General features: G+C 34.0%; 1 pseudogene; it reads right to left on the bottom strand.

Moving 5' to 3' along the window:
• Positions 1–30,803: 30,803 nt before the first annotated feature.
• LOC140639161 (mediator of RNA polymerase II transcription subunit 21 pseudogene) lies at positions 30,804–51,310 on the bottom strand (annotated as a pseudogene).
• Positions 51,311–72,089: the final 20,779 nt, after the last annotated feature.

Raw genomic sequence — 72,089 nt, 5'->3', positions numbered from 1 at the left:
TAAGCACTGACTGATGTACCTCCAAGAAGGAAATGACAGAATTAAGTATGATCTATTCATATGATTAAATGATCTATGTTAGTTAAAGGGATGAACAGTAGCTCCATGTATCAATAAAGTCAGATGTGATTGTTAAATAAAACATTAAATGAAAAAAAGCAAGCAGCAGAATATGTATATGGATATATTTTATGTGGCTAGGTATGTTTGTACACAAGATAGACATTAAAGTGTTATTGTGGTTTACCTTTGCAGAAAGAGAGAGTGGATGTGGGTAGCCAAAAATGGCTTTAGCTTTTACTCAAATGCATCGAAGAACTCTGGTTTTTCTCTAACATTTAAAGGGGAATGCATCCATGTTTTCATGCTTTATAAAGAATTAATTTTTAAAAAGCTTCTCTGCCACCAAAACACTAATTCAAGCATTGTGTTTCCTGAGCACAATCTTTTATTATTCTAGCTTTTTCTTTCCACTGTTCTCTCTGTGATCATTCTTGTGTCTCAGTGGGCCCTCGGGTCATTGCTCTTTCTACTTCTAATACATCACTTTCAGCTTAGATTTTCTGCTCCTTCATTTCAGTTATTCTCATAATCTGTCCCTCACCCCTTTTTTTCTTCCTTTGCACATGCCTTTATTTTTTTTTTATTTTTATTTTTTTAAATTTTTATTTATTTATGATAGTCACAGAGAGAGAGAGAGAGAGAGAGAGAGGCAGAGACACAGGCAGAGGGAGAAGCAGGCTCCATGCACCGGGAGCCCGATGTGGGATTCGATCCCGGATCTCCAGGATCGCGCCCTGGGCCAAAGGCAGGCGTCAAACCGCTGCGCCACCCAGGGATCCCTGCACATGCCTTTAATACCCTCAATCTAGATAATTACAACTGTTCATTTTCTCAATACCTGAGTAGCTGGAATTACTGAACATGACAAATAGAACATGTTCTCAGTGTAACTTCATAATCACCTACCTCAACTGGGTCCTCACTGATGCCCAGTTATTCTGCTGTCTCTTTGTTCAACTCCTATTCTTATTCCCTGTGATGACTATTTCAAAAGTTGGATAGAACTCAAAAGTTCAGAGAAGACTCTGAACCTTGCTTGCATAACCTCCCTCCTTACTCTCAGTGGGTGACTTTATCTCCTACTTTATAAAGCAAATGGAAGTGTCAAACATACAGACTCACTCTCTTCTGCCTACATGCAATCCTCCTTCCCTCTCCTCTCCTTTGGAATACTTATTCCACTTCTGAAGACCTGTAAGTTATTGACTCTGGATCTGACATCTGGGAATGTTGAGCCCATTCTGGGACCACAGAAGAATTTATCCCTGAACAAAACCAACACTATAAAGTTAACAGACAGAGATGAGAAAATATTCGGATTCAAAATGATAGTTTTACAGTTTTTATCAAGCAATTTTGGAAGTTTCCTCATTGAAGATTCCATGATGTGCATGGAGATTGAAATTATAGATGTCTTATTGTTTAAGTTATTTGAGTCACTCTTTTCTCTCTACATTCTGAAAAAAATACCAAATTCAAGTTGACTTGAAAATGGCTACATGAGGATTCCACTTCCAGTCTACTCTTACCCATATAATTATTATGGAATGTGAGAGGGGTGAAGATGTGAGATTTCTTATCTACTCCTATGAGACTGGAAAGACTAAAATCATACTTTTGGATTGCCAAATGCCTTCAAAACAAAAGTACATTTCTGAATACTTAATTCAGTATTTTTTTCTGATAGAGAAGTTGATCTGAAATGCCTAATCTACTATTACTGTATATAGATGCTACCATGGCTTTTAAAGTTGGAATCAACTTTACTGAGGTATAATTTATAGACAGAAAATTCCACCAAATTTAAATCTACAACTTGATCAATTTTGTCAATTATATATAATAGTGTGACCACAACCAGAATCATGATACAGAGTATTTCTATCAGTTAAAAGAGTTTGTTGGTAGCCATTTGTCATATATAAAACCTGGATTCACAAAGTTTGACTTAAAGCCATAATAAATTCTTAATATGTACCTATTCTTTAAATCTAACATATTTGTAATAATTTGAAACAAATAGCAGATGACAAAAGATTAGACAGGAAGCTAGGTGACACTGCAATGGTGGTGACTTCACACACCAAAGAAGGAAAGTTTTCAGGAGTTGGGGGGAAAGTGGGAAAAGTGACCTAATTTCCACTTCAGAAATCTTTAGGAACCTTCAAGGCCAAGTACCTTTGACTGAAAATATCTAGGCTAATAAACAGTTACATATGTAGATCCCTTTCCTCTGCCCTGGAATCAAGTGACGGCAAAAGAAGACTGGAAATTAATCAGACCAGCTGTGGTTGTGGGCACAGGTAGAAATTACTCTCCTAAATCCAGTGGATAGATAAAGTATTGTACCACTTTGTGAAAGTAATCTCATGATATATGCTAAAATGTAAAACATATTTTGAAAGACCCATTAAAATTTAAAAATTGGCTTCTAGTCCTTAAAAGCAAGAGAACCAGTCTATAACAATTTTTATTCTTAGCAGTTCATATAGTGGTTGAGACTAGAAAGGATATGAATGCCTATCTATAAATAATTAGGTGAATAAATTGTGAAATTTATCCCAGGATATTATGCAGCCAGTATAAGAAATGAATTCCAGCCATACATGTTGACCTGGCAGGGTTTTCCAAAGTATTATTATACCTACAGGTAAAAATATGACTAGAGACAAAAAATAAAATTCATTTTATAAAACAGTGATTTCAAAAACCTACATTTGTATATGTATATGTATTTATACTTAATAGTAATGTTTGGATACGATCTCATGATCATAAAATGTTTGAAACTGAATTTAGGGGAACAAAGTGATTTGCAGAGAAATGATTGGGAATTGGCAGAAACAGCTTTGCAAACATGAATAGAGATTTTAAGTGTGTCAGATATAGGGCTAGGAGTGTCACTTCAAAAATTCAGTCAAGATAGAATATTAAGGAAAGAAAAAGCAAGATCTAGCTCAAGAAATGAAACAGATAGCTGGAGGCTGAGGAAGCTCCAACAGTCCTGAGAGAGATGGCAAAATGAGACACCTCAGGGACCTGGAAAAAAGAATCCAGTAAGACAGTCCAGCTGTCCTCCAGGAGTTTTTGTGGGAAACTGCCTGACTCAGTTGCTTAAGCTTGTAGACTCTAGATCAGAAACAGTGATGACAATTTTGAAACTTTGCTATTATTAAGCTGAATAGTTGCACTGTCACTACCCTTAGAAGAAGAAAAGGTAGCTGAAAGTCACTTGATTTGGTTTGATTTAAAGGTCAACATACTGGACAAAGTGAACTAATTTTATTCTCATGCCCTTTATTTTTATTTTTTTTATTTTTTATTTTATTTATGATAGTCACACAGTGAGAGAGAGAGAGAGGCAGAGACACAGGCAGAGGGAGAAGCAGGCTCCATGCACTGGGAGCCCAACGTGGGACTCGATCCCGGGTCTCCAGGATCGCGCCCTGGGCCAAAGGCAGGCGCTAAACCGCTGCGCCACCCAGGGATCCCTCTCATGCCCTTTAAAACCAATTTTTAAAGTTTTTCACATCAACATATTCCAAATATGACAGTTTACATTGTGACTATTAAAAAACCATTATCAAAAACATTTCGTGACTTACATTGTTATTTAACACAATTATTAGGCATTTGTTTATATTTCAAAAAGAAATTTTCTATAAATGTTTTATAGTTTTTTTTAATCAACTTAGACTCCAAAAGCAGTGACATATTTTATCTTGATTTTATTTGCCAGTTCAGTTGACAACTGCATAGTTTTTAGTAATTAATCTTAGTTCTTTAGGAATTGAAATATTGTGGAAGATGACGTGAGAGAAAGTGAAGTAGTATCAATACTACTTTCAACAGTATCCATAAAAAGCAGAATATGAGGATGATACAAACTATAGTATATAATTATATAATAATATCAATATTATAAAATAATATCAAAGTGAAAAATAATAGCGGTCTTTTCAACAAATTTACTTTTGACATTGGTATATTTTAAATTCACAAAGAAAGTTATCCAGAAAATTGTGAAACTTAATGTATCTACATCAGTAATTAATACATAGGCAATTTTCAATTTTCCAGTGTTAGTACATTTGATAATACTTCAGTAAAAATAGTTTCAGTTTAGTGTTAGAATCCAATTGTTTTTTCCAACTTGACAATGTTTTAACAAATTCATTTTGTTTCAAACTTACAGTGACATGCAAATGACTACATTCATTCCATTTTAACTCATAATGTAAAAATATTATTTATTCATTCAGACATTTAGGATGAAAATATCCTTTCCCATAAGATTGTTTAAGAATACCTTTTTATTTTCTTTTTTTAATGTTTCAAGTTTTTATTTAAATTCTAGTTAGTTAACATATAGTGTTATATTAGTTTCAGGAGTAGAATTTAATGATTCATCACTAACACCCAGTTCTCAGCACAAGCACCCTCCTTTATACCTATCACCCATTTAGCCCATCCCCCTACCCATCACCCCTCCAACAACCCTCAGTTTGTTCTCTATTGTTTAGAGTTTGTTTTATGGTTTGCCTCTCTCTCTCTCTCTTTTTTTTTCTTTTCTTTCCCGTATGTTCACTCGTATGTGGAATTTAAGAAACAAGAATACCTTTGTATAGGAGACACCATTTATACTGATAAAGCATGTGGGCTCTGGATTCAGAATGCCTGCTATAAAATTATGACTTTGTTCCTTACCAACTATGGGATAATTATTTAATGCCTTCAGTCCTAATTTTCTCATCTCTAAAGTGGAGTAATAGTTGTGACAACTGAATGACATAACCCCTAAGAAACATTTTGTAAAATGCCTTGCAAATGAATATCAGTTCTTACTGTGAAAAAGGATGTCATGCCTATGTTTAGAGGCATGCCATCCCTCTATGGGAGCATGATCCAACAGGGCTATGAACACTTTCTGCCTCCAAACAGCTTTTGTCTGCAATTAAAGGCCACTTGGTGTATGAAGAATACATTGGGTTTTACATTAGAATACAGATGCTAATAGAATTTGTCTCTTACAAGCTATATGACTTTGGGAAACCTATTTAAAAAATCTACACTTGTTAATTTACAATGTTATTAAAAAGATCAAAGTGGATCATATAAGAGAACCCAAAGGATTTTACTATTAATAGGATGGAATATAATGGTCACAGATATATTCCTAGTCAGGTTCATTCATATTTTTGGATTAGAGCATTACTTCTCAAACTTTATTTTCTTAGAAGAATTCCTGGTTCAAATGAAATCTTAGAAAACTGCAGTTAGAAGTAGATCCATGTATGTCATTAGCCACTTGATTAAAATGGGCTGGTTTAGCTCATTTTTGCGTTTGGATCCATAAAGTTTCCTCCAGCTTTCCTATGTATCCTTAAAATAGCTTGAATACCACTTTTTCCATAAGGTCTTTCCATACCATCTCCAGGCAGTACATTAGTCATGGGGGCCAGTTAACAAAAATAAATCCTTTTGAAAATGCCCAACTAAAATATTTCATAAAGAAGATTTAGCAAAAAGAACTAGTTACATAGATGTTAGGGGGCCGGCAAATCAAAACACAGGCCATGGGTAACGAAGAAATAATAACGACAGGAAGCAGCTACCACACAAAGGCTGGTTAACAAAGGGAGGAGGTTGGGGTTATCAGAACTAGATGCTCAGAGGTAGTCCTATGGAACTGAGCTTGAGTCCTTTTATGGAGGGAGTCATGGCTGCTACTGATGGCTCCAATGAAGGACCAAGATAAGGATGATTCTGGGAGTCTTGAAAGAAGCTGATATCTGAAACCAACTACTCCTGGCTGTGGCATCACTCCATGGGTAAGGGACACTCTCAGGATCTGCAAGCAGAACACGAAAAGGGAGCCCCTTATCTATTTTCTCTTGCCTTCCAATCTTTTCTTTCTATTGGCAAAGCACGGTCCCAATCCCAGGGTAAGAAAAAATATAAAAGAGTGATTCTGGATCTGAGAGATAATAGCTAAAATACTTGCACACAGAATTAGTTCTTTTTTCTTTCTTTATGTTCTAGTTCTGCAACACCTTGTTCCTGTCCTGTTAATATCTCTATTTCACCATATTATATCTCTGGATATGTTACTAACCTACTACACACAGTTCATTATAGTTTACACGAGTTCAATGAACACTTATAGACTGGCTATTATGTTATAACCAGAAAAATGAGGGTGATATATAAATGAATATGATGCAATTTTGTTCTTATAATCTTGGCTTAGAACTTGTTATTTTCAATACAATCAAGCAAACACGATGATTACATAGACTCCAAGAAACCCAGAAGAGGAGCAATTAGGGAAGCCTCCTTGAGTTTAATCTTGAAACATAAGGAGAGATGCAAATATGAATAGTCTGAGCAATGTGATTTCAAAAGAGCATGAGACATGACCTAAGAAATGAAGTGAGATAAGACTGGAGAGATAGGCAAAGGATTGTGCCTCATTTTCACATGTAACCCCAATAATTAGTGTGACATCAGGCACACAGTGAACACTCAATAAATACTTGATGAACAATGGAATAAATGAGGGACCATTTATAGGATTATAGCTTGCCATTAGATATCTAAGGAAGCATACAGCTAAAAACGTATAGTGGAACCTGAAATATAAACTTCAAACAGGTATTTTTCTCATAAAGAAATTGCTTAAGAGAGAGCTGTGACTAATTTCCAGACAGTCAACTATTATCTGGATGGTGATTTAATATTAAACCTATGTGCTCAGGAGAGAAGTCAACTATTATCTGGATGGTGATTTAATATTACACCTATGTGTTCAGGAGAGAAAGAATAAATGAGAGAACAAACTGTAAGAGAATGTGAAGAGATGTTCTTTTGACATTGGCTCCAAGTTTGGTTGGGTCTGCAGGTGAAGCCTGGGAACAATACCTTACACTGATGACCACTCAAGAAGAGAGAACAGAGAAGTTAAATCGACCTGCTGCCTCATGAAATCCTGAAAGATAGATCTGCATGTATTGGGCTATTTCAAGTGTAATTCCAATGAAAATGAGAAAGAAAATTACTTTAGGAATGTCTCTTTGAAAATGATGTACATTTTAATTCTCTGGCCAATCAGTTGTAACAGTTAAACAAAAGACGTGGACAAAGAAACCCCTGGATGGCAAGATCGGTTAAGTGTCCATCTCTGGATTTCAGCTCAGGTCATGATCTCAGGGTCCTGATATTAAGCCCTGCATATGACTTTGCACTTAATGCGAAGTCTGCTAAAGTTTCACCCTCTCTCTCCTCCCTTCCCCACACTTTCTCTAAAATAAATAAATAATTCTTAAAAAAAAATAAAGATGTGGACAAAGACTGGGAAAAAATGAGAATGTAGTAAATACTTCACATCTCATAAAGGCTCAGCTAATATTTTTTTTTTATCATGAATGGATAAAAATAGTAATATTTTGTTTTCAACTTGTTTTAGTATCTTTATTTAGTTCCAATGTTTTTCCTTGTTAATTAAAATTGTATCTCCCAATGAAGATATTTAACCTGGTTAGCTGATCAAAGGGAATTAAATTTCTCCAATGACTAAAGACAGAAATTTCCTGAAATATATAGTTAGGACATATTCAGGCTAAGAATAAAATCAATATATGAAAGTGAGAAAATTTAATTACTTGTTTTGAGGAGTCAAAAAAAAAATATGATGGTATCTTACTATGAAGCCCAGGAATATTTTTAAAGTCATAGTGGATGGAATCATCAAAGATAGTGTATTTTAATAGAAGTTAAATACAGCGTAATTTTTATGGAGAATTTCTCTAATGCTTATTCTTTTTCCATTTCCAGAAGAGACAATAGCTTGGGTAAGAAATAGAGAAATCTATAAGTGTTATCAGAAAGAAAATAGTTATAACATCTAAAGCATAAAGGAGATTTGAGTTGATAGCTCTTCTAAAAAATATATTAAATTTTAAAAAAACACATTTTCTGATTTTATATTAATGGTATTACCCATTTTCTATCAGATGAATTGAAGTATTTTTCCCAGAATGCAGGAGACTTTTTACTTTTGCTTTTGGTGGCCTCTGTTGTGAGATAGACTAGTTCCTCCATTTGCCTTCTGTATAAAGTAAATTTCTTTAAAAACAGAAAAATAACCTACTTTCTAATGTTGAAATTATTAATTGAAATAAAAGCCTGGTAAGTGGAAGAAACTATTAGGACACCTGAGTGGCTGAGTGGTTGAGCATCTGCCTTCAGTTCAGAGCATGATCTCGGGTGCAGGGATCAAATCCCATATCAGGCTCCCTTTGAGGAGTCTGTTTCTCCCTCTGTCTGCATCTCTGCCTCTCATGAATAAATAAATAAAATCATTTTTAAAAAATGGAAGAAACTATTAAAATTACTTTTAGATGTGATTTACCATTGGGGTAAGAGTTTCCTTTTATTAAGGATTATTCTTTAATACATTCTTCTAAAAAGCATTTTACTTTTTTAAAGATTTATTTATTTTGGAAAGAGAGAGCAGGAAAGGGGCAGAGAGAGAGAGAGAGAATACCAAGCAGACTTTCTGCTGAGCGTGGAGCATGACACAGGGCTAGATCCCATGATCCTGAAATCATCACTTGAGCCAAAATCAAGAGTTGGATGCTTAACCAACTGACCACCCAGACACCCCTCAAAATCATTTTAAAAATAAGCAATGGCTGCTGACTGGTATGAATACTTGTTTAAGCACAATCTATTGATTATAGAAACTTTTAAAAACAAACTGCTGAATATATTTTTAAAATAATTTATCTAAGATGTATAAGTGTTTATATAAATAAAATTCTGTATACTATTCTTTTCTGCATTATTTATTGATTTGGGTTTAGAATTATCTTAGATCTAATTGGGCAGCTCTTTATCATTTTCCTTAGCCTGGAATAAATTATGCTAAAATCAGAAAAATCTATTCTTCAATATATTAAAAATTCATGTCCACAAAACCACATGACCCAAAATCTTTTGGACACTGATAATTATAATTATTTAATACTTTTCCTTAACAAGTCTATTTAATTAGTAGTGATCTTTCTTTGTCAATTATGATAATTTGTAAATTTCTACAAAAATATCTATTTCATTAAGATGCACTAGCTTGGATTTTGTATAACACTCCTTTAAATTAAAACAACAACCAGCTATTGTTAACTTACTTGCTTTTTTATATTACTTTCAAATTTCTCATGTTTTACAGTTAAGCTTATCTTTTTGAGTTTTCCCAATATTCTTGTTTCACAGAGTTAGCAGTTCAATCTTTTCATGATTTCTAGTTTTTATATACATTTTCCAATCTTATTTATTTTTTAAAATTATTTTCCCTAGAGCCTTTTTACATTTTAAGAATAAATATATCTTCCTCAATATTTATGAATAAAATTTTTCTTTGCTAGAAAACGATTGAAACTTATATATCTCTACTTTGTATGTATTTTATGTGGCTTCTGTCTTTGATCTCTGTAGAATTTGTTTTGTTATATGGTATGAATTAAGGACACAACTTTTTTCTACTAAGTGTACCAAGGGATTGCAATGCTATTTATTTAATCAATAATTTTCTTCACTGACTCGAAACACAATCTTTATACAAATAATGACATTTATAGTTGTGTAGATTTTTATGTGTACTCATGGATTTTTTATTTTATTCAATTGATGTATCTGACATCTTAACCACACTTGTAATATTTGTGCCTTAATATCAATATTTAGAATCAACATCGATATCCTTACCCATTTCCCTTTTTCTTATCTTACTCAACCTCCCAGGATTAGTCAACAAATTATTTTCTTAGTCTTGAATAATCTTCTTCTTTGACTTTCATCATTTCACATTCTCTTGCTTTTACTTCTGTCCTATGTATTTATTTTTAGTCATCTGCAAATGAATTTCTCCTATGTCTAACAATTACATATTTTCCATAATAGACATATATGAAAAAAACTTTTTTGTGATGGCAATAAAAAATAAAAAGTTATTCAAAATGCCCACACCTCAGAAGTACCTAATTCAGACTTCCTCTTTTGGTTATTAAGAATTAACTTGTATTTGACCAATATTTGAACAATGGACAACTGTAAATGCTTTCTAGATAAAAAAACAAAAGCTGTTCATAATCATTAGGGAACAACGACGGATGGCATTCAGAACCTGAGAGACCAGGATCCTTGAAAGAAAGAAAATGCATTGAGCTTAGCCTAACATTTGGTGTCACTATTCCCCTTGTGTTTTTGTTTGTAAGTTGTAGCTAAAAGTGAGAAGTCAAGCAGAAAGCATCAACTAAAAAGCTGAGAAACCTAGCAGAATTTTCAGCATTAATGCAATAAGGAAGACAAATTTTGATTTAGAACCTACCAAGGATGAAGCCCCTAGAAATTACCCTAGATACTCAGTTGGGATTCCTGAATGGATACATCCTACAAATCCATAGGATAAACAGAAAATCCTACAAAGCATAAACAGAAAATAGATTATTCCTCACAAAGATCTAAACCTAGTTTTTCAACAGCTCAGTTCACACTGGATTAAGGTGATCCACTCCTATATCAGGCTGATAGGCAGAAACAAACGTAAATCTATGAATAAAGAGGACATCATCTAGAGCCTCAATGTGCATACACATTGCCTGGCATTGAAAGCAAAATAAAATAAATTCCTGTGAGATAGGATACAGTATTAAATAATTGAAAGCAACAGAGAAATAGGCAATATAAACAGACCCACAGGCGATACATACATTGGAGTTACTAGACTTAGACTTTAAAATAACTTTATTTTAAAAAATATATCACAAAACATATACTTTGAGTAAGATAACTGAAATCCATTAATGAGCAAATGGATATCCTAGAATGCACAAATAAGATAATTAAAATTAAGAAATTACCACATTGATTTAATACCAGATTAAAGACAGCTGAGGAGAACATTAGTGAGCTGGGAGAAAAGTCGATATAAAATATCTGGACTGAAGCACAAGAAGGCAAATAAGATGACACATTCAGAAAAGAGCCTAAAAGATATATGGAAGTGATTTAAAAAAATAATGATAATAACAATAGGGATGCCTGGGTGGCTCAGCAGTTGAATGTCTGCCTTTGACTCAGGGCGTGATCCTGGGGTCCTAGGGTCGGGTCTCACATCAGGCTTCCTGCATAAAGCCTGCTTCTCCGTCTCCCTTTGTCTATGTCTCTGCCTCTCTCTTCCTGTGTCTCTCATGAATAAATAAATAAAATCTTTTTTAAAAACCCACAAAAATATTTGTACTAAAGTCTCTACGTAGAGGAAAAAATGAGAAAGAGTCAATATTTGAAAGACACAATAGCTAAGAATTTTTTACAAATTGAAAATTGGAGTCATCACTGATAGATTTGAGAACTGTTACAAACACCAAGCAAGAAAATACAAAGGAAATGGCATTGAGGCATATTAGACAAAGAGAATATTGTAAATTGTCAAAACGAAATGGACTTATTACTTTAAAATAGAAAAATAAGAGCTTCAAGACAAGTAAACCAAAACCAGAAGCAGAGTATGAAAATGCTGCAATAAACCTACTGCTAGACAATGAAATTATTTTTCACAAATGAAGGTGAATTTAAGATCTTTGAACAAACAGAAACAGAGAATTCTTTCCTAAAAGATTCACATATAACTGATATTAAAGTAAATTCTGTAAGCCAAGGAAAATGCTACATAAAAATATTGAAAAATCTTTTCAGTACTACAAACTGTCATTACATGGGTGAACCATAATTTATTTCATCATTGCTATGAAATGAATTTTTATGCTTCCCACCGCCCACCCCATTCATATGTTGAAGTCTTCTCCTTCAATGTAATGCTGTTTGGAGGTGGAGTGTTTGGGAAGTCATTATGTTTGGATGAGATCATGGAGGTGGAGGTAGAGCCACTATGATGGGTTTGGTGCCTTCATAAGGGGATGAAGAGACCCAAACTCTTGCTCTTTAACATATTCAACACATGTGTAAACCCAGAAGGCAGTCCTTACCAGAACCTAATCACATGGGCCTCCTGATCTCAGACTCTTTGGCCTCCAGAAGAGTGAAAAATAAATGTTTGTTATGTAAGCTGCCTTCGTTTATGGTATTCCACTTATAGCAGCCTGAATTGACTAAGAAACTATCAAGGAACATTTATCCATAATCCAATTTTTTGCTATTAAAAACAATATTTCAATAAACTTGTACACATGTCATTTGGCAGTTTTGCCAGTATACCTGTAGATATTACTCAAAATTAAACTACTAGATAAAAGAGTATGTACATTTCTAATTTTGATAGACATCACAAAATTGATCTCCAAAAAGTTTATGCAATTTATAGTCCTACTCCAATTTATACTCCAACTCTGAGGAAGCCTTTTCTCCTACCTGTGCTTCAACAGTGTGGGTTTTCAAGTATCTTTTCATTTCTTATCTTAAGAAGTGATATCATCACTTTTATCTTGCATATCTTTATAAAATAAAGCAACCTTTAAAAAATATTTAAACACCTAATGTTTTTCATTTTCTGAGAACTATCCTCTGCCCACATTTCTTTCTTTTTTCTTTATTTAAATTCAATTTGCCAACATGCCCATATTTCTTTATTGCTGGGTTTTTTTTTTCTTATTGATTTGAAATATCTCTACAAAGATGAAACTAGCCATTTGTCAAATGCATTGCACTTTTTCTTACTTTTTGTCTTTTTGTTGCACTTTTACTTACTTTTCTTACTTTGTATGTTTTTTGTGCAGATATTTTGATTTTCATATGGTCAAATTAATCATTCTTCCCTTATGGTATATGGGGTTTATGCCCTATAAAGCATTCTTAATTCTGAGATTATTGTGGAAAAATACTCTCATATTTCATTTTAGATCCCTTATGGTTTTACTAAATCATTGATATTTCAAACCTAATTTGATAAAATTAACATGGTAGTGCTTATTTTAATCCATCCATCTTTTTTACACCTTGATTGCATATATTTTCATATCAGCAGAGTTTTTGTTTTTTTTTTAGCAGAGTTTTAATTGCTGTGACATTATAATGTCTGGTAGGATTAGTCTTTATTTCCTTTTTCAAAGTTGCTGGCTATTCTCAGTAACTTGTTTTTGTCTGTATAAACTTCAGAATTAGCTTGCCTGGTTTCAAAATTTAAAGAACTGCCACAGTTACAATATTGTCTCCTCTTATCCAAGAATATAATAAATCTTGGCATTTATTCAGATTTAATGTCTCTTAGTAGAATTTAAATTTTTGTTATATTGGGCAGCCCAGGTGGCTCAGCGGTTTAGTGCCACCTTCAGCCCAGGGCATGATCCTGGAGACCCGGGATCGAGTCCCACGTTGGGCTCTCTGCATGGAGCCTGCTTCTCCCTCTGCCTGTGTCTCTGCCTCTGTCTGTGTCTCTCATGAATAAATAAAAAAAACCTTTTTTAAAACAATAAATAAATAAATTTTTGTTATATAAATATACTACCTTTCTCATTAATTTTTTTTCTTTAGTGTCTCACATGGAATGTCTTTTTAAATTCAACTTTTATTTCCATTATTTTTTCTAACAGGTTGCTGTTTATATAGAAATGTAACATATTTTCATATAGCTAGCATACTTACTGGTTTCTTTTTGTCTAATAACTTGATAGATGATTCCTTTGGGGTTTTTTTTAGAATAGAATAATACTTACCTGCATTAATGAAAATATTGCATTCTCCTTCTAAGTGCTATCCTTCACATTTCTTTCTGTTGTTATTTACCTTGGTTAGATCTGCCAGAATAATTAATGGTAGTAGCAATAAGGAGCATTTTTCTTCTTTGGTTTTAAAATGAATGTTTCTGTTGTTGAAACATTCAGTCCGATTTTAGCTTTTGAACTGATATACACACAAACACACACATCCATGTTAGTGCTTTACATTTATATATATAACATGTATTTACATATATGTCCATGTATATTTATTCATCATAATAAGTAGTTATTTCTGTGTTCCTATTTTAATGGGAATCTTTTAAATGGGTGTTTTAAATCTTAATACTTTTTATTCTATGAAGACAATAATTTTCCTCCCCCTCAGACATACTAAATGGTGGATCCTAATAGCTTGCTTTATATTAAATCATTTTGACACTCCCAGCAAGAGCCTATTTAATCATGGCAAATATATACTTTCAATTTTACTTGCTAATATTTTACTAAGATTTTTTTTTTTTGCATTGATATCCCATGGTACTGTTAGTCCATATACTTACTGTGTCAAGTTGGTTTGGACAATAACAAAAATAAGCATTTTCCCTCCTGATTTGCTCTGAATGGAGCAACACCATTCTGGTCAATTTGGTATAATTGTTTTCGTGTGAGGCAATATGGTCTTCAACCTCTCTTTCAAAAAGAGGAGGGTAGGCAGGGAAGGCCATCGTGCCACACTTGATTTCACCTCCACGCTCCCACTCTGCCAGCTTGTTTTTGATGGAGATGGTGCTTCCTTGCATTTTCTCAATTATGTCAGTGTCTCTTACCTCCCCTGATATCAGTTATTTATTTCTAAAACGTGTCCATGATTTTACTTTTTTAAGTGCAGGACTAGTTCTGTTAACCCATTCTCGTTCCCTTACATTATTTCTCTTTCAGCTATATGCCTTTTCATTTCTGCCTTTTAACTGTTCCTTGATTACAGTACATTGGGAAGATGCCTACTTGAGTTTCAGAAGATATGAAGTATATTTATAAAATCCTCCTCTGTTTCCCACGTTAAGACATTTTCAAAGTTAGTGTTTTCTCTTCGTGACTCTTTTCCCTCGACAGCAAAATGTTTTTCCAAAAGCTACATATTGTCATTCCTGATTCTGTTTCTTTATTACTCATTTTCAAATAGAAGAGATCCATGCAGGTCTTACATTTGTTGTCAGATAAGGTTAAGATGCAATTTTCTTATAGCCCCTTACATTCTGCTTGTTTGTTACATACTTCATCTACTTAGATCTAGACCTAGAAAGTAGGTGGAGTTCATATACAGTCTTTAGCTAAACTTCTAAATGTCAGAAATGTAGGGGGCAGGGATTATTTGAGCAGCCAACTTGGAGACCAGTAACACTTTCCATAGGAATGTCTTTAAAGACACACACACACACACACACACACACACACACACACACACTGCATGTGTGCTTGAAAAGAAAGAGTAAAAATAGACCTCAGAAATTTTCTACTGGGAATTTTTTTTGTAAGAATAAACTAGTAGTATGTATGCCCTTCATTCTGAAGCAGAAAAGAATTAGTAGCCAAAAGAAGATGTATAAAACTTTGAATGACCTCTGGAAATAGCATCTAACATTTGGTTGCCAAAGTCATTCTATCAGGACATGAGGTGAAGCTTCATGCATAAACATCAGTGTGCTTCCTCACCTTTATTCCTTCGTCACACCAACATCTAGTCCCCTCCCTTGCCTTTCTTTCTGTACTATACCAGCATCTACTCTCTTTGTACATCCATTAAGAGATTACAATTTCCAGGAAGCAAATGTTGGAAATAGTAAATGATGGGTTGTGTATTATGTTCTAGAAAGTGAAGCCATATGAGGAAAAGTACTTCTGATGGGACATTAAGAGGAATAGTCCTTATATCCTTGAGAGATGGGTAGCTAATGTATACATACACAAACACACATAAATATAAGTTTAGAGGCATAATTTGTCCTTCATTTATTAATGTCCTTACAAAAGTGAGTATTTTTTTCCTGAGAACATGTTGTGCCAATGTTAGAAATGCCCAGAGTTGAATAGAAAGAGTACATTATACTTCATTAAAATATAATTCAGAGAAAGAAGTTGTTAGCTTAATCTATGAAATCTAAAAATAATAAACTTGTCACATCCTAATTTTGTGTGAGAAGCTAAACTACTTCATTCAATCTCTAACTTCACATTTTCTTCCAATTAAATGGGGATGAGACTATTGAGCTAGATCACTGGCAAGTGATGATCCAAAATTGAGAAATAACTGCATAGCACCTTAAATATATAACTTTATATAAATTCTATGAGAAGCTGAAAACAATGAATAATCCATAAACAGTATTGGGTTTATACTTCCATTAAAGACTATGTTCCCTCAAGCCTTGAATATTCCATGAACAATTCAATTAATCTTTAATATATAGCAGACACAATGAAAGTCACTGATACATTGTATACAAAGCACTTCATAAGATTTTTAAAAATTACCTAAATTATATTTTAGCTCACCTTTGCATTTTCAAAAATTGATGATAGATGCAAAAAATGAATTCTTTTTTCACATATTGAAATCTAGTTTTAGTTTTATGTATTTTTAAGACTTAGTGACAGATGAACTCACTCTAATCTATTATATATCATACTTTTCTATCTTTTATATTGTCATTCAAAAGTAAAATAGATAAGTATAAACTTTTAGTTAGTGGGTTTTATAAATTGCACTGGTCACGTCAACAATTTCAGTCACTATCTTTCCATCTCCTCCTCTTCATTCCACATTCTTAATGATATTCAGTCATAGCTTATGGTTGCATTTACTCATTGGTGCCTCTTGTTGGGGTTCTTTTAGCCACAGGGAAAGAAAAATTTTGTAGTCTGGTTTTATGATGAATTTGAGAATGGAGATTACTGGGGAGCTTTCAGGCAATAAAAATGAGTTTTCTGTATCAAGGATGGACATGTTTCTGTTTCTATATTATAAATATTATTATCCATTTGTTTGCATATTGATACGTATTGAGGCAGTGGTGCCTAGAGAATCAGTAGACAGCTGCCAATGTGCTTTTATTTAAATTATAAATGATGGCACTAAAATGAAGAAACACTAAAAAAAAAAAAATTAAATTCCAAAGAGATGCATTTGATTGCTTTCCATAGAAAAAATAAGTACCAAATACTCAAGGGCATTTTAATCAGCATTTCATGCTAAAAGGAATATCTATATCACACAATTTTTTCTTAGATGGCTGAAAGATTGAAAATTGAAATATAAAACTTTTAGAATTTTTAGGATTAAATTTAGAATGATCTTCTGGTAACATTTTGGAAAAGAAAAGCATTGTTAAAATAAATGTCATTGGTCAAAAAAACAGTATCTAAAGTAAAGTATATTTAAATCTCATCTAGTGCTGTAAACTTGATTAAGTTCTTTTTGCTTCAGCATTATCATCTGTAAAATAGAGACAATAACCTTACCTTCTTCAAAGGCTGTTGTGAGGATAGAATTTGCTCAGTTTATATAAAGCAATAAGGACAATATCTGCAACACAGCAATGTGTGAGTCAACTGAGACCCAGATTCAGGGGTGGCACTTTTCAAAGATATGGTCTTTTATGGTCAAGAATGGAAGCACTCAGCAGGACAAGTGGGAACGTGGGGATGCCTCTAAAGGCCTAGATACACCACATATTCCACTGCATAAAACAAGTGACATGGCCAAGCACAACTTCAACATGTCAGGGAAATAGACAATTCCCATGTAATTGTTGGAGTAAAGAGCAATTATTTTGGAAATATCAAGCATACTATACTTGGTAAAACCACCATTTGCAAGATTGGTTCTTTGGGGTTTGGTGTGGCTGTTTGAGTAAAAAAGTCAAGATATTTGTTCACAAGCTTTTTTGGGATAGTTTAAATGAAAGAATCATGAAATCATTTGCATTTGTGGAAGTAAAGCATAAGAGATTTCAAGAACCGTGACTTTGATCTATGTGTGCCCTTCAGTTTTCAAGAAAAGAAAATAAAAAAGAGTTATTGTGAAAGCATTTTTTGCTCACTGTTTCTTTGATTATGTCATCAACCTGGGCCTGGAATGTATGAACAGTAGCAACCAAGTCACTATAATGCCATAAGCTTTTTAAGAAAATTTATGAAGTAATAATATTAATATCATATTCACTTTGCCATACACATTCATCATGCATATGTAACTGCTGGTGATGATTTGGCTTATAAGCTTGTCAAGTTCTCTCTAATATATACAGATATAGCTAAATACATATGATTTTATGTGAGAAATGTGTACACATTTTTATATAAGAATATTCTGTTTATATATAAATATATATTGGTCTATGTATATATAGGAATAAAGTATTCATTTAACTAAATATGTCATATTTGTCTTAATAGGTCATTATATGTAGATCTACTTAACTCTTTATAATAGTTGACTACTATTCTGTGGAATGAATGTTATATAATATATGCATGAACTTTCCCTTAGTGGGATAGCTTACATTTTTTGATATCATGCATAATGTTGCAATAAACAGTCATGCATCTTTACATACTATTTCTATAATTTTTGAAGGGAGAATTCCTAAGACTGGAATAGTTAGATTAAATAAATAATTTAATAAATAATTTAATTAGATTTTTTATAAGTATTTGTTGCCACAATATTCTACAAAATAATTTTTACAAGTCTTATTAATTGTGTTTTAGGTAAAAAATGTGCCACTAAACAATGAATGGATCAATCAGGAAATGAAAGAAGAAATTTAAAAATAAAAATACATGGAAACAAATAAACATGAAAACACACAGTCCCAAACCTTTAGGATGTAGCAAAAAGAGTCAAAGAGGTAAGTATATAGCACCTACAGGCTACCTCAAGAAGCAAGAAAAAACTCACGTACACAACCTAACCTTTCACCTAAAGGAATTAGAAAAAGAACAAATGAAGCCTAAAGCCAGCAGAAGAAGGGAAATAATGAAGATTAGGGTGAATAAACAATACAGAAATTTAAAAAAAAGCAAACAAACAGTAAAACAAATTGATGAAACCAGGCGGTGGTCCTTTGAAAAAAATTAATAAAATTGATAAACCCCTAGCCAGATTTATCAAAAAGAAAAGAGAAAGGACCCAAAATAAATAAAATCACAAATGAGAGAGGAGAAATCACAAGCAATACCACAGAAATACAAACAATTATAAGAGAATCTTGTGAAAAATTATATGCCAAAAAATTGGGCAATTTGGAAGAAATGGATAAATTCCTAGAAACATAAATTACCAACACTAAAACAGGAAGAAATAGAAAATTTGAACAGACTGATGAGCAGCAAAGAAATTGAATTAGCAATAAAAAATCCTCCCAACCAACAAAAGTACAGGGACAGATGGCTTCCCAGGGGAATTCTGAGAAACATTTAAAGAAGAGTTATTACCTATTTTCAAACTATTCCAAAAAACAGAAATGGAAGGAAAACTTTCAAACTCATTCTATGAGGCCAGCATTTCCCTGATTTCCAAAACCAGACAAAGACCCCACTAAAGAGAACTACAGGCCACATCTGTGATGAACATGTTTGCAAACATTCTCAACAAAATACTAACAAATCAAATCCAAAAGTACATTAAAAGAATCATTCATTATGGTCAACTGGGATTTATTCCTGGGTTGCCAGGGTTGTTCAATATTCACAAATCAAAAGCAATGTGATACAACACATTAATAAAAGAAAGGATAAGTATCATCTGATTCTCTCAATAGATGCAGAAAAAGAATTTGAAAAAGTACAGCATCCATTCTTTTTTTTTTAAAAAATTATTCTCACTTTTTAAAAAAGATTTTATTTATTTATTCATGAGAGATACAGAGAGAGAGGCAGAGACACAGGCAGAGGGAGAAGCAGGCTCCATGCAGGGAGCCCAACATGGGATTTGATCCCGGGTCTCCAGGGTCACGTCCTGGGCTGAAGGCAGTGCTAAACTGCTGAGCCACCAGGGCTGCCCTGGTGTAGCATCCATTCTTGATAGAAACTCGCAACAAAGAAAGGATAGAGGGAACATCCTCAACATTGTAAAGGCCACATATGAAAGATCCACAGTTAATATCATCCACAATGGGGAAAAACAGAGAGCTTTTCCTCTGTGGTCAGGAACAAGATAGGGATGTCCACTTTGACCATTGTTATTTAACATAGTACTAGAAATCAGACGACAAAAAGAAATAAAAGGCATCCAAATTGGCAAGGTAGAAGTCAGACTCTCACTATTTGCAGATGACATGATACTCTATATAGAAAATCCAAAAGACTCCACCAAAAAATTGCAAGAACTGATATACAAATTCAATAAAGTTGCAGGATACAAAATTAATGTACAGAAATCTGTTGTGTTTCTATAACCAATAAGGAAGCAGCAAAAAGAGAAACCAAAGAAACAATCCCGTTTACAACTGCACCAAAAGCCAGAAGATACCTGGGAATAAGCCTAACCAAAGAGTTAAAAGATCTATACTCCAAAAACTATAAAGCACTTATTAAAGAAATTGAAGATGATACAAAGAAATGCAGAAACATTCCATGATCATGGATTGGAAGAACAAGTATTGTTAAAATGTCTATACTACCCAAAGCAATCTATACATTTAATGCAATCCCTATCAAAATATCATCAGCATTTTTCACAGAGCTAGGATAAACAATCCTAATTTTTTAAAGGATTTTATTTATTTACATATTCATGAGAGACATAGAGAGGCAGAGACATAGGTAGAGGGAGAAGCAAACTCCTCACAGGGAGCCTGATGTGGGACTTGATCCCCAGACCCAGGATTATGCTCTGAGCCAAAGGCAGACACTCAACTACTCAACCCCAACAATCCTAAAATTTGTATGGAACCACAAAAGGTCCTGAATACCCAAAGCAATCTTGAAAAATAAATCTGGAGACATCACAGTTCCAGACTTCAAATTATATTACAAAGCTGTAGTCATCAAGACAGTATGGTACTGGCACAAAAACAGACATGGAGATCAATGAAACAGACTAGAACACCCAGAAATGGGCCCACAACCAGATGCTCAACTAATCTTCAACAAAGCAGGAAATGGAAAAAATGACAATAGAAAAAAGGCAATCTCTTCAACAAATGGCGCTGGGAAAACTGGACAGCAACATGCAGAAGAATGAAACTGGATCACTACTTTACACCATAGACAAAGATAAATTCAAAATGAATGGAAGACCTAACTGTGAGACAGGAAACCATAAAACATACTCTAAGCTACAAAAAGCAAACTGAGAGTTGCTGGAGGGGAGGTGGGCAGGAGGACGGGTTAAATGGTTGACTCATATTAAGGAGGGCACTTGTTTTGATGAGCACTAGGTATTGTTTGTAAATAATGACTCACTCAGTTCTATACCTGAAACTAATATTACACTGTAGGTTAATTAACTGGAATTTAAATAAAAATGTGAAATATAAATAAATAAATAATTCTTAAAAACCCAACTCCTCCCCCCAACCCCCTCCCCCCGAGACACACAAGAAAGTGGGGTTTTACAGCAACTTCTGCAAATCTCTGACATCTGCCTGTGGGAGCTGGGACAACTGAGAGAGATTACCACAGTTCTTGGCCTTGGCAAGAGTAGCAACTTCCTGGTTCCCCGAAGCCCAGCGGTGAGGCTCAGAGCCTCAGTGACCTTTCCTGACTTTTTTCTCAGCTATTTCAATGAGAATGTAAGCACTTGATTTCCTGTAATAGATTTCTTCCTGTTAGAAACGCTTGTTGTGATTTCTGTTTTCACTACCTGATAGATTATTTTCCATGGTGATAGGCCATTTATATTTCCTTGTTCATCAAATCCCTATTCATAATCACTTTTACCCTATTGTTCTTTAAAATTAATTTTAGGATGATTAATTCTTCTTCCCTTTTGCTAACTTCTTTTTCCTTTTTTGTTTTTGACTTTAGTAATATTCTCTTGTCATACAGAAATTTTCATTTTCATTTTTATATATTCAAATCAACTATTGTTTTTCTTTACAGCTCTCGGTTTCCTTTAATGCTTAGGAAGATCTTCCTCACTTCAAGTTATAAATATACATGGCCGTGAATTTTTTGTTGTTGTTGTACTTTGTTACTTTATTTTTTTATCTTTTCTAAATTTGGAATTTATTTTTAAGTGTAGTCTAAAATAGGGCCATATATTTATTTTCTTCTGAATTAAGAGCCACTTGTCCTAAAATATTATTTTAATAACACTTTCTCTCATTTGTGAATTGTTTTACATATTCTTGAATCCATTATTAGGACTTCTTTTCTCTTTCACTGATTATTTTGGTGTATTTTTCTGTTCACTACTATATTTTTTCATCACCGTTGCTTTTTTAATTTTATTTATTTTTTATTGGAGTTCAATTTGCCAACATATAGCATATCACCCAGTGCTCATCCCGCCAAGTGCCCCCCTCAGTGCCTGTCACCCAGTTACCCCATCCCCCTGCTCACCTCCCTTTCTACTACCCCTTGTTTGTTTCCCAGAGTTAGGAGTGTCTCATGTTCCATCACCCTCACTGATATTTTCACTCATTTTCTCTCCTTTCCCCTTTATTCCCTTTCACTATTTTTTATATTCCCCGAATGAATGAGATCATATGATGTTTGTCCTTCTCTGACTGACTTACTTCACTCAACATAATACTCTCCAGTTCCATCCACGTCAAAGCAAATGGTGGGTATTTGTCTCTTCTGATGGCTGAGGAATATTCCATTGTATACATAGACCACATCTTCTTTATCCATTCATCTGTGGATGGACACCGAGGCTCCTTCCACAGATTGGCTACTGTAGACATTGCTACTATAAATATTGGGGTGTAGGTGTCTTGGCTTTTCACTGCATCTGTATCTTTGTGATATATCCCCAGTAGTGCAATTGCTGGGTCATAGGGTAGCTCTATTTTTAACTCTTTGAGGAACTTCTACACAGTTCTCCAGAGTGGCTGCACCAGTTCACATTCCCAAGAACAGTGCAAGAGGGTTTCCCTTTCTCCACATCCTCTCCAACATTTGTTATTTCCTGTCTTGTTAGTTTTCCCCATTCTCACTGGTGTGAGGTGGTATCTCATTGTGATTTTGATTTCTATTTCCCTGATGGCAAGTGATGCGGAGCATTTTCTCATGTGCTTGTTGGCCATGTGTATGTCTTTCTCTGTGAAATTTCTGTTCATGTCTTTCACCCATTTCATGATTGGATTGTTTGTTTCTTTGCTGTTGAGTTTAATAAGTTCTTTATAGATCTTGGATACTAGCACTTTATCTGATATGTCATTTGCAAATATCTTCTCTCATTCTGTAGGTTGTCTTTTAGTTTTGTTGACTGTTTCTTTTGCTGTGCAGAAGCTTTTTAGCTTGATTAAGTCCCCCATAATTCATTTTTGCTTTTGTTTCTCTTGCCTTCATAGATGTATCTTGCAAGAAGTTGCTGTGGCCAAGTTCAAAAAGGATGTTGCTTGTGTTCTTCTCTAGGATTTTGATGGATTCTCGTCTCACATTTAGATCTTTCATCCATTTTGAGTTTATCTTTGTGTCTGGTGTAAGAGAATGGTCCAGTTTCTTTCTTCTGCATGTGGCTGTCTGATTTTCCCAGCACTATTTATTGAAGAGAGTGTCTTTTTTTCCAGTGGATAGTCTTTCCTGCTTTGTCGAATATTAGTTGACCATAGAGTTGAGGGCCCATTTCCGGGTTCTCTATTCTGTTCCATTGATCTATGTGTCTGTTTTTGTGTCAGTACCACAGTGTTTTGATGATCACAGCTTTGTAGTACAACCTGAAATCTGGCATCGTGATGCCCCCAGCTCTGGTTTTCTTTTTTAACATTCCCCTGGCTATTCGGGGTCTTTTCTGATTCCATACAAATCTTAAGATGATTTGTTCCAACTCTCTGAAGAAAGTCCATGGTATTTTGATAGGGATTGCATTAAATGTGTAAATTGTCCTGGATAGCATTGACATTTTCACAATATTAATTCTTCCAATCCATGAACATGGAATATTTTCCCATCTCTTCGTGTCTTCCTCATTTTCTTTCAGAAGTGTTCTGTAGTTTTTAGGGTATAGATCCTTTACCTCTTTTGTTAGGTTTATTCCTAGGTATCTTATGCTTTTGGGTGCAATTGTAAATTGAATTGACTCCTTAATTTCTCTTTCTTCAGTCTCATTGTTAGTGTATACAAATGCCACTGATTTCTGTGCATTGATTTTGTATCCTGCCATGCCGCTGAATTGCTGTATGAGTTCTAGCAATCTTGGGGTGGGGTCTTTTGGGTTTTCTATGTACAGTATCATGTCATCTGCAAAGAGGGAGAGTTTGACTTCTTTGCCGATTTGAATGCCTTTTACTTCGTTTTGTTGCCTGATTCCTGAGGCTAGGACTTCTAGTACTATGTTGAATAGCAGTGGTGAGAGTGAACATCCCTGTCGTGTTCCTGATCTTAGGGGAAAGGCTCCCAGTGTTTCCCCATTGAGAATTATATTTGCTGTGGGCTTTTTGTAGATGGCTTTTAAGATGCTGAGGAATGTTCCCTCTATCCCTACACTCTGAAGAGTTTTGATCAGGAATGGATGCTGTATTTTGTCGAATGCTTTCTCTGCATCTATTGAGAGGATCATATGGTTCTTGTTTTTTCTCTTGTTGATATGATCTATCACATTGATTTTGTTGAACCAGCCTTGCATCCCAGGGATAAATCCCACTTGGTCATGGTGAAAAATCTTAATGTACTGTTGGATCCTATGGGCTAGTATCTTGTTGAGAATTTCTGCATCTGTGTTCATCAGGAATATTGGTCTATAAATCTTCTTTTTGGTGGAGTCTTTGGTCTTGGAATTAAGGTGATGCTGGCCTCATAGAACGAGTTTGAAAGTATTCCATCTCTTTCTATCTTTCGGAACAGCTTTAACCATTGCTTTTTAATAAGATTTATTTTCTGATAAGATGATTTTCTTTAATATTCTCACACATCTATTTTTTTTCTATTAACTTTAGAATGATTTTGTCCTGTTCAAAAATTTTGTTAAGCATTACATCAAATGTAATTTAATTGTATTAAATATGAGATAAAAATATAATATTGTAAGGAATAATATTACTTGGAAGTAGATTGGGATGAGCTAAACATATGCTCCCTAAATGCTGATCCAACCACTAAAATAACAGAAGTCAGTGATAGAACCAATAACTGAACAAAAAAAGATGAAATGAAGTAATAAAAAATACACAATCCAAAAGAAGGCAAATAGAGGAAAAAACGGAGAAAAAGCAGGTGAGACAAATAGAAAACAAATAACAAGAAAGAAAAAAGAACAAATGGAATAAATAGAAAGCTAATAGAAGATAGATGATAGATAGATAGATACATAGATAGATAGATACTGCTATTCAGAAGTAAGCTGAAGTGGCAATATTAATATCAGAAAAGGCAGATTCAGATCAATAAAAATATTGTCATGCATAAAATCATTTCATAAAGGTAAAGGGGTCAATTTATAAACTTATGAGCAGCATTCCTAAACATTTATAAATTTGTGAGCAGAATTTGAAGCAAAAAAATCTGTAAGGAGAACTAAGAAAATTCATAACTGCAGTGGAAGATTTCAGTTTCCCTCTTGCAAAATGGACAAAACAGTATTCTATATTACAGAATACTAAATCAGTAAAGGTATAGAAATTTGAACAACACTCCCAGTAACTTGATCTAGTAGACATTTCTGGAACATTTCCCCCAATGACAGCAGAATACACATTATTTTCAAATGCACACCTAACATTTGCCAAGACTGTCATATTTGGGGCAATAAAACAATTCTCACTAAATTTAAAAGGATTTAAATCACATAAACTATGTTGTCTGACTACAGTGGGACAAATTAGATCTTTCAAAAATAGAAAGATCTCTGGAAAATCCCCAAATATTTGAAAACTGTTTTAGTCAAGATTCTCCAAAGAAACAGAACCAATACACTATATCTCTATCTCTATCTACCTTTTTATCTATCACTTGTGTATCCATATCTATTTATCTATCAACCTATGTATCTTATCTAAATGTTCATTCACTGTCATACCATATATTAACTCTTCATTCTTTTTTATTATACCAATGATCCTGGACCTCTTCTGGATTTAAGGGGTCTTTTGAGAATCTCCTGAAAGTTGAGAATCCTCTTCCTGCAAATAGATAGATATAGATAGATATAGATATAGATATAGATATAGATATAGATATAGATAGATATAATGGTTTATAAGTGTTCCTGGATCCCTTGGATCCCATCCATGGAACCCATATACATATGAGAGAGAAAGAGAGAAAGATTTTAAAGATTTAGCTCATCGGCTCATGTAATTATGAGACAGGCAAGTCCTGTCCCTGAAATCTGTCAAGCTAGCAGACTAAAAATTCAGATAAGAGATAATGTTGCATTTTTGAGTCTGAAGGCTGCAAAGTCAGGCAGGATTTTTATGTTGCAATCTGGAGGGAGAATTCCTTCTTCTTTGGGATACCTCTCTTTTCTCTTAAGACCTTCAACTAATGGTAAAAAGCCCACCCATGTTATCGAGGATAATCTGCTTTACTTTGAGTCAACTGATTGTAAATATAAATTACACCTAAAAATATCTTTCCAGCAAAATCTAGACTAGTATTTGCCCAACAAACTATAGTCACTGTAGTCTAGCCAAGTTGACATATAAAAATATAACTTTTTATAGAAAAAAGAAAGTAAATTCACAGAAAATTATCCATCTAAATTATCCATTGGTCAAAGAAAAAAATCAAAAGGGGAATTTAAAATATATTTTTATCTGAATGAAAATTACACACAATATGCTAAAATTGAGAGGATGAACCAAAAGCAATGTTTAGGGGGGAAATTATGCCACTAACCCTTTAATGGGAATGAATGAAGAATCTAAATCAACTGCTTCAGCTTCCATCTTAACAAACTAGGAAAAAAGGGAAAAACCAAATGAACCCAAATTAAGCAGAAGAAATAATAGAGGTCATGGTGAATATCAATGAAATATAAATCAGACCTAAATGCTAGGCCTGCTGTCATATCTGAGAAGATTAATAAGATCAAGAAGATTGATAAACCTCTGTTTAGACCAATAAAGAAAAAAAATACATTTTTTACATATATTACCAATATCAGGTAATTAATCCATCCTGTTCCGTCTATTCTTTCACCAATACCATATATTCTTTCTTTTTTTCGTTACTATGACTTACATGTCGTCCTGAAATCAGGTGGTGTGAGTCTGCTATTTTTATCTTTTTCAGAATTGTTTTATGATGTTTCTTTGTCTTTCTGTTTACATTTTAGAAGCTACTTGTAAATATTAAAAAAAAAAAAAAACCCTTGGGGTTTTGATTAGAATTGCATTGAATCTACAGATTAAATTGAAGAGAATTTACATCTTAGCCATATTGTGTTTTCAAAACATAAACACAGTGTATCTCTACTTATTTAGGTTTTCTTGATTTCTTTCATCAATTTTTTTTTGGTTTTCTGCATATAAATTCTGTATAAATTTTGTTAGCTTTACTCATATTTAGAGTGCTAGTATAAATGGTATTTTTAAAATTTAAAATTCCGATTTTGCTGGTAATTAAGATTGTGATTGACTTTTGTTTATTGATCTTGTATCATGAGACCATTCTAAAACTGGTTTTTAGTTTCAGAAAATGTTTTTGCAGACTTTTGGGGTTTTCCTACATACATCATCATATATTTGGATATTATAACTTTATGTAGTTACAAAGGTAAGAAATAATACTGTCTTCCAAATAATTTGGAAGAGAGAAGGTTATCCTCTTTAAGAAAAAAGTAAAATCAATATAAAATTCTAAACAGGATAAAACTGTAGCCTAACTGATGTTTTTAAACATAGCCAAAGAAAATGTTAATAGATATGGGAATTTAGAAAATATAAGCCAAAGGGCAAAGTGTTGACATTTAGAGACTAGTAATTAAACAACCAGCACATTTCGGGGATGACAGACACTGAATTTTAAGGAAAATGAATAAGGTTTCTGTTGTAGACAGGAATGATTCATCATATCTGAACATGGCCTGGATGAAATTACCTCCATTTGTCTGAATTCATTTCCTCCAAGCATCATATTGATTATCATTTGGCTTCAGGTTCTAAAGTCAGAGGGTTTTGGTTCTATTCAGCCCCAGCATTCAATCGTTAGCTGCAGGCTTTTCAGTATCTTTAAGTTCCACTTCTCTCATTTGCAAAATAAAGTTAAAAATAGTACTTACCCCATAGGATTGCCATGAGCATTAAATAAGATAATATAAGCCAATATGCTAAAGTCTGCATCCCATAAGCGAAATGGACATGACAGATATTAGGTTTCCACTTTTTTTCCTGGCATTCCTCTTAAAAACATGGCCAGATGAGAGAACTCTAGCAACCGGAAGCTATGGAATATACTTCACAAAACCCGGGAGCTTCCCAGGTGTAATAGGAAACATGCTCCATACTGGGAGGAAGAGGCCTGAGAGACACCAAGGAAAGAGACCCCTCCACATTGGTAGGCAGAAGGCTTAATAAGTGAGGGAATTTACTTAGGAGGCTTACCTTGGGCAGCCAAAAGATGAGTAGATTTCCACATTTGCCTCCCAAATCTTAACAGTTCATATAGAGGCCTTAACTGTATTCAGTCATACATACTATCCAGATAGTCTCAGCAATGTGTTGCTCTCCTAAGGCCATGTCCTTGAAAATGGCTCCCATTGTGGGAACAGCATGGGAAGAACTTCTATTTCAAGCTCTGGGGAGGAGTTAGGAGCCTCTAATTGCCTGGGTCCAGTTCTCCAGTTAACTGGCAGCCACATCCTCTCAATGACCTCCTCTAATATGTACCAAAGGCCGTGGGAGCAGAGGGGGGCTGGAGATGACAGTGTGTTTTCCACATGAGGAAAGTGAGCAATGGCAATCAGACTCTGGAATGGCTTGGCAAGAATCAAATGGGCACCTACTTGTGTCAAGGACATCATCAACCAAAAGTGGACTATAACAACTAATAAGATCTTCCTTTACTCCTTCTCTCTAATGCCTCCTTTCTTTTCCCAACCCTGGAGATGCTTGAAGGAGGAGAGACATTGTGGGACAAGAGGAATAAGATATCCAGCATGTGGCACTTCTTTTCCATTTGATATCTCGCAGGCACTTGCAATGAGAGGGAGAGCACCGAATTATCTATAAGATGCAATCAAATGGACTTTTAATATCTGAAAATGAATGCATGGTTATATATTCTGCCCAAAATATCTTAAGAGACCAAAAAGGAACAGTAAATTATTGAAGAAAAAAAAAAAGCACGATCATATTTGTACTCTGCTAAAAACAGACTGGGCAATTAACAGGTTTTTGTAACTAGAAATATTTTGTTTTCCTAATTGGAAACTCTTTTTTTTTTAAAACTTACTTTTTCATGTCAAGAAAAGTGTTTCATTTTGCCTTTTATCATACTAATGAAGTGTTGTAAAATATATGTAGTATAAGGAAGCATCACTTTTTATGCTTTTAATAGTATTAAAATTAACAACACAAACCAGCTGAAATTTAAGAACTAGAAGGTCACAGATACATGCTAAGTGCTCTCCCCTATTGCATACACCTGTTTCTGCTCTAGAAGACATTGCTCTCCTCAACTTATGTTCATATGCCTTCGTGTAGCAGACATTGTCAGTGCCTCACCTGCATCCTCTTGGCATTCACCATTCCTGTAAATGCAGATGGAGTATTAACAGCAAGTGTCTGCGATGATCTACCTAGGGGATTTCTTTGGACTGGACCAGAAGTTCCAGAGGACTCACTTTTTCATTCAACATTATGTTTCCAGAATTCATCTGCGTTTTTTTTGTATGTCCGCAATTAATTAATCTTACACTATCTTGTGAATAAAGTTGAATCAATATAGTTTTCTTCATGTTCATTCTTTATTTATTGATTGATTGCTACTTGGATTGGTTCCATATTCTTTCCATTATGTACGTAGTGCTGCTATAAGCATAGTTATGTAAGAATCTCAGGGCACCTGTGCAAAAGTTGTATAATAGTGCATGAGAATGTTCATTCCAAATTACCTTCCAAAGTGGTTGTAGTAATTTACACTCCCTCTGGTATAAGAATTCCCATTGAACCAAATCCTCTGCAACATTTAGTCTTGACAGATTTCTTCATTGTTTTGTAGTGCTGCCTTTATTGTACATTAAGTTAATATATATAGATATAGATATAGACTCATTGGAATAGTCTGGGGTTCATTTATATGTTACTGTACCAATAGCATTTAACAATTATTGCTATTTTGTAGAATATCTTAATATATCTGGTAGAGTAAGTTTCCTTTTTTTATTTTTCTGTTTTTTTTTTCATTTAAAGTACATCTATTTAATTACAACCATTAATGTAATATCTGCCTCAATAATTTCATTCTGATAATAAAAAATGATAGTATAATGATGGTTTAAAGCTAGTTCAATTGGAGTTTTAGAGGCTTATTTATCAAGAGTGAAAATAGACTATTAAAAACAGCTAAAAAGATAACATGTGTCATAGTGCTTAATGTTTCTGTAACTGCTGGTAAGGCTTACATCTAGATTTGATGAAGAATTTTTTAAAAGATTTTATTTATTTGAGAGAAAGAGAGAGAGTGCACAGGTGGAGGGGAGGGGCAGAGGCAGAGGGAGATGCAGGCTGTCCGCCAAGAGGGGAGCTCGATGTGGGGCTCGATCCCAGGACCCTGAGATCATGACCTGAGATGAAGGAAGACGCTTATCCAGCTGAGCCACCCAGGTGCCTCTGATGCAGAATTCTTCAAGGCACTCAAATAGTTCTTTTCCCAGCCGCATGGTATATACTGGTACTATGAATCTGGAAGAGACTGGCTATGGGTATCACTCTTTGTCTTCAGTTGTGATTGTGCAATATCAGCAAGTACATTTTGTTTGTTTTCCAGAAGCATGTCCCCTGATAAACAATATCTTCCAGACATGAAGCAGCTTCGTGGTTTTCTTCTTCCAGTTTATACAAGCTAGCGGCCTGTAGAGCAGCTGCAGATTCTTCGCTGGGTAATGAAGCCATCAAAACATCAATGTCTTTGCGGCTCATGCCATCCATGCTGCAAAAACTGGACATATTCTTCGGTAGGATTAGCTGACTGATCTTGGTTAATTGCTGTCTGAATGTTAGTAAAGAAGCAGGAGGGCTACAGTGCTAAGACACTCCAATAGTATTAGAAAACTGATCTGCAAGTGAATTCATCACGTCCTGCACTGTACGAGCCCATCCACCACGTTCTTCCACAAGCCAAGGGAGGCTAAAGCCCCTCTTTTGTTTTTAAAGGTTGAATTAACTATTTGTAGGTCATTTCTTTCTTTAAAGTACACTATAGAGTATTCCTAAGAAAATACATCAAATTTTGTTTGTGGTTCCCTTGAATATATAGGTTGATTTAGACAGCAGAGACTTTTTATAATATTGAGACATTATCCAAGAGCATGGAACACCAATGATTTAAATCTTCATCTATGTTATTTAGAGCTTTGAGGCTTTGTCCACAGAGATCTTATGTATTCTTTTAAGGCTATTCCCAGGCAATTTATTGTTATTGTTGCCATTGAGTTATCCTCTGAATTTCTATTTGGCTCTTGGTGTAGAGAACCAAATCTCTCTTAAGTAGATGTTCATATTATCTGAAAATTATGTCAATTTTATGTATTACTTTCTAATGCTTATTTCTTTCTCATCCTTTATAGTCTTTGCCAGAACCTCCAATAGCATGTTAAATAGTAGCAGTGTTACCACTGTTCCTCATCTTAAAGCAAATGCATTAGAAGTATTTCTATTAGGTACAAAGTTTGTTGTAGGCTTTGGTATATATACCTTACTATGTTAAAGATAGTATTTTTCATTTTTAAAGATTTATTTATTTATTTATTTATTTATTTATTTATTTATTTAGAGAGGGAGGGAGGAGAGAGACAGTGTATGCTCGGGGTGGGGGAGAGGCAGAGGGAGAGAGAGAATCTCAAGTAGACTCCCCACTGAGCAAGGAGCCTGACACGGGGCTCCATCTCACAACCCTGAGTCATGACCTGAGCTGAAATCAAGAGTCAGATGTTCAAAAATTTTTAAAAATAATAAAAAAGTCAGATGTTCAACAGACTGAGCCACATTGGTGCCCCAAGATAGTCTTCTTCTATTCCTAATTTGCTAATGCCTTTTGGAAAACTATAGTTTGCTTTTTATCAAATGCCTCTTTAGCCTCAATTGTAAAAATTACATAATTTTTCTCTTTAAGTCTACTAATATCATGAATTATATTTGATAGATGAAATTCAGTTCATTTTAAATGATAATACTATTCATTGGATATGAAAAGAGACATATGATGTTTAGAGCTAGCTTAGGCTTAGGCATAGACCTTGTCTAACAATGAAACCAGCACACAGAATAAAAGCAAAATAAAACCAAGAAAGGAAGAGAATCAGATCTGGATAATACTGTATGTATTGTGGCATGGCATCAAGCCACACGGGAACTCAGTACTTCCCTAAACATTTGTTAGGTAAGCCAATAAATTATCTGAAACCAGTTTGAGTTTCCTTTTGAGGTACCTGATTTTGAAAAGATTACTCACAAAATTCAGGTCTTATTTTTTTCAACTCTCTAACACTGTTTATGAAATAGCCAATTCTATCTTCATCATTTGGGTGACTACTTTGATATCAATTTGCAAAAATTCATGAGTCTGTTGCTTAACAATACTCCACTTCTTTGTCTATTTTGTTTATTCATATACCAATGGCATTTTATTTTTTTTGAAAGATTGTTTTATTATTAGGTAATATCTACCCCCAACATGGGTTTCTTTTTTTAGTTTTATGGTTTTATTAACACAAATATGACACGCACATAAGCTGTGTATTCATTTTCTTCGCTATGCAGCCTGGCATTGGGATTTGTGACTCTGATGGCCAGCTGGGCTGCTCTTTCCACAATGGCTTTGTGGTTCTTGGAGAATACTTGTGAGCAATCTCTGCACAATAAGATTTGTTACACATTGGCAGCCCTTCCAGCTCCTTGAGCTGTGGACTAGGAACTTCCTGAAGCCACTGGGCAGCATGTGCTTTGTTTTCTTGTTGCTCCCATAACTAGTGTTGGGCATCAAGATCTGGCCCTTGAATCTTCTGTCAATGCCTCTGGGTTTCTGCCAGTTGCACTTAATTTTGCTCAAACTCAGAACCCTGAGATCAAGAGTTGCATGCTCTACTGACTGAGCCAGACAGGTGCCCCATATTGTCTTTTAATTCTATTTATTTTTTAAATGGTTCAAAGTCAGAAAGTTTAGAACTGTATTCATTAAAAATTCTCCTCCAACTTCTGACTCCCAGTGTTTTCCATTTAGAAGATCCCCCCTGAGAACTTTAAGCACGCACAAGCAAATACATTATAAGCCCAACACAGTGTACTATAAAAATTGATCTGCACCTTGCTTTTTAAAAATAGTGTGTCTTACAGATTATTCCACTTCAAAAATAAAGGACATTGTCATCTTTTTTTTTACATATATAGCTGGATAGTATTCCATTAAATGAATATATCCTCATTTGTTTTACTAACCAATCTTCTATTGACAGACATTTGGGTTCTTTCTTTTTTTACTATTACAAACAGTTATGGAATGAAAACCTTATACATATGTCACATCGAACATGGAAGTGTGTATCTCTAGTATACATTCTTTATTCTGGAAGTACTGAGTCAGAAAATGTGTGTATATATATATATATATTTAATTTTTGAAAAATATTGTGAAAAAATATTATGAAATTGCCTCAGCTTAAAGTTACACATTTCATATATCAGGCAATATGTTTGAAACATCTATTTTCTGAAGCCTATTATCAATATTTTTTATTGAAGCATAGTTGACATACAATGTTACATTAATTTCAGGTGTACAACTGAACTGTACCAATAGCATTACATAGTAATTTGACAAATCTATGCCTATTTTCAAAAATTTTATCTACTCTAATATTTTTAAATCAACTTTATTGAGATATAATTTACATAACAAAATGTACCCATTTTAAGTGTAGACATCACTATGCTTTAATAAATTTGTACATCTGTAAATCACCTCCACATTAGAGATAAAAAATATTTTTACCTCTCCAAGCATTCCCTTAAGCCTTACCAAATGATTCTCATACCCATCTTTTAGCACCTGGAAGCCATTTATCTGGTTTCTGTTACTATGTAATAGATATGGTGCTTGTTAGGTTTCACATAAATGAAATTGGACAGTATGTATTCATTTGTACCCTGATTCAATCATGGTTTTGTATTTATTGATAGTTCATCCTTTTTTATTGCTGAGTAGTATTCAATTGTAAAAATACAATTCATTTATCAACACACCTATTCATGGATATGAGTTATTTTTACTTTTTGATATTTGAGTAAAGTTTTCATAAACATTTGTGTACAAAATTTAATGTGCACGTATTTTTCATATTGGGGGGTGCAGCAACTTAACAGTAGAATCTCTAGGTCAAACTTTATTGTCAGATGGATTGCCAAATGGAGCAAACAGGTTATACAATTTTATATTTCCTACACTAATATAGAAATTTCCAGTTGCTCAACATTCTTGCAAACACTTGGTATCATCAGTCATTTACATTTTGCCATTCTAGTGAATGTGTAAGTTATTTTATTACAGTTTTAATTTGCACTTCTCTGATGATGGATGTTGGGCATCTTTACCTGTTTTCATTGACCATTTTTATATCTTCTTTTCTGAGCTTCCATTCAAACTTATGCTACTTAAACAAATTTAGTTTGTTTCTTATACAGTTGTAGGAGTTTATAACTACATCTATATCTAGTGTCTATATCATTTATCTACCTCTACCTACCTACTTACCTACCTACTTACCTATCTTCTATCATCATCTTATCTATCTATCTAGTTTGGATACAAGTCTTTCATCAGATAAATGTATCGTAAATACTTTTTCCCAGTTTGTGGCTTGCTTTCTCATTTTCGTAACCATGTCTTTTGAAGAACAGAAGGTTTTCATTTTGATTAAGACCAATTTATCATTTTTAGGGGTGCCTAGGTGGTCAGTCTGTTAAGCATCTAACTCTTGATTCTGGCTCAGGTCATAATCTCAGGGTCATGAGATCAAGTCCCTCATTGGCTCTATGCTGGGTATGGAGCCTGCTTAAGATTCTTTCTCTGTCTCCGCCCCCCCCCCGCCCCAATCTTCTCTCTCTCTCTCTTAAAAAAAGAAAAAAGAACTTACTAGTTTTTAAAAGTGCTATTTGTTTTAGCTGAGAAATCTTAGTATGTCCCCAAATAATGAAGATTTTCTCCTATATTTTCTTCTATGTGTTTTATAATTTGGCTTTTATGAACTTTATTAAATTATTATTTTTTTGCATGTGGAGGGAGATAAAGTTCATCAAGATCAGATTCATTTTCTTACATATGGATATGTATTTTTTCCAGGCCCATTTGTTGAAAATATTATCCATTATCCACAAAATCACCTTGTCAACTTAAAAAAATAATTTGCTATACATTGTGGATCTTCTTCTAAATTCTCAATTTAATTGCATTGATTTATATACCTAACCTCATACCAATATTGTACTGTCTTCATGGTTGTAGCTATGACGTGAATCTGAAATAATATGGTATAACTCCTCCAAATTTTTTCTGCTTTTTTCAAAATTGTTTTGTCTATCTGGCTTCTTGCAATTTCAATATTAATTTTAGAATCAACTTGTCAATTTCTATAAAAAGTCTTGCTGGGCTTTTGATCAAGACTGTCTTAAATCACTTGATCAATTTGGTAGACGATATTTTAAAAATACTGGCTTTTACAGGATGCTTGGGTGGCTCAGTCAGTTAAGTGTCTGGCTCTTGATCTCAGCTCAGGTCTTACTCAAGTTCAAGCCCTGTGTTGGAATCCACCCTAGACATGGACCTTACTTAAAAAAAAAAAAAATGAAAATACTGATTCTTTCAATCCACGAATATATCTCTTCATTTATTTCAGTCTTTTCTCAGCCATGATTTACAGTTGTCATTGTGCAGATTTTGTACATATTGCTACCCAGAAAATATTCGTGTTTTGTAATGATATTATAAATCGTATTTTTAAAATTTCAATTTCTAATTTTTCATTACTAATACAGAAATGCAATTGCGTTTTCTATATGAGGCCTCTAATCTTGTGACCATACAAGCTTACTTTTTACTTCTCCTGGATTTTTCACAGATTTCTTAGGAGTGTTCATGTACTTTCTATCATCTGGATAAAGAATAAGAGATTTCTACACTTTTATTTCCAAGCTGTATGCCTCTTTTTAGATTTATATTTTTTATATTTATAAACCATTTATAAAAATATACCTATTGTATATTTGCAGAAATATTTATGAAAATATACATATATGTTTCATACAGAAAACAAGTTGATAAGGATGTGGTAAAATAACAAACCTCACATGTTGCTGGTGGATTTGTAAAAGGTGCAGCTACTTTAGAAAATAATTTGTGTGCTTCTTTTTCTGTATTCTTATATATTGTACTAAATAAGACTTACTTGTTCCTAATATTAACAGGAAAGCATCCAGTGTTTCACTATTAATTATGAGGTTAAAAAAAGATTTTAAATAAAACTCTATATCCAATTAAAGAGACTCCCTCCTGTTACTTTTTTTTAAAGATTTATTTATTTTAGAGAGAAAGCATGGGATGGGAGGGGCAGGGAGAGAGGGATAGGGAGAATTTCAAGCAGTCTCCCCAGTGAGCAGGGAGCCCAACATGAGGCTCCATCTCACCATCCTGAGATCATGACCTGAACCAAAACCAAGATTCCCAGGCTTAACTGAGCCACCTAGGTGTCCCTCCTGTTTCATTTTTTTGTTTGTTTGTTTTGTTTTTCTAATGGCTCATCATCAATGGATGTCAAATTCTGTTAAATGAATTTCTACATCTATTGAGATTATTCTGTAAATTTTCTTCTTATTTTGTTAAAATGGTAAATTATTATTCATGTTTATCTTTTTAAAGAGATTTTATGTATTCATATGAGAGTGCATGTGTCAGAGAAAGAGAGAGAGAGATGGAACACACAAGCAGGAAGGAGAGAGGGAGAAGCAGCTACCTGCTAAGCAGAGAGCCTTATTGAGGGCTCGATCCCAGAACTCTGAGATCATGACCTGAGCCCAAGGCAAATGCCTACCTGACTGACCCACTCAAGCACCCCTACAATTGATGTTTAAATGTTAAATAAAACTTGAGATAAAGTTTTATTTTAAAGATAAAAACGACTTGATATTAATCACCAATGAAAGTTTCTGGGCTGAGAGTTTTTTGTAGGAAGCTTATGTATCACAATTCCAATTTCTTTAACAGATATGTGCGTATTCAGATTTTTAAGTTTTTTGAAGCAGTTTTGATAATTTTGTTTTTAAATGAAAGTTTTATTGATCTAGGTTATTGAATTTATTAAGTTTATAGCTTTCTATTATTGTCCTTCTAATGTCTATACAATCTGTATCAAGAACCCCTTTTATGTTCCTTAATTAATAAGTTGTGTTCTCCCTCTTTTTCTTCTTCAGTCTAACAGTTTATTAATTTTGTTTACATTTTCAAAGAAATAACATGTGGTTTTGCTTTTAAAAAATTCTTTATCTCTTTGAATTAGTATTTTTGTATTCTTTAGGCAAATAGCTAGTATTTTTTAACTTTTTTGAAGAACTTCCATACTGTTTTTCAGAGTAGCTGCACCAGGTTACATTCCCAACAGTGCAAGAGGGTTCCTCTTTCTCCACACCTTTGCCAATACTTGCTGTTTCCTGTGCTCTTGATTTTTCTCATATGTGGAACTTATTTTTTTTAAGATTTTATTTATTTATTCATGAGTGATGCAGAGAGAGAGAGAGGCAGAGACATAAGCAGAGGGAAAAGCAGGCTCCCACTGGGGAGCCTGATGCGGGACTCAATCCCAGGACCCTCGGATCATGACCTGAGTCGAAGGCAGATGCTCAACACTGAGCCATCCAGGTGCCCCTCATTTGTGGAATTTAAAAAACAAATAATCATAGGGAAATAGAGAGAGAGGCTAACCAAGAAACAGATTCTTAACTATTAAGAACAAACTGATGGTTACAAGAGGGGAGGTGGGTGGGTTAAACAGGTGATGGAGATTGAGGAGTGTCCTTGTGATGAGTACCTGGTATTGTATGGAGTGTTGAATCACTAAATTCTATACCCGCAACTAATATTATACTGTATGTTAACTAACTGGAATTTCAATAAAAACTTTAAAATTTTAAAAAAATGTTTTATTTTTTTTATTTTTATTTTTAGCTTTTTTTCCCCCAGCTTCTTAAGGTGAAAGCTTAGATAATTCATTTTAGGTATTTCTTTTTATAATGTCAACATTTATAGTTATATATTGCTCTCTAGTTACTGCTTTAGCTGCATTTCATGGATATTCATGTTGTATTTTCATTTAGTTAATTCATTTCAAAATATATTCTTTCTTTTAATTTCTTCTTTGATAAAAAAATATTTAGAAATATATTGTTTAATCTCCAAATATTAAGGTTTTCTAGGAAGATTTCTATTATGATTTTTAACTTAAATTCATAGTAGTCAAGTTTTATGATTTAATTTTTTTTAATTGCTGAGATTTATCTTATGAATGAGCATGAATATGGTCTATCTTGGTAAATGTCCCACGTAAAATATGAAAATAGCATATTCAGCTGTTGTTGGTAGATTATTCAGATGTATAGTAATTATAAATTATAATTCTTTTATTATTATATCACTTATTCATTATTATTATATTATATATTTTTATATATATGGTCCAGTAGGTTGATGGTTTTATTAGAATATTCTGTAACTTTATTGCTTTTCTGTCTGTTTTATGAATTGCTGAGACAATATGGTTGAACTCAAACTATAATTGATTTGTCTATTTCTCCCTTGAGTTGTCAATTTTAGCTTCATTTGTTTTCAGACTCTATAATTATGTATATAAGCATTTACGATTGTATATTTTTGGTAAATTGATCCTTTGTCATAACTGAACGAATATCATTTTCTCTGGTAATGTTTCTTGTTTTGAAATTTACTTTGGCATTAGTAAAGCCACTCCAGATTTTTATGCTTAGCATTAGCATGGTGTATCTTTTTCTTTTTACTTTTACCTATGTATGTCTTTATTTTCAAAAAGCTTTTATTTATTTATTTGAGAGAGAGAGAGAGCGGCGGGGGGCGGGGGGACAAAAGGAGAGGGAGAGAGAGAATCTCAAGCAGACCCTGTGCTGAGCATGGAGTCCCACGTAGGGCTTGATCTCGTGCTGGGGTCATGGCTGAGGTAACAAGGTCTCGATGCTGACAGACCTTATGACCCCAGCCAAAATCAGTAGTCAGAGGCTTAACCCACTGAGCTACCTGGGCACCCCTGTGTCTTTATATTTGAATAGGTTACTTAAATCAGTATGGAGTTTGGTCTTTTTTTTTAATCCACTCTAAAAATCTTTGTCTTTTACCTTCAGAGTATAGGCCATTTTCATTTACTATAATTATTGTTTTCTTTGGTTTACATCTACAATATTGCTATGAATTGTTTTACTTTTCTTTTCTAAAATAAAGATCTGGGGGTGCCTGGGTGGCCCAGTTGCTTAAGCATCTGCCTTCGGCTCAGGTCATGATCCGAGGATCCTGGGATCCTGTCCCGCATCAGGCTTTCTGCTCAGCAGGGAGCCTGCTTCTCCCTCTTCCTCTGCTGTTTCCCCTGCTTGTGCTCTCTCTGTCAAATAAATAAATAAAGTCTTTTTAAAAAAATAAATAAAATAAAGATCCATCATCTTTGCCAATTATTTTCTTTTTTTTTTTTTAATAAATTTTTATTTATTTATGATAGTCTCACAGAGAGAGAGAGAGGCAGAGACACAGGCAGAGGGAGAAGCAGGCTCCATGCACCGGGAGCCCGACGTGGGATTCGATCCCGGGTCTCCAGGATCACGCCCTGGGCTAAAGGCAGGCGCCAAACCGCTGCGCCACCCAGGGATCCCTGCTAATTATTTTCTAACGAAAAATTAAACTTATTATTTCTATTTGATAAATTCTACTAAATATGCAGAAAAATTTAACTCTTCTGGGAAATTTTTTATTTTATTTATTTTTTTAAGATTTTATTTATTTATTCATGAGAGACAGTGAGGGGGCGGGGCAAAGACACAGGCAGAGGGAGAAGCAAGCTCCATGCAGGAAGTCTGACGTGGGACTTGATCCTGAGTCTCCAGGATCAGGCCCTGGGGTGAAGGCGGCACTAAACCACTGAGCCACCCGGGCTGCCCTGGGAAAATTTTTATTGCTATAAGTATTTGATATATCATTACAATTTTTATTTTATCTTACTATTAGTTGTAAAAAGTTAAAAATAGTATAATCATTCTTTGTGTGTAGAGAGACCTATGCTCTACAAAAGCAGTAATAATGATATTGATTGTTATTAGATAAAGGCTAAATCAATGGGAATTCCAGCTAAAACAATAACATGGAATTATTTAATAAATGTAAAGCAACTTGAGCTATATTATCAAGGACTGAAATTATATTAGCATATAATCTCTGTTTTTAAAGATCTTATTTACTTTTGTCATATTTTATCAATGTCTAAACAAATAACTTCAGTATGTTTGAAGGCAACTGAATTTTTCTCTACTACAGCACTTAAACGAACACTTATTAATTTTGACATGACTCTTGAAGGTTTCTATTTAATAATGTTTCTTTATATTTCATCTAAGATGTGAGGTGCGTTCTGGGGGCGACTGAATCATATTTCTAAAGGGTTGCGTTTGTCATTCATTCTTGCTATTCACTTTCAATGTTAAGCAAAACCAACAGTCTAGCTTTAAGACACATTTTATAATAGAGAAGTAATAAGGCTCTTTGAATGTTTTTCAGCATTTGCCTGACAAAAGTGACAAGAAGAACAGATCATTAAGATCCAAGCATATACTATAATCTAATGTACTCTTCTGTATTTTATCACAAAGGATTGTCCAGAATGAGCTAGTCTACATCTTTACATTTTATTTTGAACTTATTTTAGAACATTGTTGTTTAAAATAATGCTTATTAAAACAAACACCTCATCTTATTTCAGCTCCCTCTTCATTTTCAATAGAAGGCTTTACAGCATAGTCATTGTGAGGCTTTGAGTGAGATTGTCCGGCTTTGTTACATCCTACTTCTGGGACCTTAGTCAAATTAGTTGAGGTCTTGGGCCCCTGGCTTCTTATATATATTAAAAAGGAACAATAACATGATTTATTTCTTAAGGCTATGCTTCATGAAATAATATATGTTAGGGGCTATAAAGCTGACAGATAGGTAAAACCTAAATGAAATTAGGAACTTGTTATTACTCTGAATTCATACAAAATGTTTAGTCATACATTGTTGCTGTATTTGACAAAGGAAAAAAGACACTGTTAGGAAAATATTTCTTTTATTTACTCAACAAGGATATATTGAGAGCTTACTATCTGAGAACACACGGGCAGTGTGCAAAGCATTAAAGGAAGGAAAAAACACGGTTTCTGACCTCAAGGAGGTCATCGGTGTGGAGAGACAAGTGAACAGACAATACAGGATGGCCACTGCTAGGATAGGTAGAGCAGGGATCGGCAAACTGTTTTCTGAAAAGAGTCAGAGAGCTAATATTTTTGACTTTGTGGGGCACACATTTTCTGTTGCAACTACTCCGTTCTGCTGTTCCGTTAAAGCGTCCATGGACAATTTGTAAACAAACAGGCATTGCTGTGTTCCCCTAAAACTTTATTTATGGGCACTGAGGATTGAATTTTATATGATTTCCATGTATCTTCCTTTGATTTCTTTCTAAACCATTTAAAAATATAAAAAACATCCTTTACTTACATCCTATACAAAATAGGTAATAGGTCAGATTTGGTCTGTAGGCCATAGTTGGTGACCCCTGACATAGAAGAAAGATTAGGGTTCCTGTGAAAAGTGGTTGTAAGGGAAGACTTCCTGGAGGAAAATATGACTAGCTAAGGCTTAAATATCAAGTGGAGGATAATTCAGGTGAAAAAGAGTGAAGGAATACATTCTAAGCAGAAAAGAACGCGTGTAAATAATAGCCACCAGTAATAGTCACCCAAACTGGGTATTTATTTTGTGTCATGAACTTTAGATAAATTATTTAATTTACTCATCTCAATATCCATATAAAGTAGTCATTATTATATCCATTTTGCAGAGAAGAAAATTGAGAGATTTAGAAAATTAAGTATCTTGCTGTGGACAAGTAGATAGTAAGTACCAAGGTGGTATATTGAAACCAGATCTAAATGATTCCATGCATAAGCTCTTCAATATTATATTAGATGATCTCATTAGATTTTTAGCTATTTAGAAAACAGCAAATACCTTGGCTGGGTATTGAATGGATTTGAGTTAGTAAAAAAAATGGGGCAAGATCATGCTCTGTTAATGAGTTTGGAGTTTATTCTGAGGGTGTAAAAAAGAACCATTACAAGGATTTTAAACAACAGAACATCATGATAAGACTTGCATTAAAAAAAAAATGATTCTAGCAGCATGGTGGAGAAAAACTCCTTACTGAGCAAGGCCTCCAATCAATATTCATTTTAATTAATTAATTGATTGATGGATTTAAAAAAATGGACAGTGTATTTAAAAATGGACAGTGAAACAGGATTCACGAAGGCAGTTGGAATCTGCAGCAATGATCTAGGCAAGAGGCAATGAGGTCTAAATGGAACCAGTGTGACTGAAGAAATGAGAGACATATCCTAGTTCTCAAATTAATTCCCCAGCATAATTACTGTGGTGCTTTTAAAAATTACACCTAGTTAACCTCATCCCTGGAAATTCTGATTTAATAGGCCTCGGTGGGTATTAAGCATCTGCATTCTGTAAGGCTTTCGTGGATGATTGTGTCAGCCAGCACAGAGAAGCAGGTACATAGGAAACAGAATGAAGAGCACATAAAGAATGACGCATTTACTAAGATTAGGAATAAATGAAAGGGGAGAAGAAATAAGTTACTGACTTACAGCTGAGTCACTGAGGTTGCCTTCAAATGGTGACATATGACAAACACTAGATAGAGTGGCCCAGAGCTCTGGAAGAGAGCCAGAGGACTGACAGAGAGAGGCAAGCCAGTAATCATTCATAGAAAGAGTATGAAACACATGTTCTTTGAGTTAAGTAATGTTACATGCTGAATTCAAGATCAGAATAGCTCAGAGGGTAATCAGACATTTGAACTTAGGCCTACTGGCTTCCTGGTGTCTTTAAAACACATCACATTTCAACTTTAGGGCTGTCCTTAATTAGGGTCAGCAAGGTTCTGCATGCCAGCATGGCACCATAAAATTTCCAGAAAAGAGAAAATTTTCTAAGACTGTAGTCAGACACGAAGTATAAGCTGAGTTGGCCAAGAGGAGACAACCAGCAGCAGCAATAACACTCGGTGCACACCCACTGATCAGCAGCACCCCGGGGAAGGCGGTTGCCACAATTAGTGAAATTTCTTGCAAAGCCGAAGCAGAAGCTGGTACAAAAGGGAATGGGCTGCACACTTAGTCAACACCTACAGCAATTTCTAAAATGTTTCACTTAATAGAAATAGTTCATGACACCAGGATGAAGGATAATGTCTGTCTTTTGTTTGAGAGAAAACATATGCCCAACTCTTATAAAGTTAAGTAAAGCCATTTTGATTAATAAAGGGAAGACAAAGCAGAGACGGGCTTGGCCACTTGCAAGTTTGGACAGCATCTGTCTTGAAATGCTTGATACTGAGTCACATTAACAATAAGCTTTTGATAACTACTCTGAGGAAGCATTATCGAATTGTATTTCCATGCATTCTGGCTCAAGGATAATTATCTAGTAAATCAATGAGTGATGGTGAATAAATAATGCACAAAGAGCCTCTATCTATCATCTATCTATCATCTATCTATCTATCTATCTATCTATCTATCTATCTATCTATCTATCTATCATCTTTTCCACTTATTTGATACCCAAAAGAATTTGAGATGATTTACAATAAAAATGCTTAAATGAATATTTTAATATAAATTTTTAATTTGATCAAGGTAAAAATGAAACAGTTAGTGTTAAAAGGTCCTCTTTGCTTTATCTTTCAGTCCTTCTCCTCAGGAACAATCATTTTTCAACTCTTTCCCATGTTTTTCCCAGTATTTATATATAATATACTTTTGTTGCTATTACTTGGCTTGATTTTTAATATATAATTACCTTCATTTTATATTCATTCCCCTTCCCCCATTGATTCTCTTCTGCAATCCTTATAAAAATAGTTATATCACATTTGATTAAGTCAATAGGCAGTGCCGACCTCATGTCGATAGGAGCATTACTCATTGTGGAGCCGAGCAGCATGTTATGATTGTTTCCTTTCTAGCACAATCTTCTCTATCTTCCACATCCCTTGAAAAACAATTCTCTTGTTTTTTCATTTCATTTACCCTAAGTGTGTGTTGCTAATTCTTCCCAAAAGTACCAACAAGTTCATATGGCTTTCCAAATATTTAACAATGAAACTGTGTGTGAGTGTGTGTGTGTGTGTGTGTGTGTGTATACTTTCTTTCTGGAGAGTATCCTCCAGACCCTTCCATTTATCCTCTATTCTGGACAGGTTTTATCTATTGCACAGATGTCCCTTTGGTGACTTCTTTTTCTACTATCCTGCCTTCGATCCTTGTTTCTTGGATCCCATAGTTTCCAATTTGTGGATTATTGCTTTGTTTTTCTGTATAACGTCCTTCACTAGCTTTCAGGGAAATGGTGCCTGACAAAGTATACCTATTAGTCTTACTGTTTTCAAGGTATCTTTTGCCATTCTGTGGAATTAAACATTTTTTGTTATCATATTTTTAATTTCCAAGTGCTTTGTGTGTGTGTGTGTGTGTGTGTCTTTATCATAGAAATTAGATAAATCGTGTATTTTTTGGTGATATTAGTTGTAGTGATTTGCTAAAGTTTTCTTATTTGTTTCTTATCCCTGTGGAAGTGCTGCTGTCAGCACATGAAGAGAGTAAACCCAGGAGGTAACCGGTAGTGGCTAGAGAGTAGGAAGGTTAAAACTGGTGTTATGGAAGGAGTACAGTTATTGGTAGACAAGAGAAGAACACTTAGCTGAGACTGGGTTGGGGGGCAAGGCAGTGTGAGAACTGGGCATTGCTCCCTTTCTTCCTTCAGATGATTCTATCCCCAACCTTGGGTAGTTTCCTCACATGCGCACAGTGACCTACAGAATTCTCTGTGGGACCTTCTGTAGATATCCTGTGCCCCAGCTGCCTTAGTGTTTCCAGGCTTCAGCTCTGCCTCCTTAGCTCAGGAAGTCACCTGGATTCTGCTTCAGTCTCCCCTTTCAAGCACTGCCTCCCAGAAATTCAAAGCAGTAAGCTGTAGCAATTGCAGAGCTCATCTCTTTTTGTTTCCCACCCCTTGGAGATCACTAGCCTTTGCTGTATGGTGTAAACATACATATCATCTGTTATTTGTTTCAAGTGGGGGGCAATCTGGTCCCTGTTACTCCATCTTGACTAAAAGTAGAGGTCGCTTGAGAATATTGAACTGCACAATATTTTGAAAATTGAAAACAGAACAATATTATTTAGGTGCCTGCTTAAGAAGCAGAGGGGATTCTGCTGAGAGTGCCCAAAGGAGTCTTGAAACATGACCTGATTTTTATCTACGAGGTATCAAAAAGCAAGTCCTATTTGTTCAATGTAAAAGTTAGCACAAGTAATTTAACAGTGAGCATCTGTATTAATTTTCTTGAGCCTGTGTGCACAATTTGAGAAGCAGTTTGTTTCGGATGCTTTATGTAATCTAAGTCTACTAGATGTAGAAAAGATGAGAGAAGGTGGTTAACTGAATTATAGTCAGAATTTGTAAAGAAATATCACCTATATATCTATCATCATCACCACCATCTATTTATCTGATCTGTCTATGTATCAGCTATCTGGCTTATATTCTTGGTAAATGAGTTGGGATATTTCCCCCTTCTGTTCCTTATAAAATATTATAGTGCCTAGGTTTCACACACAGAAAAATAATTCGTATGTCAAGTTTGACCAATACTTCTTTTATAATCTAGTCTTGCTGCTTTAGTTAAGGAAGGCTTCTTATTTTAGGTGTATACAATTAATCTCATATTTTTTTCAATTATTTAAAAATTTCTTACATTTAGGTTTTTAATTCAACTGGAAATTGTTTCTCTGCATAGTTTGAGTTAATGCTATGATTTCACCATTTTTTTCCCACAGAAAAAGCCAATTGGGTCAATGCTTTTAATGGAATATAGTCTATCCTTAATTAATTTGAAGTGTCCCATTTATCTTATGGCAGGTTTTGCAAGAATTATGACTCTTTCCAAGTTCTTTATTCTCTTCTATTGATCTACCTACTGACTCCTGTGCCAAAAATACACAGTTTTAATACCTGTAATTTTGTAACATATCTTGGTATATGGTAAGTCCCTTTTCCACATTCCTTTCAGAACCCTCTTATTTTGTGTGAGTTTTAGAATGATTTTGTCAAGTGCCCTCAGAATGATTCTTTGAATTTCTAATGGAACAGCACTGAATTTATTACTTAATTTGAGTGAACTGACATCTTTACAGTATTGAATCTTAACATTCATGAAAAATGTTTCTTTCAACTTACTTAGATCTTTTTATATCACTTAGTAAAATTTTGTAACTTTCCCTATAATGTTATATAGTTTTTATTGCTAGTGAGTACATGATCTTTGTTTCTATTACATTTTCTATGTGGTTATTGCTGGTATACAGGAGATATATATTTTCATATACTGATCTATGCTTAGAAATCATGCTAAACTCTCTCAATATTATTCCACAGTTTGTCTATGACATTACTAGCATTTACTATGTAGAAATATATATATATCACCTGCAAATAATGGTGATCTCATCTTTTCCTTCCCAGTCCTTATGTCACTTATCTCTTTATCCAGTTTTTATTGCATCAGTGAGGTCTGCCAATATAATACTGACTTGCATCAGTGATAGTAGATATTTTTGTCTTATTTCTAATTTTAAGGTAACTGCTTCTAAATTTTCACCAATAGGAATGATATCGTCTACATGTTTTTCACGTTGTAGAAATGCTCTCTTCTAGTTTGTTAAGTGTAGTAGTCCTGTCCTGTCTATACCCTTCGGTTGTAAAATATCTAGTCACATCAGCAATGTGTCCAGCTTCCAGCATATACAGACTTTTGTTCAAGGACTTTCTCTTTTTTCCAGTGTTTATGGCAAATCAGGAGCACCAGACAATGATAACATCTGGAGGCACCTTCCAGCAATGACTGATAGGAATTGATAGGAAACTATTCAGATCTCTTGCCCTTTAAGTGGGCTGACTTTGAAAAGGGTGTTCTGTTATGCCTCCCTGAATTTCGTGGTGAAATTCAGTTCAACCACCCATAGCAGTAACTTTTTTTAATTTTACATAATTTATTGGCTTGCTTCCTTTTCTGCCACATTTTGTCTCTCCTCTATTAGTTTTTTTCTGAGATCCCTTACTAATCAAAAGATTTCTACTTAAATACTTGTCTCAGTGTTCTTCGGAGGGAATCTAAACTAAAATGCAATAAATATCTATATATGTCTTTCTATGAAATAAAAGGGATTTGAGTTCAATGAATATTGAAAAATACAGTAATGGTACTATGATTGTCATAACCAAGAATTAGAACATTACATTGCCCCCCAAAAGTTCACGTGTGACCCTTTCTTGTCAATCCCTTCCCTGCTTTTTAGTCCTTGACAATGACTGATTTGTTTTCTGCCCCAACAGACATTTCTTTTCCAGGATGTAATATAAATGACATAATAAAATATACAGAACATTCAAGTATAGTTCTTTTACAGATCATAATGCTTTTGAGATTTATTCATATTGTTGCATGTATGAATAGTTTATTTCTTTTTATTACTCAGTCGGGTTCCATTGTATGAATTTACATATGTTTAATCCCCAGTTGATGGACAGTTTAGGTTATTTCAAGTTTTTGATGACCATGAATAAAGCCACCATAATTATGATCACACAGGTTTTCATGTGAAAGTATGTTTTCATTTGGCTTGGGTTGGTTAACACATATTTTGCTGAGTCATACGGCTTTTAACTTCCACAAATCTACAAAATTGTTTTTAATTGTGAATCAAATTTCATATTTATTTAACCATTCAACTTGTCTAGTTCACCTTGAGTGAATGTCTCTCAGGGAACTTGTCCATTTCATTATTGTGAAATTTATACAAAAAAAGTCATTCATAATATTTCCTTATATTTTAATGTCTGCGGGATCTGTAGTGATGCTGTTCTTTTATTCCTCATATTTTTAACTTGTGTCTCCTCCTTTTAAGGAAAAATATGGCTATAAGTCTGCCAATTTTATCAATCTCAAAGAAACAGGTCTGGTTACATTAATTTTTCTCTACTATATTTCAATTCCATTGATTACTGCTCCTGTCTTTGTTATTTCCCTCTTCTTGCTTGATTTTAGTTTTTCTCATCCTAGTTTCCTAAGGCAGAATTTTAGATTATTGATTTGGATATCTTTTCCTTTCCTAATCATTTAATGCTATAAATTTTCCTCTAAGTATTTCTGACGCATCCATTTTTAAATGTGATATGTTTTAATTTGCATTCAATTAAAAATACTTATTGATATCTTTTGATTTTCTTGATGATCAAGCAATTATTTGGAAGTACATTGTTTAATTACAATCTTTGGGTGTTTTCCAAGTATCTTTTGACTATTCATTTCTAGTTAAATTCTACTATGATCAAATAATATGCATAGTATGCTTTTAATTCTTTTAAATTTTTGTTGAAGTTTGTTTTATGGTCTAATATGCTATTTTGGCAAATGCCTCTATATACCTGAAAAGCACATGTAACCGATTAGCTTTTGTTCAAAAAAGTGTTCTATACATGTCAATTAGTTCAAGCTGGTTGATGGTGTTGTTCAATTCTTCTATATCCTTATTGATTTCCAGCATATATATTCTATCAATTACTGAGAGAGATGTGTGAAGTCTCCAACCAAAATTATAGATTTATTGATTTCTACTTTTAGCTCTATCAGTTTTGACACATGCATTTTCAGAAGCTCTATTATTAGATGCACATGCATTTAGCATTATAGTACCTTCTTAATAAATTAACCCTATTATTAGTGATGATAATAGTTGACATTATGTAATTTCTCTTTATTTCTTGTTTTGAAACAAGAGAGATTTTTTCTTCAAAATCAAGAGAGATTTTGTCTTCAAAATCTTATTTTGAAGTCCACTTTGTCTGATATTAGTATAACATATCAACTTTTCTTTTGACTCTATTTTACTTGTCATATCTTCTTTTTCCATTCTTTTATTCTTAACATATCACTATTTTTATATTTATTTATTTTAAATATTTTATTGATTATTATTTGTTTAGAGAGTGCACAGGGGGAGGAAAAGATAGAATCTCAAGCAGACTCCACACTGAGTGTGGAGCTCGATGTGGGGCTTGATCTCACAACCCTGAGATCATGACCTGAGCTGAAAGCAAGACTTGGGCACTTAACCAACTAAGCCACCCAGGTGCCCCACTATTTTCATATTTCAAGTTGGGTTCTTGCCACCTCTGCTTTTTAATTGGAGTGCTTAGGTCATTTTTATTCAATGTAATTATTATTATTGTTAGATTTAAATCAATACCCTTTTTTTCTATTTTTGTATCTGTTATTTGTTTCTTTCCCTTTATTTTTTGTGTATTTACTGTAGGTCTTTACTTTGTGGCTACCACGAGACTTACATACAATAACTTATATTTATAACAGTTAATTTTAGGTTGGTAACAAGTTTGAACACATTCTAAAGCTCTACATTTTTACCCCCCAACATACTTTATGCTTTTGATGTCAAAATATATACCTTTTTATCTTGTGTATCCATGAACAAATTACTGAAGATATAGTTATTTTTACTACTTTTGACTTTTAAGTAACTAACTTTCTAAGTAACTAACCCACAAACTCTGGAACATTAGGTTATTCTGAATTTTACTATATATCTACCTTTATCTGTGAAATTATTACTTCCATATGATTTCCTGTTACCAATTAGTGCACTTTTATTTCTGCTTAAAGGAGTTCTTCTTTCATTTCTTGAGAGACCTATTTTTTCTTTTGTTTTCTTTTTCTGTTTTTTGACTAGTTGAATATTTTCTATGATTATACTTTATTTCCACAATTGTGTTATTAAACTACCTCCTCCATTTTTTTAATGGTTGCCCAAGTTTACAGTATATATCCCTAATGTATCGCAATCTAACTTCAAATTTTGAATATCACTTTGTTTATCCTGTAAGAAACTTTTAACAGTAACTTTTAATTCCTCTTTCCCTTCTATTGTGTTATTATTATCATATCTTTATTTTACCTATGTTATAAATTAAAATACATTGTTACTGCTTTTTTTTGTGTTAGATAATTTTAAGTTACATTAAAAAATATTATTTTATATTGACTTTAATTTTCACTATTCTCAGGGCAATTAATTTTTTTATACATTTCTAAGTTTCTGTCTGAAGGACTCCATCTACTAATATTCCTTAAAGTGTATGAGTGCTGGTAATTAATTTATTATCTCTCGTTTATAATACAAAGATCTTTATTTTTACTTGGTCTATAATTCTGGGTTGACAGGTTTCTTTTCTTCCTTTCTGTCTTTTAATACTTTAAAGATGACATGGTCTTGTGGCTTGTATAATTTCTAACAAGGTCCGTTGTTCCTCTATGCAATTTGTCTTTTCTCCCTATTAGTCTTCAAATTTTGTCATTATTTTTATTGTCTTTCTCCATTTTAGCAATTTGAATATGTATTGTCTTTGGGATTTTAAAAAATTATTTACACTGCTTCAGTTTCTCTGAGAATCTTGGATACGCTGTTTGTGATGTTTTGCTATTTTAGGAAAATCTGTGGCTTTTACCTCTTTGCATATTTTTTTCTGACTATGTCCTTCTGTTGGGACTGAACAAGTTACAAGTTTGTTAGATATTGCCCCACAGATGTGGAATGCTTTTTTCTGGGTGTTTTTTTTTCCACACATCAAATAATTTCTACTGACTTTTCTTCAAGTTCTCTAATTCTTTCCTCAATCTTTCGAAGGATCTGTCTTCGAAAGGATCTGTCAGAGAAGTTCTTCATCTCTAATGCTCCTGTGTGTAATTTTCTAGTATTTCCATTTATCTGTTTTTTGTTCCTGTTTTTGTGCTGAAATTCCATATCTGTTTATACATATTGTCCACATTTCCACAAAATCTTTAATACACTAGTTACACTAACTTGAAGTCCCTGTTTCATAGTGCTAGCATTTGGCTTTCCTCTGAGTCTGGGTCTCGATTGCTTTGTATCTTGATAATGATTTATTTAAATCTTCCTTTTTAGTGTGTCTCATAAGGTTTTTAAAGATTTAATGATACATATCATAAGTAGAATAATAGTAGCTTTTATGCTTCTAATGGATACTCTTCTTCTGTTAGGGTGGGGGAATGAGTAAATGTAATTATGAAATGAGTTTGATTTTGTTACTGCTACGGTCATCTACAATGCACTACAAACTTCACATTGGTCTAGAAATATCTTGCACATAGGGTGCAGGCTGGAGTGCTGCTGAATTTTTCTCAATATTTGTGCTCTCTCTACCCTCAATATATACGCATCCCTATATATCTGATCATGGGAAGGGGGTGGTGGGAGGTTTCTCCACTGTCTTACCTCTACCCAGTAGTAGACTATTATCTTTTGTTACTTTGCATTTGATAGCCTAGTTGTAGTCACAGGGGAGGTTTTCTGCTTTCCTGGTTTAACCTGAGTCTTAGTTTTGTTCTGTGCCTGGCCCTTAGAGGCTCTATTGTCTGTGTTACTAACCATTTCATTTTACTAATCTACTGTTTATTTGTACTTAAAAAAAAAATCTGTCCTTTATTTTAACAAGATATGTCTGAGAGACACTTTGTTTCATAATTAAGTCTATTTTACAAAATAAAAAAAGTTTTCTATTGTTTCTATTTTGTTATTTTGAGATTTTTGGACTATGTTATCATTTCTTTGTCTTTAGTTTTACTCTTTTTGTAACCCTAGTTTACTGAATGGAATGCTCCACTCATTTTTAAAAAATTTCCTTTTTGGAAACTGCTTAGCAATAGCCCATAAGTTTTGATACACAATGCTTTCCATCTTTGTTCAGTTTTTAACTATCATTTCATTTCCATTATCATTTCTTTTTTAAAGATTCTTTTCATTGTTATTTCTTCTTTAAATTGTAATCTTATAATCTTCAAATGTTTTTGGGGGGCCATTTTTTTTAAATTGTTGAGAGTTTAAAAAGAGGAGCCCTGTTAGCAATGGGAATGAGATTTATTCAGCATACTTGTTGAAAACTATAGACAGTTATATATATTTCATTTGTAGCAAACCTTGGCCTTGTAATTCTAGTCTTCTACCATAAGTGCACCAAATGTTCATATTCAAGTTAGTGAGAAGTTATAAAACAAAACATAGGAGAGGCCAGGAAATACAAAAATAGAATAAAAAATAAGGTTAAGAAAAAATTTAGTCTGTTAATGTTTTAGCTGTGGTCCTAAAGCTGAACTTCATGGTAGTCAAAACACAAATAGTGAACACTAATCTAAATTTTCTATGAGGAAAATGCAAACATATTCTTTAGAAAAGAAGCTTTTTAGGGCACGTGGGTGGCTCAGTTGGTTAAGTATCTGACTCCTAATTTCAGCTCAGGTCATGATCTCAGAGTAGTGAGGGCAGTGCGATTGAGCCTCATGTTGGGGTCTATGCTGGGCGTGGAGCCTGCTTAAGAATCTCTCTTTCCTTCTCTCTCTGCCCCTTCCTTCCATCTCAAAAACAAAAATAAGGTTTTTTCCCCAGTATTCATGAAATTACTTGTCTCAAAAAATTTTCATAAAAGAGACACTTCATTGTATAAATGAGTTATTCAAAAACACCCCCATAATAAATGCAGTAGTGTTATCATATGGTAGTTTCTATTTCCATGTGTTTCCATAGGAGGCATCACTGCAATGTCTTCTATGCCACGGCTCTCACTGACCTAGACTGCCCAACTGTACACATATGCCCTGCAATATGTAAGCCAAGGCCATACCACTGATGCAACTTAGCTAAAGGCATCATTCTTCAGTAGACAAAATTATTGTGATTCCTGAACAATGGTCCCAAAACTAAAGGCCATAGAAAAACTCTATTATGCAGAACAACCTAATTTCTTGCTCTTCTAAGTGGCTCCACAATTTTACTAGCTGTGGGGTCCTAGGGAAGTCAGTTACCTTTTTATGCCTCAATTTGTGTATATATAATGTAGAGATACCGTTTATACTTTCCTCATAGAGTATTTTGAGGTTTAAACAAGAACGATTACATAAAACACTGAGCATATTATTATTTTACAATTGAGGTAGTCCTTAGACTTCAATACATAGGGTTTCCAGATGCAAGTGGAAATACAAATATATAATTCTCTATACTCTCCTATATTGGTTTTACTTTTAACAAAGGTAGAATTATTTAACTAAAAGCAAATGAGTGATTAAACCCTATAAAGGAGGCATACTAGATTACTAACACATGCCCATATTTAGTGTAGGGAAAGTCATCTGTAGTATTGCACCCTGGAGAGGAAATCATAAAGCCCGATTTCTTGTGTGCTCGTCACTACTTAGTAAGTATGTATCCTTACATGCATAACTTAATATTTTTTGGTTCACTTCTTCATCTGTAGAACTGGTGGATATGAGTGGATGATTTCTGAGGTCCCATCTGTGCATTTACCCTAGAAGACTCTTTACCTCTTGCTCCCTTGTTACTTTTTAAATAGTTCAAGACAACAAGATCATCAAATTTGGAATCCATCATAGCCCAGAAGTCTGAGATTAGTGGGATGTGTGGTAGTAAAGTTCCAGTGTATCAACAAATCAATATCTAACTGCCATTTTGCTGTCTTCAAAATGCAGCCCTTTATATCAACAGAAGGATACACAGCTCTGTTTATTGGAAAGCAATCTATAAAAGAGTGATTTAGAGAGAAAAGCTCAAGGAAAGATAAGCAAAGTCAAGGAGAAATACAAAGGTGACTTATAAAATTGACCCAAATCAAGAATCAAATTGATGTTAGGATTTGAGCTAATATTTACTAGTTGCTTACAAAAAAATTTCCTTGCAAGAAGAAAACAAGGTTTGAAAGGAAATAAATTTGTTAGATGTCTATAAGTATTTATAAAAGGATGTAGAAAAATAAAAAAGGAAAAAAAAAAGAATTGAAAGCCCTGAATCTCTCAGGTTATTTTAGAGTAGAAATTAAGTGCACAGATTGAATGAGGCTTTTACAAGCAGCTGAAACAGCCACGCCTACCCAGCATTTTCCTTTGTTCCTCTTAGCCAGCTTAATTGTTTCATATAATAAAAACATCAGTTACTTTCAGTTTTTTTTAAGTTACAAGCAAAAGATATCATTAGTGTTGCTAATAATCCCTTTCATATTTCATGAACAAATAAATTGTGCAGGTGTCCAATCAGAATGAAATAATCCTGCGCCCTAGGGGAAATTCCATGTAATTCCCTCAAACCACCTTGCCTCTGTGACTCACCTTTCTAAGCAGAATTGACATATGTGTTCTATTTGGTTTTTATTTCCTATAACTCATAAAATGGTAAGATGGGAGAATGTGGCAAGTTCCCTTCTATTTTATTGTGAGGGGTAGATCTGTTGATATATGGTGAGCTGAAGGGGAAAAAAACAAACACATTTAACTGATTCCAAATACGTTATTTTCATTGATGATTCCTTGGTTTTAAAGCAGGGATATTTTGATTGAGCCTTAGAAGAATTGGACTTTTCATTCTTTAGCTTACCACGGAATTATCCCAGCTGGGGATCCAAAATAAAATTTGCTGCTTGTTCTTGGCTCAGCTTTCTGTAGATTTCAAATAGAAACATTGAAGCCCTGTGGGGAATGATGAACTGTCATTGATTTTGAACTGAATTATCAAATATGCCACTGGAATGATAGATAAACCTCTGGCATTGAATATTACCCTCAAAAATGGCAAGACTTTATTTTTTTTAAATGGCAAGACTTTAAAATTTTTCCAAATTCTCTCAAAAACCCCGAAAACAAAGAATCAGTGCCACCTTTAAGAACTCATTCAACTTGTATTATTGGGGAAACTAAGCTCATGTTTTCTCATTTAGTCTTTAGTATAAGAAGAAAAGATTATGGGACGCCTGGGTGGCTCCACAGTTTGGCACCTGCCTTCAGCCCAGAGCATGGTCCTGAGGTCTCTGTATTGAGTCCCACATCAGGCTCCCTGCTTGGAGCCTGCTTCTCCCTCTGCCTATGTCTCTGCCTCTCTCTCTTTCTTTGTCTCTCATGAATAAATAAATAAATAATAAATTAAATCTTAAAAAAAATAAGAAGAAATTACATTAGTAAATAATATGCATCCTCCCTTCTGACTTAGATAATTCTATTATAGGTATGATTATACAGCTTGTTTCTATAGATACTACTTTTATGATATTTTGATTCTGCACAGTCTTTGTCCATCTTAAGTTTAAAAGTCTGACAAATTTTAAGCTTAAAATGTTTGCCAGGTGAAATGCTCTCAAGTTCTTAATTTTTTTTTTGGCAGGATCTGAAAACATTTGCTCTGACCCCCTAGAGCTAGAAGTATTGATTTTTTAATGGGTACACTTTTCTCAAATGGAGTCCATCGCTTAAATCCAACATCCGCTCCTTTGTTGAAGGAGCAGTTTCTTGTTTCCAAGTAATTACTGTTCCCTTTTTTTGCCACTGATATTGCTGTGTTTAAAAATCTATATATTCTCTCAAGGAAATTTAAAGTTAGTCTCTCATGCCAGAAAGCAAAGAGGCAATTGGATGTTAATAATTGATGTTATTATAAAAGTTATAACAGAGTTTTAAAATACAGAATTTTGTAACATAAAATTTTGAATTTTATTCTATAATAAACATATCTTATATCTTTTGAGATCAGGTGGGTATATCTCTCCAGATTGGTGTACATAGCCACTTCTCTCTCTCTTTTTTTTTTCATTTTATACAGATTCTTTCAAGAAGTTAGGGTTTGCAGAAACTGCCAGAAATTAAGATTTCTTATTCTACCTTTATAAAAAATAAGAGTATTATCTTGAGAGTAAAAAAGTCATGGTACCCATTTAACCAGAAGTTCTAATCATTTACATTGTTGTTCACATAATATTAGGTATCTGCCAATAATCTAAGATGTATGATGGTAGATGGTGATAGAAGAAAGTAATCTTTTATGAATTAGCAATATATTGCCTTAGGCAAGATTGAGTTGAAACTTGCCTGTTCTCTTAGTTGTTCTGCAATCCTGGACAAGGTGTAGCTCATCCATCCATTTTGTCATCTACCTCTTAAGATGGCCTTGGTCATAGACCTAGGCTACTGGCCAATACTCATTAATTAAAAAATAGCTACCTGATAGTTTATTAATTCAAGGACAGTCTATTCCAGCTCTCCACAGTTTTGAAAAAGTATTTCAACCATAGAAAGGTGAGAGTACATGGTATGTTAGAAAATCAACAAATAGCTCAGTGGATCTAAAACACAGCATTCAAGAGTTTCATTCATTATGACAGATGAGGCTTGAGAAGTTGGAAGGAGAGGTCAGCAAAAGATGGAAGGCATATTGTTAGGTGTCTTATACTCCTTGGGGAAGACTTTGGACTTGATTCTGAAAGTTGGAGAGGCACTGAGTGACACTGAGCAGGACAGTAACATATTAATGAATTATTGCTTTTGTATGTTTTGTTATTTTGTGAAAGTTCACTCTGGAAACTCTATGAAGTCAAACTTAGAGCAGGAGAAACCAGAGGCCATCTGACCAGTTAGATAGCTCTGTATCAACTTATTTAAGAAATCTGAATGCATAATGGAAGCAGGAACTGTGGACTGATGTAAAAAGATTGGAAAGATTTTGAGAATAGAATAGGTAACACTAATTGCTTAATTAGGGGGATATAGAAAAAAGTTGATATCAAAACTGACTACAGACTGATTTCGGTAACTGAGTGGAACTCGAAGTCTGTTTCTTTACCTTATATATCAACACACAATTTTTCAAATATATTTAAGGGGGCTTACAAAGAATTGTAATTAAGATTACTAAATATCAGTGGCAAAATATTTTTAAAAGATCAAAGGAAAAAGAAAAGAAAAAGGGGCAAATAGAAAAGTATGGTCTTATAACAAAGTAAAATAAAACCGGAAGTGGCATGAGTACATGAACAAATTTAATGAATGCCCAAAAACTTGTTAGAGATGGGTCACAAATCAGTGTAGCACAAGGTTATTCAGTAAGAAGAACATGATCAGTTACAACATCCACTACAACTGTTTGTAAGGTAGCAACAAATCTACTGCCACAGAAACTCACAAGCACTTGGAGTCCTGCAAACAGAGAAATTCACATCCAGGAAGTAGTGCTGTTCCCCAAAAGAGGAATGAGGGAAGGAACCCACTTTAGAGGGAAATGCTAATTCAGTCTAATAAATGTTAATTTACACCCTCTTTATTAAATGGATTTCTTACTTCTTCCAAATACTCTTTCCTTATTGTCCATCACTTGCACTCTTTTTGACTCCTGACTTAGTAGACCAGGAAACAAACATTTTTTGAGCATCCACAATATATTTTGCCAAAGCAATTTCCCTTGTATGGACTGCTTCCCTCTTTGTCTTAACAGCCTTGCTTCTCTTTTAAGCCCTGACTCATTTCCTAACTTTTTTTATAGTGTAAGTAATCTGTACTACATTTTAACAATTGTGTGGGCTGGGCCTCTCAGGCCTTAAATATTTTAAGTCTTTCCTATCTATTTGTTATCATCTCCACCACCAAAATTCTGTAAATCAGCTTTTCTAAAATGTGAGATGTGTCCCCAGGTAGTACTTGAAACGATTTTGGGAAATATACGAACATGGTCTTAAATAAGATGGAACCACATAGCAAGAAAATATTACTCTTCCAATTCTCGTTCATATATTCAGACTATTTCAAGAGCAAAGGCTCATTTTTGTTTGTTTTTAACACTAAGTTCCTTTAAATCGAAAGCTAATAGAGCTCCTTTTACTGACTTTTAATAGTCAATAATGTATAGAGTTAAATAATTTATTTTAGTTTTATTATTACTTTTTATTTTAAAAAGATGATATTTAAAAAATTTAGGAAAGTGTAATAGAACTTTGTTTTAAAATAAAATTATTTTATAAAAAAAATTATTTTATTTAAGAAGTGAATTGACTTGTTTAATGAAAATACTAAGGAACAAATATAAATGATGTGCAAATATGGGAAAAAATCTTGAAAGTATTATTCTTGTTCTATAGATATGACAAAAATCAGAACCTAAGACACAAATCACTAAGTTTGGAAAACATAATTCTGATTCCCACCAAACCAGACTTACCTGCCATTCTGCAAATATACTTTGCTGTTTCAGACTTTTATCCTTTACTGCACTGGTACCTTAGCTTGGATATCTCCCCCAGCCTTTTCCACTTAACTTAGCTTCTGCATCTGCTCCCATATGAAGGCTTTACTTACCTTCTTCTATTTACCTTGTATAAACTGTCCTTTATTAAACTATAGTGCAAAAAATAAAAAATGAACTATAGTTCAAGTATTTGTCCAAATATCAAACCCCCTGATTGAAAATTCTTTGTAGGCAGGGACAAGATGTTGTTCATCTTCAAATCTCTAATTTCTAGCAGAGTGACAGATACAAAATAAACAAATGTTTGAAGAATGAATTAATAAAATTTTGCTTATCTCTTTCAGATTAATAAGTTTCTAAATTGTTAGTTTTTAAGTATTCAGTGAAAATAGTAATAATAATTCCAATCTGTGTGCAAGTGCTGTATGTGGTGTGATTTTTAACAGAACAGTGTGGATATACTTCATGAACCAAACTGTATACTTAAGAATGTTACAATGGTAAATTTTATGTTTATGGATACTTAACTACAATTTTAAAAACTTTACAGAAGATAAAAACAAAACAAAACAAAACGAAGATAAAAACAATATTTAAGGTTTTAATGTTATTAATTGGGTCATAATTTTCCATGTGCACACATGCCCTTTAAGGATGGACTAACTATAGATCAATTTAGGAATTCACCAGAAATTATTACATTAAATGTTAGAATCCAGCTGGGCTTGTTTTGGGGGATACAAATAAAATCAAATAATGAAAGGTTAATCACATGCAGTAGAGTCATTTTGTAAGTAGTATGAATAATTCTTTAGGCTTAAGTGGTGAGTGTGTTAAATGTTACTCATTTATGACTTTCATGTGCATGTTAAATTATTTTTTCAATATTAAGATGAAATATGCATTGTCATTAATATATTTTTTCAGCATAGGCTATTTGATAATAGAAACCAGTGGAAACTAGACTTAGTTTTTAAAAATACTCTTTTCTGATAAGAATTGGGGGTTAGAATGTGGCTACAATGCCTAACTAGGCTTGAATCTGAACACCTGAAGGCAGTTGAGACCAGTAACTCACTGAGAACTCTGTCCTCTGTTGATGCTTCTCTCAGCATATCTGCTTCATCTTTCTTCTTCAATTGGCTTCCACACGGTAAATCAAAGTTGGCGGCTCATAACTCCTATTCCATTTCCAACCATATTGAGGAATAAGTCAATAACTTGGTCTTGACCTAGTCCAATCAACTATGCCCAGGGCAGGAGGGTCTTATTTTATAAATATGACTATAAGACTCAAATCCTAGGGGTTGGGAAGGAACAATACAAGGGTCATTGTGAGTGAGCATAAAACCCAAAAGTTATCTACTATTTGTGTTCAGGTTTCTATCAAGTGCTAACCACCCTGACCATGTCTAATGTGCTAGGTCTGTCTAGCCACTATGTCTCAATAATATTAAGATTATTATTTCAATAATTTCAGAAAAAGATTCAGTATTCCAACATTCCAACAACAAAAGATTCCAACATTCTCCTCCCAAAACTTGAAGAGATGGAGAAATATCACCTATCTGAAAAGTAATGTTTCCCACTCCATAAGCCAGATATTCTCTATCATACCCTTTTCCTTGTATTTCCTTCCTATGTATTTCCTGTATGTGTTTTTATAACAACTATCCTGTCTATATATGTTAGTTTACTGTTATCTCCACTTTCCACTCCAAGAATGTAAGCTTTGTGAAATACCTTACCTGCTTTCTTCACTATTAAATCCTTGGTGCCTAGAAGAGTTTCTGGCATATAATTACTATTTAGCAAACACAGTCCCCAACTTAAAATGATTCAATGTAGTTTTCAACCTTACAATGGTGTAAAAGTAATACATGTTCAGTAGAAGCCAGTAGGATTCAGAATGTTGATCTTTTCCCTAGCTAGCAATATGTAGTGAGATCCTCTCTCATGATGCTGGGCAGCAGCAGCCATAGCTCCTAGTCTCCTGGTCACAAGGGTAAACAACTCATACAATTACAACCATTCTGTAACATGCAACAATTCCGATTCTTACTTTCAGTACAGTGTCCAATAAATTACATGAAATTTTCAGCACTTTATCATAAAATAGGCTTTGTGTTAGATGATTTTGCCCAACTGTAGGTTAATATAAGTGCTCTGAAGACATTTAAGGCATTCTAGGTTAAGCTATGATGTCTGGTAGGTTTGGTGTATTAAATGCATTTTGACTTACAATATTGTCAATTTTAAGATAGATTTATTGAGACATTACCTCATCATAAGTTGAGGAAGATCTATATTTGTTAAATCAAGTAATTTAAAAATATCATATTCAAAATGCAACTTAAGAAATAGTGAATGTTAAAATAGGATTTACAAATAATAGAGCTATTAAAGTTTCACCAACATCAGAAAGGCCTACATGGCATCTCACTGAGCACTTTATAAAATTTATTAAATCACAAATTCTTTTCAGAGTAAAATTTATTATGTGATGTTTTAAAAACTTTTATATAAAAACTCTGCATAGCATATGATGAAATTATTTAAAAGCAAATGTTTTAGACCAATTTATTATTAAAGATTTTTATATGATTAGTTTTAATGTATTCATAGTTTCTAGTATTCATAATACATAATACACAAAGAAAATTTTGAATTTGGTCTATTAAAAATTTTCCCATTCTCCTTACTTTAAAATAATTGTAACAGAAAGTATATGATATAAATATGCATTTCAAAATAAAATAAACTTATTCAATTTTTATCATTGTAAATATATTTATAATTTAACTATTTGCTATAGTATCAAGGTAAACAGAAACAGCTTTCATGACTTAATACTTGGAATTCTTATATTTTTTACTCTTGCAAAAACGAGGGTTTTTTTTTAGTGTTTGCATCTTGTTCCTAAATAATAAAAAAAAGGAGAAGTTTTTTCAGGTACCCATGTGTAAGTACTTCTCAAAAAAAAGATATCGGGGATTCCTGGCCAAATAAGGTAAATTGATTATGGGCATTTTCCTCCTCTCCTCTTCCTTTCCCACTAAAAGATGAATAAAGGAACAAAAACATGTAGTCATGAAGACAAAGAATAAGAGAAGATGCTTTAATGGACCAGTGATTTCAACAAAAGTTTGTATGCCTTAAAGCAGGTGGATGGCAACTGAAAGAGCTGGACAGAAGGTTTTTCAATCTTGTGTTCCTGCAGATTGGATAAGGACTTAACCACAAGCAGCTCTTGACTTGCCACCAAGAACCGCCGAGGGGATTGAGGCTTGGAGTGAGTTGGTATAGCAGATATGTGACGGAGGTGCCTAGCTGAACATAAACAGATTAAGACTCTGTAGATGGAATGGGACCTACAATGCCCTCTTCTCCTACAGACAAATTCCAAATCTCTTGGGGATAGTCTGGAGGTGTGTTCTTGGTATAAACAATTGAAATAGATACCTTTATTGTCTTATACAACCTGAATTTATTATAAGAACAATTAATGTTTGAGAATCACAATTTAGGGTACATTGTTCTAAGGCAACACCTTTATTTTATAGGATAAAATTTGGGTCCAGTGAAGTAAACTGATGTACAAAAGACATGTATTATAAATTAGTGGTAGAGCTGAATTGCAGTGGAAATCTTTATTCTGTGTTCTTTCTTGTAAAACATTATTGAACTATGTTAAATTTTAAGGGAAGAATTTCATTGTAACCAGAACCTTTGGATTAAAGTAATTTTCTGTGACAATTTTCTCCTCTTATTTAAGAATTGCCAAAAATTGCATGGAACATATTTACATTCATTTTTTAGGATTTTACTTCAAGTTTAAAAAGTAATAGAATTAGGACAGATATCTCAACAAAAATAGTGAAAATTAAAATGATTTTATAAAGATCAGTGATATTTCAATTTCAAAATTTATAAAAATAATTTTCAACTTTACAAATTAATTAGGCTTGCAAGTTTCAGCTTTCAGTAGATTTTAAAAGTTCAGGTATTTATTTGATCTTTGGCACTATAAAAAACTCAGGCAATATCTTATTTTCTCCTACTGTAGGGAACTTGTACTTGATTTTAATTTCCTTATCAATATCAAAATTCATTCTAAATTCTTAATGTCATCAAAGGCACTTTGTCAACTGAATTTCTATCAATTTCAAAATGGTATGCATTCAATACTAAGATTTTTAAAATCACAAATGAAAGTTTCAATGATTAATTTTTTAAAAACCCTGAACTTGTTGCAACTTGTTGAACTTTTTGAATATATATTATTCAAAAATCCTTGAATAATATATATGACAAGGCATGACTGCCTTTGGAACACATTTCAATATATACAACATATCTGTGTGTTTAAAATCATGCATCTGTAGTATTTAGGGAGAAATGCATCTTTACAATCCTGCTGTACATTTCCTATGTTTTACATGAAGAAACTAAGCATAACAGACATTATATGGCTCATAAAAGGTCACAGCATGATGGGATCATTTTAAAGGACTGCTATACTTGAAAGTTTGTAAAAATTCTAAAATTGATTTGACACTATTCTGTTCTTTCTTTCTTTTTATCCATGAGAAAAGAACAAAGTCACTTAGGGCATCAAGTGACTTCTTTTTTCTAAATTTTAAAAATGTTTTAAATATGACCGAATTTGCTTTTAACAGGGCCATTTGATTCCTGAAATGTCAAAAGTGGCAATCATAATAGTAATAACAAATACTTATTGAACACTTGCTGTTGAGATCTTTGGTCCTGGGGACAGTGGGTTTTATTTTGAACTTAACACTTCTTTGTCTCCCTGTCTTTTTAATACTAAGTAGACAAAACCAGTTCAATCATCCAAAGCTCAATTTAGCTTATTTTGCAAGGCTAACTTGACCTAGATCACTTCTTGCTTGTGCCTCTGGAAATAATAAGCAAAACTTGAATGCTTTCCCAAGGTTGATATGAAGCAATCATTGAAAATTGAAAATTCTAATATTGTAACCAATATTAGAATAAACAGTGACTGCTTTCTCACAATATAAGCTTTTATTTATTTATTTATTTATTTATTTATTTATTTATTTATTTACTGGAATGAGAGAGAGAGAAACAGAGAGAGAGCACAAGCAGGGGGTAGGAGCAGAGGAAGAAGCACAAGCAGACTGCACTGGGTGCAGAGCCTGACATGGGGTTGGATCCGATGACCCTTATGACTTGAGTTGAAATCAAGAGTTGGATGCCCAAGCAATTGAGCCACCCAGGCGCCCCTAAGTGGCTTTATAACAATATACCCCTGAGCCTTACTGCATGTTCTGGTTTGAGGACTCTGAGTCTGCAAACTTTTTGGTGTGTGTACAATTTTTACTAATTATTTCTTCAGAGATCCATTGGTTTTACTCTGGCTGTTTTGAACTTTTGCTCTTACCACTTTTCTTAGAAACAAGGACAAATTCAGGTAGTTAAGCTGGAAGGGAGAGCTGGAGGGAAAGTAGACCTTTACTGTAAAACAAGCAACCAACCTACCACTTTCTGGGATTTCTATCTATACGTATGCTATTCATTCCTTCATCCACTTTAAGTTCCCAGTACTATTTCGTTTTAAATACATGTAAGCAGGGATACCTGCGTGGCTCAGTGGTTGAGCATCTGCCTTCGGCTCAGGGCGTGATCCTGGGTTTCCTGAGAGCTTTCTTCTCCCTCTGCCTATATCTCTGCCTCTCTCTGGTGTCTCTCATAAATAAATAAATTAAATATTTAAAATAAATAAATAAATAAATGCAGTCAAGGGAAAATACAATGTAGAAACAAACTCTGTTCCAAACATCCTGCTGGATCACTCCTTTGGACCCCTGAGCCAACAAGATTGAGAACAGGTGGTGGAAATCTGACCAGACATTTGAGAGCACCCCAAAACCAAAGGTATTAGGGAAAACTAGAAGTGATGGAGATGTTAAGGAAGGACAGCAAGAGTTTACCAGTGGCAAGTGGATGGACCCTCGGTATTAGAGCCAGGCGTGGTTTAGGAATTGAGGCAGACAAGACAAAAAACTGAAAGAACAAACACTGACCAGAGGTCAAGTCTGGCAGGCAGGCATGTCCAGAAGTAGGAGGACCTTTGAGATAATGTTGAAAAGAATGCAGGTAAGGCCCTGTTCTGTACCAAACAGGTAGTACATATATGTTCACTACTCACATAGAAATTTAAATAAATGTCAGCAAATCAGACAATTCCAGGTGTTGGATAGGCTAGAGCCCACTGGTGAGGGCAAGTAAGAGAACCAACCTGTATGCAAGAGGGCTAATAAGGGATCCCATTATACGCTTATAGTCCCTGCTTCATGTAGGATGGGGTAGTTGGCTCCCCTTTATGTAAGGTGTGTTGCTCTGTTATTAACAGTCAATATTTGTGCAGCAGCCTCTGAAAATTCTTCTACCAGATGACAACTTTCTCAGACACAGTTTATGTGGCCAAGTCTCATGGCCTTGATATTTCTATTTGTAAGTATAAAAAGTTGGTGTTGCAGAATTCAAAGAGCTCTACCTTTTAGTAGATGTTCAGCAAAAGATGTTGGGATTGTCAGAGGGCCACGATAACTCTCTGTTAAATGTTGTAACATAACAGGCACTTGGTTTGTCATTTGCTGGCCTAATTTTTGTTCCTCTGAAAAGATTTTTTTAACATATGAAAAATCATTGCTACTATTTTCCAACCAATACTTTACAATGGTGATCAGAGAAAAAGTACAGTAATTTCTGTTCTTCCAAAAATTAAATTCAGGAGCTGTATGCAAGTTTAGTAAAGGAGTGAAGTTAGATGTGTGATTAATTCAGCCTCTTAGTAATACATCCTTTTATCCTTTCATGCTAAGGTTTCTCTTTTGAGTGTGTAAAAATGTACCCTACATTGTGTTCGTAAAGCCAAATGTGTATTTGCAGTCCAGAGACACTAACCAGCTCACCTGATACTTTTTTAGAAGACTAATTTTTCTCAAGCAATATTTTGTTGCTACTGCTAAGGGACCAGGGTCTTGGACATTTTTAAAGTTGGTGGTAAATGTGATATCATAATTTCTAATTAATGCCTTGTAGCATCCATAAACTAATAGGTGAATTGGAAGCAGGTACTTATGTCAAAAATGGATTTTTATAATCTATGTAAAGGGTTTAATGTTAACCTGCTCTACTTTGAATTATACAAAGTTAGTTGTTTGGGGGAGACTTTTTTGCCAGGAAAAATTAAATGTGAAAAGCATATTTTATTTTCCACAAAGAGGTTACTACTGTTTAAAGAATATCATTTATTGGCAGAACAGTGATTCAAATTTTCCTGATTGAGAAGAGTGAAAGTATAATCCAAGGATAACTAAGTAATGTCATTATTTGCCTTATAAAATTTTTCCTGAGTTAGCATGTGATTTAATATTATACAAGTGATCTGGCTCTGTGGAGACTAAGGATGGGGAGGTGACCCAATATTACTTAAGTTAATCAATATCCAGCTGTAGCAGTTACATATACTCAACAACAATATTTTAAAAAGTGGGGGGATCCTGAAGTCAGAAAAGCAGTTTTTACAAAGTCATTGAACAGAATAATCAAAAGGAAGACTTTATTTTAGGCCCTCATAGCATTTTGCCACGCAAGATTGTTAGCTCTGCTTCCCTTCAAAGGATTAACTCAGATCACTCCTAAACCACAGAGCTTTGTAATAAAGAATATGACTTTACGGAGAAGGCCAAGAAAGGCCAAAAGCCAGGAGTACATGAAGGTACCAGCACTTAGAACCTTGCCCTAAGGCACATAGTAGACACTCAATAAATACTTGAGTATGAGTGAATAGATACATGAATGGAAGATTAAATGGTGGAGAGAAAAGGAAAAAAGAAAGGGTTGTGGACAGAGAGTAGCTCTGAGAACGGATGGAAAACGTGTTCTGAGAAGTAGCAATAAAGGAACTTTGACCACCATCCTGGCTGCAGGGACTCTACTGGCATTGAGCAGAGTTCTTTAAAGCTAGCGAGAAGGAGCCTTTACAGCATTGGGGGGGGAACCCCAAAAATGAAAGAGTCTTGAAGGTTTACATAGGAGTAACCACTTGTGAACAAACAGCCTCTCCTTATTCTAAGGAGATTTGTTGCAATGTCAGGGAGCTTCCAGGGGCACGTGGGTGGCTCAGTCAATTAAGTGTCTGACTTCTGCACAGGTCATGATCTCATGGTCCTGGGACTTTGGCTCTGCACTCAACTGGGAAGTTGGCTTCTCTCATTCCTTCTCCCTTTGCTTCTTCTCTTGCTCAGGGGCATTCTCTCTTTCTTTCTCTCTCTCAAATAAATGAATAAAATCTGGAGAAAAAAGAAGCCTCCAAATTTCCCAGGGGGGGAAAAATGCACATAGGATATTAAGTCAAACAGATCTGGTTAAAAAATAGTCTTTGTTACTTTATAGCCGTATGATTTATCTCTTAACAAATGACTTCACCATTGAGAGCTCAAGGGAGGAGACTATATATCATACGCAATGGCCCAAGATATTTACTGGTAACATGGCAGGCATTCAATAAATATGTACTTAAGCAATGTTTACATATAAATTTCCACTGAAAAATAGTATTTTTACATTCTATAGGTAGAATTTTACCTTACATATGCTGATGTAGTTTTATTTTACTTCAGGTATTTCTGGTTTTCTCTATTGATGAAAAAATTTCTAATTTCTGCTGACCAAATGTGCAATTAACAATGCATTCTTTGCTAGTTTTGTAATCAGGTAAATCTATAGATATAGGGGATATTAGTTATGATTACCTGCTGAAATTTTTAAAAATAAGTGTAAAAGAAAATCTGTTCCTATTACTGATCTAAGAAAATTTTGATCTTAGAATTGTATTTACTTGTGAATAGTTCACAAAGAGGGGTTATTTACTCAAATTAAAATGCTACTGCTCATTCCTCTAAGCATCCAGACCCAACAAAGGCATTGAACATATTTATTTTCATGTTTATCAAAACCATTGTTATTAGAGGCTACAAATTATTTAAACTTTTTTAAGCTGAAGTTTTATTCTCAGTTTTAAAAATGGAAGTCTTTTCATGCTACTCTTTCGTGCTTACCTAGCAACTTGAGAGCTTGAATTATTTACAAGTTACTGAGATTTCAGTGTCTTTTCAGGGGCGCCTGGGTGGCTCAGTCGGTTATGAATCTGACTCTGGCTCAGGTCATGATCCCACTGTCCTGGGATAGAGCCCTGCAGTGGGCTCCCTGCTCAGTGGGGGCCTGCTTCTCCTTCCCTCCACCCCATGCTCTATCTCTCTCTCTTTCAAATAAATAAATAAAATCTTAAAAAAAAAACTAATGAAACAAAGTGTCCGTTCAAATAAACAGAAATAAACATCTCATTTCACAATTTAAAAGCTTAATATTATAATGATACAAACTCCAGCCAAATTAATTTTAATTATGTAATACTGATCAATTCTCAATATTCTTAGAACTTGGTAAATGATACGAAACACTAAACAAATTTTACCAGCCAGTATATTTTGAAAATCAAGATTAATGAAGGAGGCTGTGTCCTACCAGATATTAAAAATGTATCTTATTGTTATAATTATTAAGACAACTTGGGATTGTTACATGGGAAAGAATGGCAAATACAGAATCACAATCCAATACACAGCTTGCACAAACATGCAGCCTTAACCTTGTACTAGGCATGTTTTTAAGACTCTGACAACATTAATTCCTTTCCTCCTCACTGCGACTCTGTGGCGTAGGCACTTGCGTTAGCTCCTTTTTTTGCAAATATCGCTTGGTAGGGTGTAAATAACCTTGGTGAAGCCATCCAAGTCGGTTGTGTAGGCTCTGCTCTGTATGTATGTAGGCAGTCTGGCTCTTGGAGTCTGCAGTTCTAAACACTGCATTAAACCACTTTTACTGTAGGCTAAAGCAGTGGTTTTTAAAGTGTGCGTTGAGGACCTCTCGGGTCCCTGAGACTTTTACAAATATAAGACCAAAGGTATTGTTATAATAATACTGAAATGTTATTCTCTATCATTCTCTTACAAGCATGTAGTAGAGTTTTCCAGAGGCTACATAGCATTTGTTCAATGCTATGTAGATTCAATACAGATGCAGATTAGAGAATCCCGGCTGCCTTCTACTAAGCCGGGCAGGAAAGATATTTGCAAAAATACAAGACAAGCCACTCATCTCATTAAAAGCTTTTCTTTCGGAAATACTATTTTTTATAAAGTGTCATTTATATTAGCATGTAATGCATCTATTATTGTTTCTAATAAATAAATATTATACAAATTTCTGGGTTTTCATCCCTAACACAGTAAATACTGAGAGATGTAACCTATATTTTTGTTATTTATATTCCACACACAAGTCTGTGAAATCATCAAAAATACTTAAGAGTGTAATGGGGTTCTAACACTAAAATGAGAATGTTAGCTAATTTAAGCATTTCAAAACACACAGCAGAGAACGTTTTACTGGTCAGTTTATTGAACACAAGGTTCAACCATTTTGAAAATTAAAAGTTATATTCTTCTCAAAAGTCTACAAACTTCTAATAGGAGTAGAAATTGGTACCAATCTTTCTCTGGAGCATGCTGGCAGTAAAGAACAAAAGCCTAAAATTATGACCCTATTTATCAGTTTCAAGATTAGCAATATATCTTAAAGAAATAATGATTAATGTGCTAAAATAATTTAATTTAAAAATACTAATTATTGCTTTCTTAAAATACTGAAATTTTAATTATACAAAAATAGGAGATTGATTAAATAATTATGAAATAATAAAGAAGTTCTAAGCAGCCATTAGAATGATATAATCAAGGACTATTTTTGATGCAGAAATACTTCCCTATATCCTGCTAAAAATATATATATACACGCATACATACATGTGCATAATATAAATATGTAAAATATACATTTGCTATGACTATGTTTTTGTAAACACATTTGTATAAATCTCTACTATGCACAAAGCATAGCAGAAAATATACATCAGCACGTAAGCAGAGCTATTCTTTAGCTTTTGTCTATATTTTCTGATTTCTGTGTTATGAAATATACTAATTATAGGTAAAATATTTGAATTTAAAATTTTACTTATGACAGGACAATTATTCAACAATGAGGAAATGTTAAATTGAGCCACTACATGATCTATTACACAGCAACCAAAATGTTCAGGAAAAAGCATGGAACTAAATGCAATGAATGATGTTTGATTGCATTTTGCAACAGTAGAATAAAAAAAATAACAAAAATAGCTATAAAGGACATAATTTGCATAGTTGTGGATATAAACTATTCACATTAGATACCATTATCACCTTCATATTATATTTCTTAGGCATGAAAATGGTTTGTAATTATGTAGGAAAATGGAGTTTTGTGACGATGTACTTAAGGGCAAAGTATCAAGAAGTTTCAAACTTGCTTTCAAATGGTTCAGAAAAAAAGTATATGTAGATTTTTTTTAAAAAGAGCAAATGCGGCAGAAGGTAACAATGAGTGCAAATAGGTGAAGGGTAGATGGGTGTTATTACTCAAAATAATAGGTTTAAAATCTGTTCAAAATAAACTTTTGGTGGGGGAGGGAAGAGGGTAAATAATGCTAAAGGCTGCAATGAGGAGTGGCAATTAAAAAGGAAGAGATATAGCAGATAATTAGCAGTTAACAAAGGTCTAGGTAGTAGATCTTTTTAACATTCATTGAGCATCCACTACATGCTCAATAAATGTGTAAGTGCTATGGAAAGATGATCAAGAGAAAGTTTTAGCGACAGGAAGAAATGTTTAGGCAACACATAGAACAATTTACAGTACCATCACAGTTATTATAAAAATCAACAACCATATATGCATAGAAAAAAACTGTTAAGAAATGTACCCAGCTGTTAGGAGAGATTATCTTTGGGAGTTAGATGCATGGGTGATTTTTATTTATTTCTATATAGTTCTCTATATTCTAAAATCCTGGCAATGATAAAATATTACTTTTCTAATGAGAAAAACATAGCTCAGAAATTAAATGCACCATGCCATCTGGAATCTTTGCACTCCTGATTCATACCTATTACATTTTATTGAAACAAGATGGTGATAAGCCATTTTCCACTCTCTAGCCTGTGAGAGCCTAATGGCCATAGCGGAGAAGGCACATTTCCATGAACTTATCCATCAGTTTGTGAAAGTTTTATGCATAATAAAAAGCCAGCAAATGCTGTGAGTAGACTGTATGGAGAGATGTCCAGTGCCTGGATATTAGGCTAAATAATATTTTACTTTGACAATTAATCAATTAGATAATAATCTATTGGAAATAAGCAACTCTCCCACTTGACCATAACTAACAATAGCCATTAATGTAACCAAAGAAAGAATATCAATATGTGACAGTGGCCAGTTTACAAAGGCAGTTGTAAGAAGTAGATTAGCAGATTGTCCTCCATAATCCAGTGAAAGCTCTGTGGTCATCAAGTTTTCCTTCTTAACTGGAGCAATGAGTCTGAAATCAATTACAGTGATCATTTTTATCTTGATATCCTTGCTGATAGAATAAGTTCAACTTTGCATGTGCGGTCAAAGATAAAGGATTGATTGTAGTGCACAAATAAAAGATTGTCATTATTGGGATCCCTGGGTGGCACAGCGGTTTAGCGCCTGCCTTTGGCCCAGGGCGCGATCCTGGAGACCCGGGATCAAATCCCACGTCGGGCTCCCGGTGCATGGAGCCTGCTTCTCCCTCTGCCTGTGTTTCTGCCTCTCTCTCTCTTTCTGTGTGACTATCACAAATAAATAAAAAAATTAAAGAAAAAAAAAGATTGTCATTATTGAAATGGGAGCATAGTGTTCAGGTACTTAGTTGAAAAATTCTGCATATTTATGGGCCAGAGATTCTGATTCAAGATGAAAATTTTTGTTTAAATAAAAAAAAAAAGTGAATTTCCATTTTTAGGTTCAGACTTTAAAATTGGTGTTTATACGTGTCTTAGTCTGTTTCTTCGGGCTGCTATAACAAAATACCAAAGACCTGGTAGTCATAAACAACAAAAACTGATTTCTCGGAGTTCTGGATCCTGGAAGTCCAAGATCAAGGTACCAACATAGTTGTGTTCTCTGGTGAGAGACCTATTATTTCAAAGCTGGTACCTTTTCACTGTGTCTTGTTTGATGGAAGGGGCTGGGGCTCTCTCTGGAGCCTCTTTTATAAGGCACTAATCTCATTCATGAAAGATCAGCCCTTATGATTTAAGTACCTCCCAAAGCCCTACCTTTTAACATCAACTTTTGGGGTTAGGATTTCAACATATTAATTTTGAGGCGACACATTTAGACCATGACTACATGATAAAGAAAATCAAATTACATTCCTTTTTATAAATAACCACCA

Source organism: Canis lupus, chromosome 8 (genome assembly GCF_048164855.1).
Source record: "Canis lupus baileyi chromosome 8, mCanLup2.hap1, whole genome shotgun sequence".
NCBI lineage: Eukaryota > Metazoa > Chordata > Mammalia > Carnivora > Canidae > Canis > Canis lupus.
The sequence above is the reverse complement of the archived record's forward strand: the minus strand, read 5'-3'. Positions and strand labels throughout refer to the sequence as shown.